This window comes from Ochotona curzoniae, unplaced genomic scaffold (genome assembly GCF_017591425.1).
Source record: "Ochotona curzoniae isolate NIBS_2020 unplaced genomic scaffold, NIBS_Ocur_1.0 contig_1014, whole genome shotgun sequence".
Taxonomy (NCBI): Eukaryota; Metazoa; Chordata; class Mammalia; order Lagomorpha; family Ochotonidae; genus Ochotona; species Ochotona curzoniae.
Window position 1 is genome coordinate 35,183,455 of NW_024464920.1, and position 72,089 is coordinate 35,255,543.

A 72,089-nucleotide genomic window follows, 5' to 3' on the forward strand; every position below is an offset into this window, starting at 1 on the left:
TGTCTGCTTTCCCAGGCCAGAAGCAGGAATCCAGACTGGAAAGTGGGGCAGCCGGGACATGAACCAGCATCCATATGGGATTTCTGCTGAATGCATGGCAAGTACTTTAACCTCTAGGCTACCACACCAGGCTGCGAAATAAATATTTTTAAGAAAAAATTGCATCGTGTCCCTGGAAGGAACCCCCAGCAAATACACACACACACACACACACACACACACACACACACACACCTGGCAAATGTTGCCACAGAAACAGATAGGAATTTTTTTTATCTCTGTTTTTCATGACTGTGTAACTGCTTCTCTTTCTGCCTTTCCCACAGTAGATGATTGAATGAGGTCGCCGATTGAGATATCTGATATTTCAGTGCAGGCTGATTGCACATGTTAATTTGTAGATCAGCAGATTTTTCATGGTTGTTCATCAAGTAACTATTTCTTGCTTCACAACAAAGAAATATGTGGAAAAGTATCCCCACCTTTTCCTTTTGTCCCCACACAGATGCAGTGGTCTATGATAGCATCTCTTAGTGCTTCTTCAGTTCTGCCTTTAGATTTTGTAGGATCAAAATGAGGGCGAAGTGGAGTGCTAGGCATTCATTGTAGGAGTTTCAACAGTCAGGGCGAGAAGCTCGGGGAAGGCTACACAGGATGGAAGACATGTCCACCACAATCACAGAGTAGAAACTTGCAGATCCTTAGCTTTCATCACCTGCAAATGACACAATCATGTATACAGAAAATCCCAAAGACCCAGATTACCCCCCAAAATATAAGCAGGGCCAGCACAATGAAGCTGTGGGTCAGGCTTCTATCTGAAGTGCCTACACTCCATATGGACGTCTGTTAGAGTTCCAGCTGCTCCACTTCTGATCCAGCTCTTTGCTAATGTGCTTGAGAAAAGCATGGGAAGATGGCCCAAGCCCCTGGCTTCTGGCTTTAGCCTGACTTCTCCCTAGCCACAAAAGCCTTTTGGAAAGTGAATCAGCAGACAGAAGATCTCTGCTTATATCTTCCTCTTTCTGTAACTCTGCCTTCAAATAAATAATTAGTGCTTTATGTATGTATATATATATATATATATGAATAAACTTAACCAAAGAGATTTTTTAAATCTCCACAGTTAGCACTATAAAACACTAGTGAAAGAACTTAGAGAGGAAATAAAGACATGGTAAGACACGTTTGTGGATTGGATTAGAAGAATCAGTATTATTTAAAATCCTATGATATCCAAAGTGATTTAGAGCTTCAGTCCAATGCTAAGCAAAATATCAATGCCATTTTTTCATAGAACTAGAGAAAACACCACTAAAATTTTGCAAAAGCAGATTCTAACTAGTCATAGCAAGTGTGAGCAAAATAACAAAGCAAGAGATGTTATACTACCAGACTTTAAAAGCTTTCAGATATTTATATCAATTAAAATAACTGTAGTGTTGGCTTAAAAGCAGAAACACAGCCCAGTAGAGAAGGGATCCTAGAAGTAAACCCACACATGCATAGCTAACTGGTCTCTTTAAAGTGCTTTATTTACTTTACTTATTTGAAAGGCAAAGTTCAAGAAAGATATTAAGAGAAGCTAATAATGTCTGAGGCTGGGCCGGGCGGGCTCCAGAAATCAGGACCTTTTACGTGGGTCTCCACTTGCATGGCAGGGACCCCAGGGCTTTAGTCAGCATCTGTTGCCTCCTTGTAAGTGCATTAGCAGGAGGCTGGATAAAAGTGAAGGCAGGACTCAAACCCACACATTCTAATATGGAATGCAGGCACACTCAGCAGGACCTTAACTTGCTTTGCAACAACACCTAGCCTGATCTTTAACAAAGGTAGTCAGAACATGATATGCACATACAGGAAAAATAAAATTAGACTCCTATCTGGCTCTCATAATGTATAAAATCCAACTCAAAATGCTTTCAAGACCTAAATGTAAAACCTGAAACCTTCAGTTTACCATAAGAAAACACTCAATACATGTTTCAGGACAATGGAAAGAGTAAAGGCTTTTTTTGTTTGTTTTTTAATCAGATTCCAAGAGCGCAGGAGAAACTGCTTGTAAGTTTGCATCTGACACAGGATTCATGAGCAGCCTACGTAACCAACCCGAGCAGCTCAATGGTAAAATACATAACACTTCAATTTAAAAATGGGCAGCAGAGAAGGACTTTACCTAACATTGAAGATGCTCATATTCTGTCTCGGCAAACCTGGACTTGACGCAGCTGCTGACTCTAGCTTCCCGGCTGGAGGTAGCAGTGATGGCTCATACAATCAGGCTCCTCCTGGCTATGTGGGAGAGCTGGCTTGAGTTCCCAGCTTCTGAATTCAGCCTTGGCCCAGTTCATTGAAGCAATGAGACAGCAGATCAAATCTCTCTCTCTTGTCCTATCTTCATGAGAATGTGTGTTTCTCTTTGTCTCTGACTCTCAATTAAAAAACTTTTTAAAATGGCCAATGAATGCAGTGATTTCTAAACAGAAGATACACAAATAGTTCACAGATACATGAGGAATTGTTCCCCATCACTAGTTGTCAGGGAAATGCACATCAAACCATGGTAAAATACTTTCTCACTTTAATTATATTGGTTACTATAAAAAAAAAAAGAAAGATACCAAATACCCAAATGCAGGTGAGAATATGGGAATAAAAAAGACTGTTGCATATCCTTCCTATGTATATTTGTGCAAGCATTGTGCCAGTTCCTCAAAAAATCAAAAATAGAACTACCACATCATTGAGCAATCCTATTGTTATGTATTTGTGCAAGGGAAATGAATCCAGGTAGGAAAAAGACATCTGTACTCCCATGTTTATTGAAGCACTGTTCCCAATAGCCAAGAAATGGAAACAACCTAAGTGTCCATCAGCCAATAAGCAACAACAAAACAATGGGATATACACATACTACTTAACCAGGAAAATGGATGAAGTCTTATCGCTTGCAATAAGGCTGATTTTTGTGTGAAGCACAATAAACCCAGCACAGAAAGACCAGCAAATCATGATCTCAGTCATATGTGAAATTCAGAAAAGATGGTTCTCACAAAAACTAGAAATACAGTGGTAGTTACCAGAGGCTGGATTAAGTAAATGGAAGGAGAACTGGGGAAAAGTTTATTAACAGGTACTAAGTTATAGTTCAATGGTCTAAGAGGTTCTAAAATATCATGGCACAGTAGGATGGCTCTAGATAATGACAATATACTCTATATTTCTGTATTAATTTATTTATTAAGATTGACTTTTTATTGGAAAAGCAGATCAGATTTTACAGAAAGAAAGATCTTCTGTCCACTGGTTCACTCCCCAGGAGGCCACAACTGCCAGAGCCAAGCCAATCTGAAGCCAGGAGCTAGCAGCTTCCACCAGGTCTCCCAGGCGGGTGCAGGGTCCCAAGACTTTGGGCCGTCCTTGTCTGCTTTCCCAGGACACAGGCAGGGAGCTGGATGGGAAGTGGAGCTGCCGGGACTAGAACCGGTGCCCACATGGGATCCTTACACATGCAAGATGAGGCTTTGGTCACTGGGCTCTGCTGTCAGGTCCTAATTCAGTATTTAAAAAAAAAACAGAAACAAAAACAGAGATTGGAAAGTTTCATCATAAAAAAACCTTTTTAAAAATGTTTTAGTTATTTATTCTTTATTTATTTATCATCGAATTTTGAGATGTAAGAAGAGACTATGGAAAAGAGAGAAAGAGAAAGTGTTCACAGAGCTGGATCTGGGCTTGGTGAAGTCTGGAGCCCCAAATTCATTCTGAGTCGCCCACATTGGTAGCAGGCCCCAACGGCTTGTATATCACCTTTTGCCATCCAAGGTGTATCCTCACAGGAAACTGGGTTGGGCAGCAGAATCAGGACTTGAATGCAGGCACTCAAATATGAGATGTTTGAACGACGTATCCCAGGCGGTGTCTCATTGGGTCCATCAAATGCCTATTCCATAGAGAAATGTTCCATGTGTGAGGAGATGGATATTTTTGCCCTGATGGGATATTACAGAAGGCACACGTCATTGAAACAGCACGTGGTTCCCCATAAATAAACATACTTTTTATTTGTCAGGTAGCAATTTAAAAAATAAAATTTTTCAAAAAGATACTAAACCCTAAATCTAAGTGTCAGCTTTTTAAGGAAATTACATCTTTTAATTTGAAATCTAGACATATAAAAACACATCCTATAGAATAACTTCAAATTAGCAAATATGAATAGCCTTAGGATAGTTAAGTTGCTTGTAATGGAAGCAGGCACAATGCATTTGACTGATTTCATAAACCTGGTTTTTGGTTTTTTTTTTTTTTTGTCTTTAAGAATGCCTGAGGCAAAACTTTCAGAAAAAGCTTTTGTGACTGCAATCAGTATGTTCAAATTATGCATCATTTTGTTTCTACAGTTCTCATCCTGGATCACAAGAAGTCAAGTGCAATTGCTAACAAAATAGACAGTATCACCCTCACCTTGAGACGTTGATTATGCACTCTCATTAACACTGTAGGAAAAAGTCCAAAATCATGCGTAAAATTATGGGATTTTTGTTTGTTTCCTGCAGGAGCACATCAATGTCAATGAATAACAACAGATTTTAGGAAAACGCTCCTCAACTGCAAACGCCCCAGAATCCTTTTGGGATAGACCTGCTGCTATACTCTCATTAGGTGAACTCAAGATTTTGCCCAATTTCCCCCCCCCCCTTTTTTTTTAAGATATGCCTTGGCGTTTAGCAATATTAGCATTAGTTGAAATAATTTACGGTTCTAGGACTACCTGTCAATAGCGATATACCTCTAAGAGCATATTTTTAAAAAAATCTGAAAAAATTGAATATGCTTTTGTCATCACTGGTTTGTTCACAGATTCACAAAGTTATTGATGAAAGCTGTAACGCTGGGTGATAACAAAAATCAAAAATAAATTTTCAGTTTTCAACACAAACGAGTCTGTCTCCAGCACTTAACAACACTAGAAAAATGCAGGTTTTTTTGTCTTTTAAAAAGATCTATTCATTTTTACTGGAAAGTCAGATATGCAGAGAGGAGAAGAGACAGAGAAAGACCTTCTGTCCACTGATTCACTCCCCAAGTGGCCACAATGGCCAGAGCTGCACCGATCTGAAGAAAGGAGCCAGGAGTCCCTTCTGGATCTTTCACATGGGTGCAGGGTCCCAAAGCTTTGGGCCATCCTCGACTACTTTCCCAGGCCACAGGCAGGGAGCTGGATGGGAAGCAGCGTGGCCAGGATTAGAACCTGCGCCTGTATGGGATCTTGTTGCGTGCAAGGTGAGACCTTTAGCCACTAGGCTACCATGCCGGACCTGAAAAAATGCAGATTTTTAAATCAGAATCCCACAGATTGCTTTGTTGCAGTCTACTATGAGAAGGTATTTCTCAAAGATCCTGGGAAATGAATCTCAAAGATGTTAAAATTGAAAAATTGTCACAAGCCTGAATTTGAGAAAAGACTGACTTAAGCGTGGCTGAGATGTTCAGAGTGAAGTTTCCTAAAGACAAGAACCTAACACCATGGTCCTGAGCCCGCGGACTTGGAGGCCAGCCTTGAACAAAGCTGACTGGTATAGTAGTCAAATGGATACACTTTTCTGTTTTGTTTGCTTTAAGTTTCCTTTTCCATTGTTCAGGAGTTAGAAAAGCCCAAACATGAAAATTTAGCATTAGGCCATGAGCCAAATAAAAAGAAAATTGCATTGCCCCCAGGTAGAGCACATCAACAGTAGAAATATAACTTTTCACATTCATGCTTTATTTCTTTGGGTTTTTTACATTACATGGACCCTCTGCATGGTTCCCCCAAGTAGCGACAGCATATTTCCCATTGTGTTTTTTTATTTTTCCTGTTTTCATTACCAATCACCTAGTTTCTGCTGAGAATCAAAATGAGCTTTAGACAACGATGACTTCAGGGTGTCAGTGACAATGTTGACGACACTGCTGGGTGGCCCTGTAGTGATGAGTATCTGATGAGATAGCTGTAGGGAGACAACCTTGTCCAAGACCTTCGAATGGTGGAACTTCCTGCACCAGCATCATGCCCAGGCAGACGCCCACCTTGACAGACCAGACCACAAGGTCTAATTGGTATTTGTGCATTTGCATAAGATGAACATCCTCTCTGGCCTTGGATAGTGAGAAAAGGAGGGAAGAAAGAGGAGAAGAGAATGTGTGTGCGGGGAAAGGGAGGCAGCACTTCCCTTATTGATTCTCATCTCCTTACTGAAAACCCCTTTACCTGAGCCTTAAAGCAGACATTAGAAACTGTAGCTTCTTCTGACATCAGGGAGAATCAGTGTGATGAAGAGCTATGTCATAGAATCGGATTGACTGAGCTTGCATGCTGAGTCTGCCGTAAGACCAATCCCTGAGCCTCTCTGTACTTCACCTTCCATATTTGAAAATATGGGGATGACACTCTACAAGTAGGTCTAAGAAATAAGTGAATTAACATGGATCAAATGATTAGAGGATAATAACAAAATTGAGAGCTTAGCAAACATGGAGTATCATCATTTGAGGAGCTGAAGTGTCTCTCACCTCCACCTCACCTCCACCCACCCGTGCCCATCTCTGGAAATAAGGGGCAGTGTTGTGGTACAGGAGGTTAAGCTGCCTCTTGCAACACTGGTATCACACAGGAAACCAGTTTCCTACTAATTTGCTTGGGAAGGAAGCAGAAGACAGAGCAAAGACTAGGATGGAGTTCCAGGCTGCTGGCCTAACCATCAGCCATAATGCGTGCCACATCACCATGCAGCTAACTGACACATCACAATGGTGGCCCAGGGTACAGTCTTCATTATAACAGAAAAATGATATCACACTGAAACTGATCCTCTTCTGCTTGTGGTAGTCAGCTTTGCAATCCTTTAACTGAAATTCCTAAAAGGAGACACTTAGGAAGGGAGAAGGTTTGATTTGGCTCACAGTTTGGAGGTCCCAGAACAGGTGGCCCCTTCAGGGTGGTTTCTGACGGAGTCAGGCTAATGCAGGTGTGTGCAGAGGAGCAATCACAGTGAGCCAGGAACCAGAGAGACTCCGAAAGCATGGACACCCCGTGCCTGCTGTGTGGTCCGTCCTGACAAAGCCATCATGCTTCCATCACAGGGTTCCAGCCGGGCAAGTGAGTGCAACCCTGCTGCTTCTCAAGGGTCCCGCCTTCAGCCAGCATCACGGGATCAAGTCTCCACGTGAACCATCCACACGAACTCATCAACTGTTAACATTGACTCTGCAATTCAGGCTTCTGCTAGAGCTTGAGGAGCAAAAGTCTCCTGAGCCTCTAATACTACCAAATTTCTTCTTCATTTTCCATTTGAAAACATGAGTATTTCAAAAGCTCATGGAGTTTGGTATTAAAAAAGAACCTCATGTTTATGCAGAACCTTTTTGGAATCCATACAAGATTATTTATAAGTTGGATTGGGTATGAATGTTTTGGATAACCCCTTCTACTCAGGCACAATGATATTATGAACACTAGGACATATAGCAGAGATTCTAATGCAGAGAACTTAATACTGAGCATATTTATTATAAATTCACCTTAACAATTAGACAGGATTAATTAAGTGTAAAGCATGTAAAAAGATGAAGCTATCAAAATAGCACTAAAGAACTAATATAAGAGCACTCTCCTGATCTGTAAAATGAAAATTAATTTCTGTAATATCATGTAGACCAACTGTTTATCCAAGTGGGAGAAATACATTCTGCAAAGAAATTTTTTTAAAGTTCCCAAGAGGGATATATGAGGCTTTTTGGTAAGCATGCTTAATGATTCTTTCAACCTCATAGTATAAATCATAACAAATTGAGTCAGGCAGTAACTTTAAAAAAAGATTTATTTATTTGAAAGGCAGAATAATACAGAGGGAGAGGCAAAAAGAGAGACCACCCTGTATTCAATGGTTTACTTCCCAAATTCCTACGTTGTCTAGGTGGGCCAAGGCAGAAGCCAGGAAAGAGGCAGACACTCGGTCCAGGTCTCCCACGTGTGTGGCAGCTGTGGGTCTCTTCAGTCATGGCCACTGCATCCTAGGATGTCGATTAGCAGGAAGCTGGAGTCAGGAGCGAAGCTGGCACGGAGCCGAGTCCTCTGAGGCGGGAGGTGGCTGCCTATAGCCATAAAGGTAACTGCTCCCCACCCTGCTGTACAAGAGAGAAAAATGGAGACTGGAACTACAGCCCTCTACTGTCTGATTACCTGCTTCTCCTGGAGGAACCTCTCATCCTGGCGAGATGGGCTACCTTCTATGGAGTGTGGGTTCCAGTGAGGTGTTCAAATCATAGCCAGTTAGTGGTGGCGGGGTGGGGAAGCAGGGAATCGAAGAAAATCATCTGAGGTACTAATAGGAAAGGAGAAATTTGAGCCCAAGGATTTGTTACTGAAGGATACTTGGCATTGAGGAGAATCTGAGGGACTTCACAGGTGCCCAGAACCTGCCACCCTGTGCCTGCCATGCCCATGCTCCCTGGAGTCCCAGGCTGCACAGAAGTGATTTTCAGCATATCCAGCTTTGTCCACAAAATTGCTTTCCTCAGAACACACGTGACTCCGAGACGGTGACTTGAGAAATGAGTAACACACAAAACAGCACACATTTCACTTGTGGTTAAGTGAACGCTCAGATAGCACTGTTTGTTTTCAGTTAAGTTATATTGTACAGTTGGCCAATATGGGAGAAACAGATGGGTGGCTATCTTCGTTTTTCTAAATATTTTCTAAAGAGTTAGACATGTACACAGCAGGAGGTTTGGCAAAGCGAGATTCTGCTCTCTTACTTTCCAAGTCAAGTTTTACATGTTATGGGTTGGTGGGGAGAGAAAAAGGAGGGGGTTATCTTTGTCTCCTAAAATGCCTTAATGAATGGGAAAGATATGGTTAGGTTACACAGTGCAGCCACGTTTGCTTTTGGCATCATTATCTGGGGATTTTTGAGCTTTTCTTCCTGCTTTTCCTTATCTCTCTTTCCTTTTCACAGTTCACACTTACACAAACTGTGTCTTTCATTGGAATGATAAAGCAAGTACTGAATGTTTAGCTTTCATTCTTGTCCTTGGATGTTAAAACTGACAGCTTAGCACCTCTATTACTTTTTATCTGGGAGTCCTTGGCCTTGCCAGCACTTGAGATAAGAAAGTCTCACACTTACCAGGGTGCAGGGGGCATGAAAAAAAAAAAAAAACAGGAAAACTGACAGAGGAAAGGGGCAGGGATATGGATATAGGAACCGTGGACTGAACGGGAGGAGCAGGTTTCTTGGAAGACAGACAGGACTTGCCATTCACCGGGAGGAACAAAATTATCAATGAGCAGTTGTCTGATGGAGCTTAGGCAATCTTCTATGAAAACTCAATTTTCAACTCCCCAGTTAAGCAGTATAAATTTCTGAAGCAGTAGAGAAATCTAACATTTTATCTCACCACAATTCAACTGTAAAAGATCTGCCTTGAAAATGAGTTTGACCACCTCACACTAAATCCTTGTGCGTGAGCCACAGGAGCTCAGAATCAACATCTAAAACGACAATGCCATGCTTGTGTGTGCATGGGGGGTGGTGGGGGGAGGGAGGAAAAGGGGAGAGGGCAAGGGAGACGATCCGTTTTGAGGTTATTATTGTTTATTGATACATTCAGGGAGATAAAACAGAAATTTATATCCATTTTCTGTCTTGGTTTGTTTTGTGCTTCTCTAACAAAACACCCGAGAATGAATACTTTCTGAAGGACACAGAGTCATTTCCTACAGTTCTAGGGGCTGTGAAACCCAAGGTCAACGATCTCACATTAGGTGAGGATCTCCTTGCTGTGTCAGGGTAAGAGAGTGGGAGAATATGTTTCCACGCGGTTTATAGGTTTCTATACATTTTTTTCTTCTTCAAAATTGTTTTTCATGATATAGTTCCATAGGCACAGGGATTTCCCCTCACCCCCCGACTCCTCTCTCCTCCCAACTGTTTTACCAATATCATTATAATAGCACAGTTCTTCAACAAGAGTTACAAGTGCAACATTCTGCTGTTTAGTGTATCACGGCCGTGTAGCATAGACCATGCAGAGGGAGAAACTGACAGAGAGGACAAGAGGACCAAATCCACTTTTATAACAACTTGTGCTTGAAATAACCCACTTCTGCTGTCATGGCAAGAATCCGTTCCCCAAGACAGAGGCCTCTTAATCTCATTATTGTTAGATTCGCCACTGGCCAAAATGTTAGATTCGCTGACCACCAGGGAAACAATAACTCAGCCGAATACATGAGAAGAATCTTGATGGCCTTTATTTCAGGGAACCACGGTCATGGGCTTCCCTTCCCCAGGCAGCACAAAGACAGAAGTGAAGGAGTGAGCTGCAGAGGACGAAGAGCATAAAAGAGAGGCAGGGGTGGGGGTGGGACGACTTTTTAAAACGCCTTGATACAGAAGCTGAAACGGGGTCGCCTAGGCCCTTATTGGTGGGGAGATGTGGGTCTGTGCCCCTCATTGGTGCAACGGTGGTCTCACTGCCTGAGGGGCCCGCCAGAATTCCCATCCCTTCCGGGTTTGGTTGGAGGCAAACTCTGCCCTTCCCCAGTTACCCGTGGTAGCCATCAGTTACATCTTAAAGGTACTGGGGAGAGGCACCTGTTTCCAACAGAAGAATTTGGTGGGATACAGTCAAGCCGTAGCACTTTCCTCCTTCTGGTACACACTACCATTCCTGGTGCTTTGCAATCATTCCTGCACGCCACATCAGTGCACTGTCACAAGCTTCATCTGCCCAGAAAGTCAGACATCCAGTAGAACTACTCTCGGCTTTGTGTTTCACAGAGGTCTTTTGAAAATATTCTCTTGACGTGAAGTTTCCAGGAGAGATGAGCTCCTTCTTTCCATTGACTGCATGATTAGGATATGTTGAGCTGGAGTAGTCTCATTTCATGTGGGCTGCATCCTTCTACTTTCTCCAACTGTGTGAACTTCTAAGCAAGCAAGAGCCCTGTCTAGAAATATCTCTGCTGATGGATTCTCACTTTTGATTCCTTTCGAGTAAGCTCTTACAGCTGCTTACAAATTAACCTATGTGAGCAGTTCTAGATACTTGTAATTCCCCCGCTGTGGTGGAATGTGTTCTCCAGAGTGCACGTGCTAGATGCTTTAATTGCAAAGCCACAGTGTTCAGAGATGCCCAGGTCTTGAAGGTTCTACCCTCAAGAATGAGATCATACCATCGTGACACTGGGTTCCTGATAAAAGGATGGCTTTGCCCCCGGTGCCAGGTGATATTTTCTGCCATAGAGTGAAGCAGCATGAAGGCCCTGGCCAGAAGTGAGCCTCTTGACCTTGTCCTTCCCAGCCTCCAGAATTGTAGGAAACAAATCTTTGTTCACTGTAACTTGCCTCATTTGACATATTGCCTCATAGTAACACAAAGTGAGCTAACACACTTTCCACCACCTTAAACAATATCTTTCCCTTGTTTGACTTGATGGCACTGCCTCAGTGATTAAGGATCTTTTCCAAACTTCCAAATTATATGATAGTGCACTATTATAGAAATGAACATATTATCTTGTTGCATTTATATTTATTTGATTTACATAGCATTTAACTTAATGGAGTATTTAGTTGTGAAGAAGTCTGGAAGTACTGAGAATCAGCACCTGAGCGGAAGGAGCAGATTTGCAAAGAGTGAACTAGGCAGGGTCTGAAGACCTCTAGACTTCGGCTGATCATACAGATCAATCAGGAAGTTTTCCAGGGAGAACAGAGAGAGAGTTCACGCAGCCAACTGGCAGATGGAAGCCAGACTTCTTTTTTGTGTGTGTGTTCCCAATTTACAGATTGAGACATCAAGTTACTGAAAATTTAAGTATTTTAACATCGCATAGCTGGTAAACTCTTTAATGGATACATAGAATACCTGGGTCTATGGAAACCAATAGAATCCAGGAGGTGAAGTGAAAATTCTGTAGGCACTTGGGAGTACACTGAAGGGAGAATTAAGCAGGGCTTAGGGAAGCCTGCTTCAAAAGAGAGAAGTCTAACATGAAACATCAGCTGACCTCACAGAGGAGGGGCAGAGAGTTATCTGGTCCAGTCATCTGGACAGAGGGACCCGCATGGGAAAGAAGGCCAAAGAAGAGGACAAAGAAGCCAGGTAGGAGGAGAGCTGCAAACAGTTCCCAGAACAGGAGAGAGATGATAAAATGCAAGCTAAAGAGGTAAGTGGATGTCAAACACACACACCAAAAGCTGCGTAAGTCACTCTAAAGAATTTGAACTTTAGTCCCAGAACAATGGGACCTGGGAAGGGGGATTAGGCAGCTGACTCACAGGCTTGGATTTGAGCTTCTGGGATATCACTTGACTGCACTGTGGAGAAAAGCCTGGAATGCCAGAGAGGACTAAGTTTGGGGCAGTAATCTAAGCACGAGCCCACAGTGACCTGTTTGTGAGACATCTGCAAGGATGGAAGACACATGCAGATGCTAGCTTCCACAGGACTTGCTAACTGACTAAAGGTGGAGGCAGTGGTGAGAATAAGGCAGTTCAACATGGAGCTTTTGGATTTGGGGAGCAGTCCAGACATGGTACAGATGGACAATTCGAGATGACTTATGAAGAGTTCAGTACATGGAACTTTGGGTTAACAGAAAATGAATGCTAGCATATTCGTGATTTATCTCACATACGGGTGAAATCTTAGGATGGAACCACCAGTTACACCACCAGCAATCCTCACAGGGGATTCTGAACTGGAAAACCCAAAGCATAACTGTAGCGTATCTTGATCAAGCAAGTAATACCACAATTCCAAACCAAGAGAGCCTCAACTGTAGGTATTTTCCATTAAGGGTTGATGCCAATGGGAGCTGAAATGAGCAGGATAGGGTATCTTCTACAAAACAAGGTACATCAGCTTCCCTTGTACGTAGCAGCTGTTACATACGGGCATATCAGTGGGCCTTAGTCTCAACTCCACAATCTCTCTCCACTCCGTCACCGACAGCTCCAGCAGCCTCAAACACAGGAAATCTTGGGCAGACAACAAGCAATAAAAAAAATGTATAGAAGTGGAAGCCTAAAATAAGCTTCCAGAGTTTGTTTTTGTATCCTTTGCCACAGTGGGCCAGCTTCCAGCTGCAGGAGCTGGAAAATGTTAACTCCCGATGTCCTGCCACCTCCTGACTTCTCTGCGTGGACTTCCTCACTGGGAGCAGCGCGTACACAGATGACCGCTAAAGTCTCCATCGTTTCAACAGCCCGTGGTCCGAATCATCTGCAAGAGCAATGCCAGGGCGGATCTCTGACCGGCAAAGTCCTATGTAGCCTGATCCCAGCCCCATCCTTTTGAGGCTAGTGTGCCTGGGTGCCTTCTCTGTCCAGAGCTGTCATTCCCAGGGGTGGGACCAAGGTGTGTCTATGACATCTTTCCTCCCAAGTTTTCATTTTACTTTGAAATGTTACTGTGACTGTTTTCATTATTCCTAGCTCGTGCCTGGGATCCATCACAGTCTGTGAGAATAGCTCTGTCCAGGACAGAAAGGCTAGCTATTTGCAATCATCTCTAAAACCCATGGTTTTTGCATATTATTATTGTTCTTAATGTGGATGCCTACATACTGGGGAAAAAAAAACAATGCAAAACTACGACGCCATTGTTAGTGTGAAAACAATTGCATTCCCATCGAAAAATGGTACTATCTGTACATTTCCTTTTGAAATGGTTCCTGATAGTAGCTCATTTAACTCCCCCAAACCAGCCCTGAAGTTGCCCTAAATACCTTCGAGAACTAGACCAGTATTTTTTCACTTCCTTGCTCGTCCCCTTTTGCGCTCCGACTCCATTTGATACATGTTTCCCAGGACGTAGTGGAGCCTTCTGGCTAGAGATGCTGGAAAATCTAACTGAGTTTCCTGCAATCTCAGCTCCACTTTCTCCCAAGCGCCGGCCCCCGGCTGGAGCCTTGTTTTTGTCACATGTCCGCCGGGTCGCCCGCGGCCCGGGGAGCCAATGGGCGCGCGCCGGCCTCTCTGGGCCCCGCCTCGCGCCCTCGCCGCGCGGGGACTTGGCGCAGCAGCGAGGGGAGGAGGCGAAAAAGTTTCTTTTGCGGGGCAGAAAGGACTTGGGCGTGCGGCCGCTACTCCGGTTGCAACTCTACCGCACTGGGTCGTTCTTTTTGGTTTTCCTACGGGCCGCTGGCGAGCATGAAAGGGCTCCTCTGCTGGGAGTGAAAGAAGGAGTTTGCCAAGGAGCGCATTGCACGCGGCCGGGTCCCGGGAGTCCCAGCGGATTGGAAGTTTGTGCCGGGCCCGAGTGCACACCGGCTGCGGAGCACCGGGCAGAGCAGAGGCCGCCGGGCCGCCATGGGCACGCCGAGGTTCTGTGTGCCCGCCGCCGCGCTGGGGCTGCTGCTGGGCGCCCTGCTGGGGCGCGTGGGCCCAGCGCAAGGCAGCGGCCGCGGGGCAGTCGGGCAGCTCTCCGGGGTGATCGCCGAGCGCGCGTGCCCCTCTTCCTGCCGCTGCCTTGGAGATCTGCTGGACTGCAGTCGCCAGAGGCTGGTGCACCTTCCCGAGCCGCTGCCGCCCTGGGTCGTTCGGCTGTAAGTATTCTTCCCGGACCAAGGGGGAAATGGGCTACCCGCGCGCGATTCGGGCAAATCCGAGGGCCTGGCTGCTGAGGGATTGGCAGCACGGAGCTTCTTACGCGGCATCTCTCCTGGCCTTAACCACCAGGGACTCTCCGTGGAGGTGGAAAGAGCCTTGGTTTCCCTTCCGCGTGCCTTGCGGGCCGCGTAGGTGGGTGCTAGGCGTGCCCAGGCTGGCTGCAGGCTGGAGAAGGGGAGCGGGCACCTGGGAGTGCTTGGGACCTGGCTCCCTTGCCAGCGCTTTGAGCTAGCTACCGGCTTCAAACGCTCGCCGCTTCGCCGCCGAAGCGGGAGAGAGGGCAACCTGCAAAGCGGCTGGAGTTTGCGGTCCTTCCTGCCTTTGGGAGACTAGCTGAGGGCTCTACGTTACTTTCCAACTGATTCGGGCCCGCTTTCCCCGTTCCCGATCAGTGACTGAACAGGCTCCTTTCTTTTGGAAAGTACTTTGGCACGGTCTAGCCGCTGTTTCAACCAACGGTGGCATATTTGTGGGGGTTCTAACCGTCTGCTTGGTTTCTAACCTTCGGCTTGGTTTCTAATTAGACTAAAAATCCCGGATCCCTGCCCGACCGCTCCGTAACACATCCTTCTCCTGGCCAAAAGTTGATGGAGAGGAGTGATGAGTAGATCCAAAAAGAAAGGAACAGGGTTTTTCGGAACTCAGGATTGTGTGTTCTGTAGCTTCCCAGCGCTCACAGGGCCATCTGCTCTGATGCAAGTTTGGGGATTTTTAGCTGTGAAGTCTAAAGACTTGAAATCACGGCCAACTGCGTGAAAGAACAAGGGGGGAGGGGGAATTAAACAGCAGAGCTTGAAGTGTGGAGATCTTTGCCCGGGTTCAGACCCAGTTTGACTATGATTGAAGGTGTGCCATAAAATGTAACACGTAAGTTAAACCGAATTTTTAAAAAAATAGTCTCATTACAGTACAATTCATATCTTATGTTAGATTTAGGCCTAGCAACATGGCAGCGTACATTTTTCAGCTGTTAAGATGGTTCTGCTAGATTTTGCTAATGGTCGTGGTAGGCTTGGTTTTGTAGCTTAAGGAAACGTGTTTTTAAAATCATTCCGTGGAAGCAAATCTTTTCATTTGTCGTTGTAGAATTGTTAGCGTTCCAACAGCTCTAAGTGTGACTTGAACACAATAGTAGAAACGGGTCCTGAACTGGTACCTGAGCTTCTGTCCTGAGACGTCTTGTCTTCTTTAGTCGTTTTTATTACAATTGAAGAAGGAGATAAGGGGCTTTAAGGGAAAGCAGGAAGGCTTTCAATTAGTTGTGGCTAATTCTATTCAATTGCCTCTTGTGGAGGTCATGCTGCCTTATTCATGAACTGTGAATGGTTCTATTGACAACATATGGAACTGAACGTTTGAATGACTGGAGGTGAACACCTAGGAAATAATGGAGGGACTAGAAAGAAAGAGGTGGGCGGGTGGGGGAGCTTGCCGGGGTGTGTTATGAAATGTCCGGACCGTTCGTGGACTCTGGCAGTTGGGGTTCACACTTTCAGCTAGCTCATGGAGTCCTGCCAGTACGCGACATGTTCCTCGTGAAGTTAGACGTTTTTGAGAAAAGGACTGTGGACTCTTTGATTCGAAGCTGCATTGAACCAAGAGGGGTTCGCTGATACCTGTTTAAACATCGTCTTAAGAGTAGCTGACCTAATTAGGATTTTGTTTTGCAGATAATTTGGCGGCACACTCAAAACAAATTACAGTTTATTTGGTTAGCACAGTCTTTAATTACATTTCCGCCAGCAGTAAATTGTCTCAATACAAGTCCACATTCCTTGAATGTATGTGAAAATAAGTTCCACTTGTCTAAATAAGCACTCCGCCTGTTGTCAGAAGCCCCGCTGTGATCACTCATTCAACAGCTCTGTCATTCTTGTACTTCTGACCATCTTTGTAGGTGTCACCCAACCATGTGGTCCTAAGTTCTTTATTGTGTTGCTTTTGTTTGTGCCTAAAGCTCTAGGGGTCTCCACTCCCCCTCTGAAAGGAGCAGAAAACACTGGGAGTTGAGTTCTGCCTCCTCTGTTACTTGGTGTTTTGAAACTGAAGTGTGAGAAGCTGCTACTCAGATTTACATAATTAGCAAAGCTCTTAAGCAGGGTATTTCGGAGTTCAGAAATAAGTAGAAAAAAATGCGCCCCGTTCCCCCTCCACCTCATATCTGCCCCTTTTTTTCCTTAGATAAGAAAAAATGTGTCTTTGGATTAGTTTATGAAAGCACTTTTAAGAAAAAGTGCAGTGTCTTATCTTATGTTTGATTTGTTGAATTTGCAAGTTGGAAAAAAAATTCCATGCAGACATGCCTGTGTGGTTTTTTTTTTCCACGCTATTCCGGTTGTGATTTATTGCCATAGACACCTCAGGTGTGAAAGTTGAATAGTTTGAGCTGTAAAATAATAACATTGTATCCAGTTCTTTCAAAAAGTAACCTCTAACAGTCTAATGAAAGTACCTCTTAAAACAGTAACTATTTGAAGCCTTGCTTACAAGGCCTTTAAAGGGGGACTGGAGTTTACTTCTAGAGTTCTTGCTTGCGGAGTTCTGAAGTTCAAGAGGAATGCTTGTTAGACTATCCTTTAGCCAAAACAGGCAAAAGTTGCTCAGCTGCCAAGGAGCGCCTCAAATATTATTAAATTCTTGCTGGAATTTCAGACTTATTTATTTTATCACATAAAAAAATTGAGTTCGCAATGGGGCTTCAAGCAAAAGTCCGAAAGGTAATTTCTGCTGGTGTGGCTTCTTTAGTGTCGGCCTGTTATAAATCTTCTGGATCATTCCAGCATTTGAGGGGAGGCCTGGGGGGCAGGGATGGCCCTTATGGTTTTCACAGCTGTTTTTCTATATTTTCCAGACTAAAACATGAACATAGCAGGCTGATTTATGAGTCACTTTGGATCACTGTTTTAAAACAGCTACAGCCTGGCTTTTTTGTTTTTTGTTTTGTTTTCCAGCTTTTTTTCCAGATTTCTGCTGAATTAGCAGCTCTGCAGGCCCCAGTGGGATTGATTAAGAAGCTATGCTAGATTTGCATTTCAAAATTTGACTTGGAAGTCAGATTGCCAAATGCTGAAAGGAAGAAAATGATAGCTGAAACCAAATGTTGTCAATTAATTGTTCGCCTATAGATTGATTTCCTTGCAAATATGCAAATAGAGGCTTCTCTCTCCCATGTAAAAAGAGTTGATTTCCACAGATGTGGCCAGCTGAATTCTGGGTAGCCAGTTACCCCCTCCACTTTTGTCATTTATTAACTTCACTACAGAAGGTTTTTTTTTTTTTTTTTCTTTCACTTCTCTGGGGAAGATGTTCCTTAATGCAAATCTAAAAATTAAGAATCTGCCTTAACTGAATAGGTTATGTTCCGAGTTTAAGAAAACATGAACATTTGTACAACTTTCTTCGCTCTTTAATATCAAGAAGATTTAGGAAAGCGTCACATCCTTTAACTGGAAAGTAGTTATCTCTGAAATGTTAACCATATTTTTTAAATCTAAATTAAGGTACATTAAAAGTGTCATGGCTTTAAGTATTTGCAGTAAAAGTCATGGGTCATTTTCTTTTCCTTTTGTGTGTGTGTGTATTCTCCCACATATACTATGGTCTTAATAACACACACACACAAAACAAACTCAAGAATGAGAATGTGTTGCCAAAACTGGGTTACTTAAGCTTGCCAGCTCCCACTTCTGGATGAGCAAGGAGTGGTCCCCAGTTTGAGTGCTGGTGTCTGAAGGCAGTTACCCATCTTAAAGGACTTGTTGCAAGATCTCATCCCATCACTGGTTGAAAAGAGGTCAAGCATCCAATCTCATTTCTCCTGTAGTTGCCTTGTGAAATGATACAATGGAGTGAAGAGAGTGGTTTTTAGATTAGTTTTTTTTTTTTAATTAAAAGGAAAATCACCTGTAGATGTCAGATGGTTTCCTCCTTTCTGTGAAAATAGGAGACAGTAGGGGATACAGGCTCAATGTCTTTTAGGTGAGGCGGGTCCAGGGTCAAAGCGAGACTTTCTGTTGATGCAGGCCACCTCCCAGGTGAAGGGTGCTTGTTTTTAAGACCATGTGGGAAAGCTGTGGCTATCTGGGGTGCTCAAAGCATACAGGTTTTGTTTGAATCCTAACGTGAGCTGTTGGGCTCACGGTTTCCTTGATGAACTCCAGATGGACTTGAACTGGACTGTGAGGGAAAGTGTCTGGCTCCAGCCAGCATGGTGAGCATGCACAGTATTGGTTGTAATTGCAGGATTTTTATAGTTTAAAGACTGTGCCAGATTTTTTTTTTTTCATGTTATAACTCTACCAGAACAAACCTACTCGTGTCTGTTACTGTCTGGTAGGTCTTTAGACAAACATTTCAAATAAAATCTTTGCAGTTTTCTTTTTTTTCTCCAGGTGAAAGAGAAAAAAAAAATCTAGGTTTATTCTCTAAACAAAGCTGCAAGACTGAAATGATGTCTGATTTCTGATGATTACATAAGCAGCAGGTCACACTGCGCCTTCTCTGGGTGTAAGCTCTTGTTGATTCCTGGAGGCGGGCCAGGGCGGGGCGGAAGGACACCCATGCATATACCAAATGCAGAAGCATGCCATGATTTCATGCTTGCTCCGGTCAACTTACCTACACCTTTGGTTATTTAAAAACATTCATTTTAAATATTGCCCTAATTCATTTACTAAGGGTTAGGTAGCTTCTTTTGACTAGGGACATATAAGCCTGGTTGTTCGCCTGGTTCTCAGCCATCTCATTTTCATTATATCATTTTAAAGTCATGTATTGCCCAATATAGGCATGGTGAGCAAACCTATTGGACAGATTGTGTTTCATATTTCACATCTTCCATGGTGAGATTTTTTTTTTTAGCCTAGAGGATTGTGAATACAACAGTTCCTTATATTAAATAGGTATATCCTATGGAAATTGCTATTGAATTAGCTTGAGACTTTGAGCAACAAGCCACCCTGATTTGATTTGAATGGTGGAAGATGTCTGGACAGTCTTCTGCACTTTGTCAGATGGCTCATGTGGCTTAAATGGACGCATTTTGAGATGTTGCGAGTGCAAGAAGCCAGAGGATTCAGGCTGATTTCTACTTCCTGCAAACACCAACACTTACACTTTGAATAGCTGGGTTCCTTGATCCAAAGAAAAGGATGTGTGTGAAAAGCAGTTTCTCCTTTATTTGACTGCAGTAAGGAGATTGGTGCTTGCTGTTTTGATAATAAAGGGTTTTCTTTAGAAGCCTTGGGTTCGGCACCCTGCCTGTTGAGCTACCCGTTCCTAAGCCATGCTGTCATGTCAAGCAGGGAGTGACTGGGTGAGGGAAGGGGTGGGGAAGGCAAAGCTAAAGTCCCAGTTCACAAAAGATCTGTTCACCCTGTGCCAGAAAACAGCTCTTAAAATGTCTGTGGGCTCCAAGTGTTCCAATCTGCCAGTCTCTCCAACTAAGTTTGTCCCTGGCGTTTGCACTTTTTGACTTTGGCATTTTAGTTACCATCTTGTTCATGGACAGAATGGACCCGTTATTTCTCCTGTTGTCACTAGTGTGGCTAGAGATGACTCCAGCGTCCACTGTGGCTTGTTATATCACTAGGCAAGGTTTGTGACTTTAGAAAAACATAATTTTCTTTTGGTTTTCTTATAGGGACTTAAGTCACAACAGATTATCTTTCATCAAGGCAAGTTCCGTGAGTCACCTTCAAAGCCTTCAAGAAGTGTGAGTCTGAGCTATTTCCTATTTGGGTTCTGAATGCAGTGTAGTGTTACTATTCTTTACACTGTTCAACTGCAAAGAGCATTTGAACCGTAATACTTACTACTTTTCACTTGAAAGTTATCCTTGCACAATTTTCAAAGTGTTTGCCTCTGTAAGTTGCTGATTATCTAATCAATATTTTCTTCTCTTTTTTGGTACTTCCAGGAAACTGAACAACAATGAATTGGAGACATTTCCAAATCTGGGGCCAGTCTCAGAAAATATCACATTTCTCTCTTTGTAAGTGGATATTGGCAGAATTTTGTATTTGTTTGTAAGGCTGTGACCAGTACTGCCTCGAAGATCTTTGAAACAGAATTTGAGTGTTCCTTTCAGGATAGTATTAAGATGGGCCCTTCAAATTGATTACCCTGTTTCCAGGTTCCAATGTTGTTACAGCTGTATTCCAAATATTTTTATAACAACATGCTTTCTGATTGCTTTCACTGCAAAAAGATTCAGAGTACACACCTTCCTCCAAGGAGACGTGCATTTGATTTTATTCCGGAGACGAGGATGTTAATACTGGTGTTGCTTAGTGGTTGGCATGGGATCTGCGGATTACACGTTGTATAGCTCTTGGTGGTGAATGATCAGAGTGGCTTGGTGAGGAATGGTGGACTTCGTAAAAAGCCACTGGCGTATTCTCTTAGATATGGCGCCTGCAGGTTCAGCAACAGCAACTAAAAACATCAGCTTATACAACTAAATTAGTATGCGATTGAAGTCAGAAAAATCTCTGCATGTTCTTTTGCAAATAAAGGCTTTTGAATTCACTTGAAAATTATGTTGAATTTTCTGTATTTTGAAGCCAGATAACATATTTTGATATATGAACCAACAAAGCTTTTAGAATAGCTTTAACCTTTGGCATTTGCACGTACCATCTGGAAGCCCAAAGTTTAATTTCCCAAAATAGAGTAAGTTGCCACCTGAATCTTGAATAATTGAAAAATATCTGTAAGCTGCTGCAGAAAAAAAAAAAAGTATTTTCTTTTTTAAAACAACTTTAGACACAGAATCCACCCTTGCTAGTTGCTTTTGGGAAAGGTGCTGGGAAAGTTGAAATCATACAGTGAATTTCAGAAAAGCTGTTCAATTAATTAAAGTGATCGCTATCCAATTGCTTACATCTGGTGATTTATAGAGGTTTGTTTTTACTGAGGGCTCAGGGCAGCCAAGTCACGGGTGCAGCCGCCCTGTCTGCTTTTCTCTGTTCTAAGTGACATTTGATACTGATGTGGTTTTTCCAAAGTTCTGAAACAGAAAGGAATGAAAGAGAAAAGCAGTTGGTATTCGGCAAATAAACACTGAATTTAAGAAATGTTTTCATGCTGGCATTAATACCTCATTTCTTTGTCTTTCACAATTGCTGAGCCTGTGAGAGTTTAAATGGAATACTGGCTTCGGTATCCTAAACATCTCTTGCTTTTCTTGTTTGACCAATGGGGCCTGGTAAAATCTATCCTACTTGGCTGTACTGTCGTTGTCCAATGTCTTGGTAGATTCCTTCTGCATGTCCAAGAGAGCTTTGCGGGTCACGGATGTCAGAGAGGATGTGGGGGGTCTGGCAGTGTGAATCTGGAATCTGGGTGGGGAGGGAGAAGAGTTTGTTCTTTGGCTCTGGTAGGGAGTTGGCGGCGTAAGAACGTGTGGGGAAGTTAGAAACTTCTATTGGAAATAAGTAATCCGGTGATTGTACCCTTGCAAGCCATACCTTGTCATTAGGCAGCGAGAGGGACGTTTGGGAACGTAAAGAGCTTCAGCATTTGGACTCCTCTCCATGCAGCGCCGTGCGTCAGATCAGCCTGAGTCATTTCGCTTTCTTTCCCCCTTAATTTGTTGCAGTACATCTGACTGGTGACTGCTTTGTACACCTCATGTAATGATAGATCCGATTTATTACCTAGATTACAGAGACTCTGTAAAGAATAATTTATGCGTGGGGCTGGCTAATTCAGTAGGGAGAGTGAAAAACATTTTCAAACCCAGAAAAGAGCTTGAAAAAAAAAATGCGCCTCTTTCTGTTTTGTTTCAGCGATGTTTGATTTTGTCCTGTAAACTTCCTCGGCTCTTCATTTCTGGTACTGTGCGTCTGTGTGTGGCGTTGTGTAGAGCGGAGCTGCTTCTGCTCCACAGAAGCCAGTGGATGATCAGAGCTAAAGCACACATCCCTGTGATTTCAAAAAGAATCTGTTAAACCACATGACCTGGCTCAGAAACTTGCTTCAGTACCGCAAGTGTCTTTCAAAATAGTTCTCAGGATGCCTCCACTTAATGTTATCAAGGGTTTTCTTCTCTTTTTTTGTAAGCTAAATTTTGTGGAAGAAAACTTTTTTCTTTGTGATCTGTACCAGTTGAACAATTTGAAAACCATTTTAAGGACAAGGAGTGTAAGTTGGAGTCTTAAGCCTGAGATACAGTAGTAATGTCTTGTGTTGTTGCTGTTCTGTGCCAGCCACCGGGGCTGGGTGAAGGTTGCGCACAACCTCCTCTTGTAAATATCTTACCCAAGAAACTCGTATCGGGCCAGTAGCGTTCCATGTCCAAAGACGACTTCCGTAAGAGACTGCTTCTGATGACGCCAGGGAATCCTGCTAGATTGTCCAGTTCTGGGGGCAGTGGGTACAAGTGCATTGGTGAAATTCATTTCTGACAATTTTAGGTTCCGTTGGAATGCCCGAATGCTAAATAGAGCTTTTTTTTTTTTTTGAGTTCTGCATAGAGCAAGCTAAGAAGTTAGCTCGCATGAAGAGGCAGAGCATGGTTTCATTGTGTGTTTTGAAGCTTTCTTTGACAATTTCCTAGCTCTTTCTGGGTGGTGTATTTTTAAGAGAACAAATGGAATGACCTTTGAAATGTACACGTCTTACAGGAAAACTATTGACCTTGCCTAAGCGAGCTGAATTTCCTGGATATGCTGGTTCTGATTTTATGTGCGTGATATGACATGATCTGCTTAAGCTGGTTTTTTCTTTTTAACCTTTGACCTACATTAGGGAATATTTGAATCCCTGAGTGATGCAACAGTATAGTTAAAAAGAGACCTTATTAGTTATTTCATAGAGCTAGTTGTGTTTTAGTCTTGATGCTGGTTGTTTGTTTATATTGTGCTGCCCAACGTGCAGATAGATGCCTGCTTGATGACGTATAGCTGGAAAAAGTGTGAGGCCAATGGCTGTCCTGACTCTATACCCAGAAATTGCATGTTCATGGGGCTGGCTGAGCCCAGGAGTATCCATTTTGAACACTACACTTCACCAGTGCTAACCAGATATTACGTACAGATCTCTGGAACCAGTGATAGGCTGGGGATCATAATCAGGTAAGCCATTCTCTTATTTCTGACATTAAAGGTTAGACCATTTCTCCCCAAACCATCATTCTCTGTATAGGCTGTCATTCTACTGAGAATGACTTTGGTCATCCTCACAGAGAAGTTATTAGTACCATTCTCCATTTTTACTAGTGATTTCTGCCCCACCCCCACCCCGTGTACTCTATCTGTGAGAAGCTGTTGAGAAGACTGAAAGGTGAGATTTGGTATTCAAAACTGTTCCTCTGGCTTTAGCATCGAGAATGGGGGTGGCAGCTCATAAGACCCTCGGGCCAGTCCAGCAGCAATGGGGGTCCTGTTTGGTAGGGCAGCTTCGGTCATGTCAGAAGAGAGATGAAAAGCAAAACCCAAGGCATGCTGTGTGAAACTGATGGCTGGTTGCAGCTTTTCCTCAGCCTGTGGCTGTGGACGAGATACTGTCTGTCTGAGTTTGCACTCCTCTGAAGTGGGGATAGGGAGTACCTAACATACAGGGTGACCGTGAGGAATGGGAGAGAGAGTACAGCTAACACTGACACACACTGGGTGCTCTGTGGACAGGATTCCATAGGATGCTGATGAAGATGGCAGGGATTCATTCATCTGCCTTCTGTTGAATACCTAAATACCTAACAAGTGCCAAGTTCTTGTTTCAAGTGCAGACGACACTGGAGTGTTGTCATTTCCTTTTTTTTTTTTTAATCATGAATTTTGCATTCTAGTGCCCAGGAGAGAAAAGACTAGATAAGTTGATAGACTCTGAAAGATAACTTGAGTTAACGATGAATACTGCAAAGGGAAAGAAAGGAGGTTGAAAGGGTTGGGGAGTGCTGGCCTTTGTCTTTTACTGTGTGTGGGCAGGTGACTATTTTCCAAATCTTCTTGTACTCTGAGTGCTGTTGTAGGATTCGGACCCAGCGTGAACCAAACAGGCCTCTCTGCCCTCATAGAGCCAACCTTCCTATAGAGGAGACAGACAGAAGGCAATGAGAGCCGTTGTCATAAAGGGGCACGTTCCAGGCGTATGTGCAGGTGTACAGCATGGAGTTAGTGCTTAGTGTTTGACGTAAGAAATAGTTGTAGAATACTTACATGCACTTGGCAGTATTTAGACAGATGTTCTCATTAATCTACATCAGTTTCTTAGACTAAACCCAAGTCACTGAAGATGGACAGTGGAGAGAACGTATTTGTGTTATACTTAACCTATGGTCAGCTATGGCCACCTGGTAAAATGATAGTAATAAAAGATTATAACAGCCGTAATAATTGAAAGGGAAAGAAAGAACAAGAGAAAGAATTAAAGATCTAGCTTGCCACTCCACAGGCAGTGTGCATATCCTGGAGTATCCATGCATGGCGAGGAGAATAAAAGCCCTTTTCCATGTGCCTGAGGCTGAGCATCTCAGCCCACAGAGGTGACTTTGGGATTCAGAGCTAGAGATTTTATTTTTGTTTGTTTGGACAAACGTTAATGCCAGGCACAAGTACTTCATGAGGTCCTAACCCCAAAACTGCAAATACAGAATCCAATCAGTGAGAGAGCACCCACTGCCGCTAACAGACTCGACGTGTTCCCACTCCGAAGGACCAAGCAAGGTCAGAGAGCAGTCTGCCAAGAGGACTTGCTGGTTGTTCTCAGGGATATCAAGGGCGACTTTCCCCTCTGCCTGGCAGTCCTGAGACCCTGTGCCCAGTGAGAGCTGAGATCCAGTTCCATCAGACCATGACCGCTCCCATCTCAGAGGAATTTGGGGAAACAGGAAAATGATATGTTTATGCCCCTCACTCAGGGTGGGAAACAGTGTGGGCAGTTCGAGTGCCATGAATGTGTAGTTACTGTCAAACTTGGTGAAGGACAGTGGCGTTGTCTTCCGGGTTTGCAACTCCCTGTGGTACAGCGTGAGCAGTCTCTGGTGGCATCTGTCAGGCGTCTGTTCCAGGGTAGGACTTTAGACTTCCTGAACTCCCCAGCCCCACAGCACCCTGATGCCCTTCCCGGCACATAGAATATGCTCATTATATCCCTGAGTGTCAGAGAGGACAGAGAGAGAGAGAGAGAGAGAGAGAGAGAGAGAGAGAGATCTTGGGTCCTTGAGCAATAAAAGAGTAGAACAGGGAATTGGGGACAGAGGTTTTTGTTCCCGCTCATCCTCCTGACCCATGTGACCTTAGACAGGCTTAATTAACTTTCCTCTGTTTATCTGTGTAAGATGTCTGCCCCTCTGTCCGCGCGTGGTTCCGGTACAGGATCAAGTGGCATAAGGTACATGAAAGGGCTGCCAGGAGAGTGAGGAGCTACAGCTGCCACCGTTCCCATCCTGGTGGGCTTGGCAGGGATGCCGAGGCTGGAGGCAGCCAGCCAAGGCAGATTGCTGCAAGGGAGGCTCATGGGACGGTGGGCTTTAGAAACATAGTCTAAAGAGCACGACATGAAGGAAGGAAGGAGAAAGAACTTTGCATTTAGGAAGAATGGTATGGAAAAGTATCACTCTTCAAATAGCTTCCCTTAAGAGCATACCCATTTCGTTTTAGTAACTGAACAACCTTAGTAGTCTGAGGCCTTGTGTATCTGTAAGGTGAATTTGGAGCTGTTCTATGTCTCCCTTGATAACACCTCTTGTTTGCTAAATGCTAAGGGAGCAAAGGGAGAGAGGACTTGCCTGTGCTCTCAGGGGGCTCTGAGTAATGGAGAGCTACAGACAGGAAATCTACAGGCTGCATTGGGTATCGCCCAGCATGGCAGGGGCTTGCCTGGGGTGTGCCATTAATAGGCTTCAAGGTCTGTGGCATCTGGAGGGCAAAGGAGGGAAGGAAGGAGACTTGAGAAAGTTCGGAGGGATCTTGCACTAGATCGTCTTCTGTGTTTATTTGGCTTGTGTGTTTCAGGAGTCACTGAAGACTTGTAGAAGAGAGGCCTGAAATGAGTGTTTCAATTAAGTGTGGAATTGTTCTCTCTCTCTGTCTTTCCTAAGAGTGCTCAATTTCAAAATCAAACGCCACAAAGGCCCATAATGCGATTTTGATAATCAACAGCTCTAACTTGCCAAGTGCCTGTCATGCGTAGTTTCCTGAAGCCACTGTGTGCTTTGAGTCCTGCTGGGTGTGAGGACCACACCTGTCTGTTTCCCACCAGTGGAAGTTGACCCAGGGGTGGGAGTCAGTTAGGCATTGGTTTTTGAATGGTGAGTAGCACAAATTTGAACTCATGATATGAAATGCAATCTGTAGAATTCCGTTATTTAAATACTGAACTCAGCTCATTTATTAAGTGGGAATTTCATTCATAAATCTATTGTTCTTGTTACATTTCCCAAATCAGACTATTAAATCATTGTGAGGGACATTGACAGGGGAGAGTCTCTGGTTGAGGGGTGAGTTGGCAAGTGGAAGATCTCTCTCTCTCCTTGTCTATATTTCTTCCTCTCTCTCTTTATTCACTCAGCCTGCCTTTCAAATGAATAAGTAAATCTTTTAAAGCCTGTTGATAGGGTCTCAGCTCAGAAGTGGAACTAGGGAACTAAGCACTGTGTACGTTTTCAGCGCACGAGGTGTCTGATTGTTTTTGTAAGTGTGTGGGACAGCTCAAATAGTTGTGAGCATTGAAAAAAAGAAAGAAAAGAAAAACCTTCGTAAGTCAAAAGAGGTTACCAGTTTGTCATATTAATTAAGAGAATGGGAACAGCTTTAGCCAAAATTAGAATTTCAAGTTTCTAAGCATAAGAGAGCTTTATTTTAATTAAGTGGACAGAAACCATATCCCATGCTTACCCACATGGGGGGGGGCGGGGGCGGGATGGATCTTGTGAAATGTGACCACTTTAAGTACAATATTCATCCCAAAATATATGCTGTCATAATGGGGATGAATGGATCAGTGTCTCTATTACAGAGCTGCAGCAGTCACTGGTCCGTGGGTCCTACCGTGTTTAGTGAAAACAACTTTAAGAAGCACCCTTGAATATTTTAATAAAAGGTACTTTTTTATTGGATTTTAAAACGTTGGTATATAGCATGCACATCAAATAGAGTTGACTGTCCACAGAGCTGAATTTATGACAGATGTCCCCTAAATTATCTTCACATTCAATCACGATGACAGCATCCAACGTCCTATGAGTGGACACTTTTCAGGTGTCTGTGGGTCTGTGCTGTCTGTTTTTCCCACTACATTGAAACTCAAAAAAGCTGAGATCATGTCTGTTTTGTTTCCATTTTAACCTTGGCATGTAGTATATAGCTTTGGGCATGTGGTGGATACTCTCTTCATTGGCTGGATGAATGATTGAATGAATGACTTTGTCCAAGACAATATGTATAGTGAATTAATCTGTTTCTCTTCCCCCCACCTATATACTCATAAGATCATTTTAATTCACAAAATGTCAATTAGTGTAGCAATTTTGGATTTTACTGAATTGATCATGCTAGTGGTGTTTTTTTGAATGTCTGTGAAGTTGACCTGTCTCCCTGGAACTTGAGCTTCCCAGACCTGGCTTAACTACAGACACTCCTGAATCGACAGTGTTGATCCTGAACCTGTACTATTTTTCTCAATCCATCCTCCAGCTTCTCTCTAGCCATTTTGATTTCTGCTTTGAAGTGTGAGATGCCACTGCTGGCAAGAGGCTTTCCTGTGCCAACTGAAGCTTGTTCTGCCAAGAGACAAAACAATAAAGTTGCAGCCAGTTGCTTTTCATGATTGGCTTGGCAAGATTCAACATGTGTCTCTGTCCTGGCCTCGTTACTTTCCCTTCCTCTTCCTTATTTTCATTTCTCTGTTGTCTTCCATAGGCCAGAGGTTTAGGGCTATAGTGAGATAGAGACACCAAAACAGGGGCGCCGAGATCTAACCGGTACCACCTCTCCTTTCTTTGGCTGAAGGTTGCTTTCAGAACATGAAAGGAAAGGCATTTATAAATATAAACATCTCCTCTGGAGCTCTTAAATCATGTACTTGTCTGTCTCCCTCCTCTCCCTGTGGTTTTAGCCAGCCGATAGAGCTACCTCTAGAGAGAGCTTGAAGGCATACTGAAATATTAAGGTAGTATTCATGCGTCAAGTACTGTTCAATGTGTGTTTCACATGTTGTGCGTCCTCAACTGCCAGTGGTATGCATGAGCAATTCAACTTTTTTTTTAAATTTAAAAAACCAAGTAAATATATTGTAGAATGTAATCAAAATGGGCATGCATTTTTTTTTTCTTTAGGAAAATTGAGTTGCTTTAGAGTTTAGCTGTCTGCTTCCACACAATGTATTGGTTTAGAGCAGAGGGGGATACGTTTTCAGAGATGAATGGGTGGGTGTTTACAGACTCAGGGAAGGAGTCAGTTCATTGTAGAAGCGTAAATCTGTCTTACTGTGGTTCTCCATTCTCCCCCTGTATCAAGGAAAAGGGCAGAGGAATTGGAAAGGGTTTGCTATGTTGTGGAGTTTGTTATACTCCTGAGTGTCTGTGTGCAGCCCTAGTGACGTGAGATTGGGGGAGACACTTTTGCCCATAGAGAAATCTGAGAAAGAGGTCATCCAGCCTCCCTCCCATTCAGCCTTGCGAGGCACAAGCGCTTATTTGTAGAGAAGAGCCTTGCCATTGTGACTAATTCCGTAGCTCTGCTTGGGCTTCTCCGTTCAGCTACTCTCTGCCCTTCCATGGCCTCTACCTGCTAATGGTACTTGGACATTTTACACTGAAGGCTTTCACAAAGCCTTCTCTCCTTGTATTTTTGTTCTCATTTCTTGTGTTACTCAGGGTCTAGATCATTTTTTTTCCCCCAATAACTGTTTGTGTGCAGCACTGCAAATATTCTGTATCTGCACTCTCCACTCTGGTGGCCATGAGACACATGAATATTGACTACGCGAAATGGGGCTAGTGTGACTGAGAAATTGTGTTTTTTAAATTTGATCTAGGTGTAAATGGTCACATGTAGCCAGTGGCTGTTTTCCTGGATGGTATGTATATGTTTAAGCCCTTAGTAGTACAGGTGTCCTCTCCCTCAAAACATATGTTGGGCATACAGTGCCCAGGGAGAAGATATTTGCAGTGTGTTCTGACTTTGTATACAACATATGGTAGAACCATCTTTCTTCATTCTGAAGCTTAAGACTATATTAGCATTTTAAACGCCATGTTGTATTGTTGGCTCATACTGAGTTTGTGGTCTTCTGGGCTCCTTAAATGTATTTATGACCTTTTCTTAAGAATGGCTTTCATAGGCCTTGTAAATATGCTTGATCAAAAATTCAGGACACGGTCGCATCATAGCTCTAAGCTCACCTTGCTTATCGAGCATGGTTTTAGTACTCTGAGAGTCTAGGTTGTGATACAGCAGAGACATGAGTTAGACTCTCAGGTCTGTGATGTTTGCACTTGAACCTTCACATCTCCATCCATGTTCCTATGAAATGCTGATAGCACAGGGCCACAGCAGGACCACAGGAGCCACTCTCATCTTCCCTAAAGGTCGTGGCCACTCTATACAGGTAAAGAGCTTAAGATTGCCTGTCTGTTTGATTGCCATCACCGCATTTACCACGTTTGATTCACAGCAACAAGTTAAATTATTGGATGGAATTGAAATATTCTGTGTTGATGAAGTTGTTAGTTCATTGGACTGTGAACAGCATATCAGAAATGAAAATGAAATTAATTAGCCTTAAGTGTTCCTACAGAATCAGTCCTCTGTAAGCTGTTTATTAATCCAGAGTTCAGAATAATGATGCAGTATTTTCCAGTTTATGCTTATCAAATGAAAATTGTTCTATGTACATTAACTTCCTAATCAAATGTCCTACACAAATCGAAGGTGGATTTTGTTTTCAGTAAGAAAAATTGCAGTAGTATTTTTGAGGGAAGGTTTTGTTGACTTTGGTGTCCAAAGAAAACCAGGTTTTATTCATTGATTGATTTCTGTTGAAGGCTTCCTGTTAGGCATGGTGGACTGAGTGCATTCATGTGACTCTGACCCCGGTGCAAATGACAGTAAAGGAATAAAAATAGTGCATAACAACAGGAACAAAAAGAAAACAGAAGCCAAAGAGCAGATGCAATACAAACGAAAGATACCATAAAATTTTTGCAAGCAAATGGATAAACTGTAGCTGACTTAAAAGAGGGAGAAAGTAGAATTGATTCTTTCTAAAAACAACATTTATGTGTGTGTGTGAGCACTTTGAAAGCTCAGAATGACCAGCAGATTCCAAGCCTATAAAACCAAGGGGGCAGAGTAGGACCAAAAATAAGGGATGGGTTAACATTCTTAAAGTCTTCAAACAACCAGTTTTCCTCCTCTAAAACTCAAAAGCCCAATGCATGCCCTTTCTCTGGCCTAGAGTACTGCAAGTTTATTTGTAGGAGAGAGAATAGCTTAAAGAGAAAATCTGGAATTCCAAACACGGGCCCAGCCACACAGAGCATGGAGATGAAAGGTGGCATCTTTGGACGCCAGGGAAGTTCAGTCAGATCTGAATTCCGAAGGTGACACCACCTCCACCAAGCTTACTTTCCTGTTAACTTTTCCAGATGGGAAACTGGAGGATTGGAGAGATAGCATCCGCTGAAGCTGACAGGAAGCCCTCTTGTCCTGAAATAGGGGGGCCTCTCACAGTCGTCTCTGCTGAGACCCACCACTCTGTGAGCCCATGTCACACACAGCCCTGAAAAGCTTTGGAGTGCTGCTTTTTATGAACTATGCATGAAAACCCAGCAGTCACCAGACGTTTAAGAAGCTTCTGACAATGAAGTCAGAATCTGAAACAAATGGGCAAAGGCAATTGGACACCATGGAAGGAGAAGGAAACTTCCAAGTAAATCCGATCTCTTTGGAGTCAGAGGAACGAGTGCTATGTCTACAAAACTAGGAAAGTGTTGTTTACAAGAAAAGTGTCCAGAAAATAAGTTAAAAATAGACATGTAAAAAGTAATGGAAATGTTGAATTTTCTCAGAGGAGATAAAAGACAAAGGAATGGAAGACAGAACCAGGGGAGGGAGAGAGAAAAGGAGCTAGCAAGTCTAATCATATGTAATTAGGAGACATAAAATGTATCAAAGATTTAAAAAAAAATACAAGATTCACAGAATTGAGAACTACACATTAGTAGTCTGAAGAGGCCTACTCAGAACCAGCACAGAGGCCTGGAACATCTCTGGCGGATTTCAGAATGCAGGGAGTAAAAGAAGCTGTAAGAACAGGACTTTCACCTGGGGGTTCAGACACCTGTGTCCCACATTAGAGGCCCTGGGTTTGACACCCAGCTCTGAGTCCTGACTCCCTCTTCCCGCTAATGCAGTGATGATGACTCAAATGACTGGGTCCTACCATCACCTTGGTAGGATGAGTTTCCAGCTTTGGCCTGGTCCCAGCCAAACAGGCATTTGAGGAATGATCCAATGGCTGAAAGAGCTACAGCTCTGTTTTTGTCTCCCCCTCTTCCTATTGTCTGTCACCACTTCAGCCTCTTATCCTTCATGCCTTTCCAATGAGTTTGTCTATGAGGTTCAGCAGTGGTTTTCCAAGAGTGCTCCGGCAGCTTCCATGACCCGGTACTGTGGTTTAAAGGCGTTATCAGCAGTTCATGTAACTGGAAACCTCCACAATGTCATGATATTGGTATTTGAAAGTGGGAGCTTTGAAAGGTAATTGGGGTTTTATGACATCATTAAGGTAGGTTACCCATGGTGGTACCAGTGGCTGTTGTAGGAATGATAAAACCTGAACACTCAGGTTTACTCTGTATCATTGTGAAGATCTCTGCCATGTTGTAATGCAGAAGGAGGTCCCTCACTCTGTGCTGGTGCCATCCTTTCATACTTTCCAAGCTCTGCAACCTTGAGTCTTTCAGTTATTGCTACAGCAGCCATAAGACAGATTCAGATCCCTGGGAACTTGGTAAACGTGCAGATTCTCATATGGGACCTCTCAGTGGCTAAAACAGAGTCTTAGAGGATGGGACTCAGCAACCTGCTTCAGAGAGCCCTTGTTGCTCCAACTCTGTAATCCTTTAGGCTAATCCATTTTTTAAAAATTTGTTTGAAATGCAAAAAAATCTGCATCTACTAGTTCAATTTCCAAATGTCCACAACAGTCAGCACTGGCAGACTTGAGCCAGGAGTCAGGCATTCAATCCTGATTGCCCACATGGGTGGCAGTAAGCCAAGTACTTCCCAGGCAAATTAACAGGGAGCTGAACTGGAAGCTCAGAGTTGCCTGGACTTTGATATGGGATATGGGAGTCGCAAGCAGCAACTTAACATGTTGTGCAGTGCCTGCCTTGTACTAGAGTATCTTAGCTCTAATCTTAACCACTGGGCTAAATGCCTGCACCTCTACTCCTTCCCTAATTCTCATGAGTCTCAAGTTTGAGCAGCACTGAGAGAAATCAGAAAGACTTCTGACTCCTCAAGTTTATATCCATCCGTGAATGATAAACTAAAACAGTGTCTTACAAATCCTAAAAAAAGAATAAGTGCTTTCTAATCTAAATGCTATACACACCCACGCTGTCAGTCCTATCAGAATATTTCCAAACGTTGGAGGGGAGAAGCACCTTTCATTAATGATTTCTTGGAAAGCTAATGGATGATACAGCCCAGGAAAATGAGTGTATACCAAGAGGAAGATTGGCTGGGCAGCCAGGCAATGAAATGCTAATGTGGGAGAAAGGGGAACCAGTCACCTCCAGAGACAAGGCTGAAGATGAAGCTGTGATTTTTACATGATGCTGTTGTGAGAACCACTGTCTCAGACCTCTGGTCTTCTGCGGTGTTTGTCATCTGAATCTCACAGCTCCTCAGACAGCTGGAGATTGCATCCCATCAACCTCCACATACAGGCGCAAAAACTGAAGATTCACAAAGTGTAGTACGTCAAGGCATGAAACCAAGAACAGAATCAAAATCTCCACTCGAGGACCTTCAGTTTAAATTATTATGTCAAAGAGGTTGATTAGAGTATCACAGGTTAATGTCTGGTGTTCCAGTCCAGGAGCATGCTGGTTGCTAGTGTGTATTTACATCTGGAGCCACCATGGAGTCACTACTCAACAGTTGGTGTCAGAATCTTGAACCCATCCATTGCATTGAGAATTCTAGGAAACCAAAGATGAGTTGGAGGTTGTCTATATTTGTCAGTAAATCATGAACTCTCAGTGGTCTGATATGTGAAAACGGCTCCAGAATGCCTTAGCCTCGAGAGAGGTAGAGCAAAATGTATAAATCAGACAGAATCAAAACAGAGGTAGCTTTTACTGCGTGTGAATGGCTTATGCAGATCCTGTTGTCTCCTAGGACTTGCCTTTATATATGTTTATGTAGAGCACTAAATGGGACTTACAGTGGGGGATCAAAGAAGGGTTGTTTTGTGTGCGCTGTACATAGGCTTTTGACCCATATTTCTTGTTTCATTTTTAACATGTGTTAGACCCAGAGCATGAATAGGGCCCTAATTATTGTAGGACTTCTATTAACATTCTGTGTGGTGGCCATCTTTATCCTGTTTGTAATCCAAAAGATAATTATGTTTTATGTTGAGCTGGCTTTTAGCTGAAAGAACTGACTCTGTGCTGCCCACAGCACGGCTTGTTGCTGGCTGGCATCATTAATTCCTAATCGTGAATCTGTCTCTGCACAGGTTTCCTCAGTTGGCTTTCTCCTTTGAAGCTCACAGAACCAGTGGGCTAGTCTCAACATGTGTTCTTTTAATGAAACTTCTTAATTATCTGGAAAAGAGGCAGTTTATTTTTATCTGCATGGGAGAGGCTCTTTGCTTGCCAAATCACTCTGTTAAAAGAAGCCTGATATTATGGGGTGTTAGTTATTTCATCCAAAGCCTTTTTTTTTTTAAGACAACTTTATTTTGGGGGAGGGGAAGAATAAGGATTGGGAATTATTGTTGGAAATAGAAGTGACCTTTAATGTGTTTTCTTTAACAACTTGTAATTCCTTTAAAAATGGTGCCAAGATGTTTCATTGCAAGTTATATATAGAAAATCAGTATTTCCTTAGGGTTGAACCAACTGTACCAATCAATGCATTTAATGTACTTGCCTGCTGGTTATTTGTATGGGATGATCACAAGTACAGCAATTTGTGAGTTACAATATCTGGACTGGATTAAAGGATGTGGTTAGAGTGATGTATTCTTAGAAGCAGGGGCATTGGAAATATATTAAAGAATGGTTTCAAATTAAACTTCATTGCACACATCCTCTCAATAAGGACAACGCCGTGTGCACATTCTCCAAGTAGCCCAAATACGGCATGTCCTTACACATCACCACTGCAAAGCCTTAAGCTGCCTGTTATCTTGTGCAATAGGTAGGAGACGGTGGAAACTGTGGACAGACTGTTCTTATTCATCAAGAAGCTGCAGTTGATTGGTTCGGGAATTCCAGTATGAACAAACCTGATATTCAGGTTCCTCCCTAACAAAGGGTATGCCACTCAGTGATTCTCCTTGCAGACTTTGGAAATAAACTAACACCCTTTATATCCACGGGAGAGTGCATGGGTGTTCTTTGAAGGCTTTTAGGAGATTACAGTGAGTCAGAAAGTGGAACCACATATCCATGTCACTCACCTCATCGGATAGGTTACTGTTATTCATTTAGTTCAGGTTTATGTTGAGAGTGAGTTTTGGAATGAAAAAACACATTTCTTTGTATCTACCATCTGTTTTCCTAGTGACGAAAGACACAACGAACTGCCGGTACTGAATGATTCTGACCTGGGGCATGTCATATCTGAGCTGGAAGGGACCCTTCCTGCCTTAGCAGACCTCTCCGTGGTAATGGACAGGGCGGAAGGGAGCTCCAGTAGAGTGGGTCTGCATAGCTAAACGAGTCTGAGTATTAGGACAGAGGAGATGTACATTCTGTGCTTGGGAAGCCAGAGGAGTGTTGCTTTACCTGCCCAGTGAGCTTCCCAACACCTACCCAGCACCCGCCAGCTGTCCTCATGCAAGGCTGCTCCTGCACCTGTCTCACTGCCTGTCCACTACAGTGTTGATTCTCACGGCTGCCAATGTGAATTTTTGCACACGTGTCATTGCCACTCCTGGTCTTCCGCCGGCTTAGTCTTGAGATACAGACCAAATACGTAGCACAGGTCCAGGTCCCCGCTGAACTCTAAGCATCTCCCAGCCAGCTCGCTCCTGAGCTTTCTGTTTCTCCACTCTCCACCCATCAACTCTTCATGCCAGCTGTCAGAATGTTCTTTCCTTTCCTCAGAGGCAAGAAGTCTTGATTTGCTCCCACTTGTCTGAGTGTTGCTGTGGGTCTTGGCACACGTTTGCAATGTCAGCTGTCTTTCTCCCCTGCCCACCCAACTCTTCGTCCTCCGGCTCTTCTCATAGTCTTCACAGCCGGGGAGATTTTGCCCACCCCCAGATCTCTCTTTCCACTGTTAGGTGGCCATGCTTTCTGATTCCACTGCCCTCTATCCCTTCATTATTTTAGCATTTATCACACTGTTGATCTTTATCCTGGACTTTAAGCCTGGTGAGGTCAAGGGCCATAGTGACTCCCAATCCCTCAGAGCGCATATCATTGGATAAAGTTGGCTGAAAGGTGAAAATGGCCACAAAATGAAACCATTATGGTTAGACCTGAGAAGCCACAGCCAAAATACCTGGGGCCCCTGTTTTTCCTGGTTACTGACCAAGCAAGCCCCCAAGTCTGTTTGTCCGCAAGGGACTAATTATACTTTACCTCTTTGAGCAGGGAACTCCTTGTACTACCAACATATATAGAACACCAAAATATTCCTTGCCTGTAGTAGGGATTTGCATGGGAGCCTGAAACAGCTTCCAATACTTGGAGTATCATATCAGTGATCCAGGAACATGAGAGAGAGGGTATTTGCACATTAATTTAAACTGGGTCGGTGGGAGTGTTCGCAGTGTTCTGATTCTATTCAAGTGTTGCCCATTTTCTGCCAAAAATATCAACTCTTTATTATGTTGATTAATTTGGGCATTTCTTCATATTTTGAGAAAAAGCTGGAGTGAAATAGAATCTTTGTCTTGTAGAAGTGGCTGTTTGTGACACACTTCATGGAGTGATTGTTTTTGCATGTCCGATGGTGATGTTTTGACCTAGATTTTTTGAATGTGGTTGGGGCTTTTCGTTTTGTTTTTAAATGATAGAAAGCCAGGTTTTCTTGTTTGTTTGTTTTGTTTTGTTTTGTTTTGAATGGACAAATACCAGGTGGTTGTTTGCCAGCTGGTCTGAGAGTTAATAAGAAGCTGGTATTTGGATTTAATTTAGTTCCATTAGGGCAGTTTTAAATTTTTGTGATACAGGGACTGTTATCCTGGAAGCTGTAAGAGATTTTTGTGTGAAGGAACAGAGCTGACAAAGACGGCCCTGTGCGAGCTCCATCCATAACTGAGCACTTTCACACTGCAATTTAGGAGGTGTGCAGTTCAGGAAATTGCTGGCTTTGGCCAGGGCATACTTTTACTGCAAGGAAAATTTTATTCGTCACTCAAGTAATTGGCAGTTTTAATACCTTGTTCATAATTACCTTATAAACAAACGAATATATAAACCAGCGATTGTACGGTCTGTTATCTAACTCATAGCCTTATTTGACCAACGTGATAGACACCTGCGGCTCTCCTTCTCCCCCAAAACAATTTTGTTCCATTTATTGTGAAAGCCAGAGATGAGAGTTTTCTTTTTGCTGTTGTTAAATAAGAGTGTAGCTGTGCTAAGCCCAGACAGACTGGGGACCCAGGAGGCTGGGCAAAACCAGATGCGAAGTTTAAAGGAAGAGTGGCTAGGGACCTGGGAGAGCCACGAGGCAGGGGGCCTGGGATGCTGGAGGGTTACTCCAGTGTTGATGGGACGACATCCGGGTAATGCAAACAGTTGGATTATGTACTTAAGAGAGAAGTTTGGTCCCCCAGTGTGTGGTTTTGTTGAACCCACACACCCTGACCCTAAGGCCCTGTGGCTTGTCTCTTGGACTGGCTCCATCTCCGGGGCTCGAAATTGACTAATTGTCTCACTCACTCTACCCTGTACCTCACAACTAGATGAAGGAGTTCATACGCTGGCGAATCCAGATGTGGAAAGTGGCCACAATCAGAGTTCGTGGCTAACTTGACTCTAAACAAAATCTCAAAAACCTCACGGGGACTCTCAAGAGCTGGACAGCTGTGACTGGTACCCAGGACCACTAATCTGTATTTATATATGTATTTTTTTTTCTTTAACTTTATCACCACAGAGTTCAGCTCTTAAGAAAATCATTGTAGGATTTTATTTGGATTTTAAAACAAGAACACTTCTAGCCCATTCTTAAAACTAATGTTCAGAGGATTTGCATATTTTTAAGAAGGTTTGCGTATTGTTGTTTGCCTACAAACTACACAGTCCTATTTCCTGCCCCTGTTCTTTTTATGGAAAAAGCAGCACCTGATATTTGCATGTATTCACGTGGTGGGCTTTTAACCAAGGTGGAGGCTTCCCACGCACACACTCCTAGACAGCCCCTCTTGAATAGCATGTAGCAGGCAGAGCTGGGCAGGGGTTGTGGTCTGGGGCTTTCTTGGTGTTGGCACGACAGCACATGAGCCCGGTGCCTACCCACATCAGTTTGAAACCCTAGGTTCAGCATCTACGAAAGCATACTTCCTTCTCAGAAGAACTGCTGAACATCTCTCAGGTTCTGTAATTTATGAAGCAAGCCTTCCGGGATTGCTTTGGAACCAGCCTGAACTTCCCTTGTGGCATATCTCAGGGCCGCCTGGACTTGTTAGATGGAAACCATAGTTTTAACACTGTATACCAGGACCAGTGTTATGGGGCAGTACACTAAGCCGCTGTTTGGGACATTGGCATCCCATAGCTAGTTTGAGTCTTGGCTGCTCCACTACCAGTCCAGCTCCTGCTGATGAACCTAGAAAAATAGCAGAAAATGCTTCAAGTACTTGGTCCCCTGCCTCACACAGGGGAAACCGAGGTGGAATTCTAGCTCTCAGCCTCAGTTGTTGCTCCCAACTTGGGGAGAGAAGCTGCATTCCTTCTTACTCTCCCTCGCTTCCCTTTTCCCCCTCTCCTTCTCTATAACTGTGTTTTGCAAATAAATGCATCAATATATATATTTTTTTAAGATTTATTTTTATAATTATTATTTTTTATTGGAAAGGCGGATATACAGAGAGGAGAGACAGAGAGGAAGAACTTTTATCTGATGATTCACTCCCCAAGTGAGCGCAACGGCTGATGCTATGCCAATCCGAAGCCAGGAGCCTCTTCCGGGTCTCCCACGCGGGTGCAGGGTCCTAAAGCTTTGGGCCGTCCTCGACTGCTTTCCCAGGCCACAGGCAGGGAGCTGGAAGGGAAGTGGGGATGCTGGGATTAGAACCGGCGCCCATATGGGATCCCGGGCGTGCAAGGCGAGGACCTTAACCACTTGCGCCACCGCGCTGGGCCCCAATATATATTTTTTTAATGTAAAGACAATTCTATTTGTACTACAGAAATTCTCTTGTGGTTAAATGGTATAATATGTGGAACGGGCTTAGTGTAGGACTGGGCACCTGATATATGTTCGCTGTGATTAGAGTCCATGCATTTTTCCAGCTTCTATAAAGCTTGCAGGATGGCCGGCACCACTGGTAGTGTAAGCAACATGTCAGAAGACAGTACAATTTTGGGGGAATACCTAAGGGGCCCATCTAACATGGGAACCCTCTAAAATGCTCAGGAGCTTTGAGTTATAAAAATACAAAAGAATTTAATAACTCAAAGCACCATAGACAATTAGTGATTGGTAAGGGGTATACCAGAGACAATATATTTTCTAAATTTTCTTGCTAAATGAATGTCAGCTGCGGGCTATCAAAGCACAGCTGCTAACTGGTAGAAGACACAAAGCCATGTTGAGTCTTTTTCATTTTACCTTGGCTTGTAAGAGGACACGTTTGTGTGACCTGTAGGTAGACTGCTGTCTGAACCTTTACCATCTTGACTTTTTTTTTTAAAGATTTCTTTATTTATTTTTATTACAAAGATATACAGAGAGGAGGAGAGACAGGGGAAGATCTTCCATCCGATGGTTCACTCCCCAAGTGACTGCAATGGCCAGTGCTGTGCCGATCCGAAGCCAGGAGCCAGGAACCTCTTCCGAGTCTTTTACATGGGTGCAGGGTCCCAAGGCTTTGGGCCGTCCTCAACTGCTTTCCCAGGCCACAAGCAGGGAGCTGGATGGGAAGTAGAGCTGCCAGGATTAGAACCGGGGCCCATATGGGATCCTGGCATGTTCAAGGCGAGGACTTCAGCTGCTAGTCCAGGACTGCAGGCCCCATCTTGACATTCTATCTTCCTCTGCTAAATAGTGGGTCTAAAAAGACAAAGCCATCCCACCCAGTATGATAATGATGAAGGTGGCTTACATATCCGTTTCATTTTTGTTTTCTGACATAATTGTCATTTAATGACAAATTTCCCCCAAGGGAACTCTTGTGTGGTGATCATTTCACTAGCTTTGACTCAGCTCCTCTGGCCCGTGGTGGCAGTGTTCCACAGGGGATGTGTGGTGCCCCATTCAATTCCTGCCAAACCAATATGGCTGTTGAGTGCTTGAAATATGGCTTCTCTGACTAAGGACCTAATTTTAACATTTAATTAATGTAAAAAGCCACCTGTGGTAAGTGGCTGCCCTATCAACCATCATGGCCTGAGGCTTGGGACTTTAATTACACCCAAGGCTTCTCTAGACTGCTGTGCCCTTGGGGAATACTTTTCTAATAGGGAAAGTCCTGGAGCATCTTAGTGTTTTGTAAGGGAAAGGGGTTTCTCTACTGTGTTTGTTTACTGATGAGAGCTTAGATTTCGATGCCTTCTGCAAGGGAAGGTCCTTTTCAAGAGGCCAATCAGAGGTAGACTAAAAATCAAGAACAAGGAAAGTAGCTCTTCGAGACACCCTTGGTCTTGGATATTTCACATTCCCATTTTACTAAATGAGGAGGAAGAACTGTTCAAAAAGCAGATCTCAGGAGGCAGTAGCGATTGGCTCAAGTAGATTCCTGTCCACCCTCGTGGGAGCCCCGTGATTCTAGCTTCCACCCTTCCTGCAGCCAGCTCTGGCCATTGCTGCACAGCATTTAACAGCTACTGGTAACTTACAGGAAACACATTACAGATATTTTTAAAAGCATTATGTTTGAAAAAATTGCAGAGAGGGAGATACAGAATTCTTCTGTCCACTGGAGCACTTCTCAGCTGGCTGCAGCTGCCAGTGGCAGGACCAGGGTAAAGCCCAGATGTAGGAGCTTTATGCAGTTCACCACGTGTGCCAGGGGTCCAAACCGCTACTGCACATTATAGACACTTGGGGAGCTTTTAAAAGTCCCAGTGCCCAGGCCACACCCCGGTCCAATTATGTTAAAACATCTCAGAGTGAGATTCAGGTTCAGTGGTTTTTCCAGGCTGTTAATAAAGTACTGGATTGGGATTGGAGCAGCTGGGACACAAACCAAAGCCCAGACAGATTGCCAGTGTCACAGGCGGGGGCTTTACGTGCTTCACCACAAAGCCTGCCCCACTTTGCATAAACTGATAGGATTTCTGAATTAATTAGAAGAGATGGTAGCATTGTTGTTTAACTTTTGAAGGTACTGTTTAGATCAATGGCAAATTAGATATAGACAATAAAAAGTTGTTCTCCCTTTTAGATTGTTATGTTTTGGGTTATGTTTTAAATCAGGGCTGGAAACAGAATTTCTGAAGTATTACCTGAACATCTGAAGCAATTTCAGTCTCTGGAAACTTTGGACTTGAGTAGCAACAATATTTCAGAGCTTAAAACTGCGTTTCCACCTCTACAACTCAAATATCTGTAAGTGAAATTTGCCTTGTCAAAATTTTTAACTGTAATATTCTTGTAATGAAAGGGAAATACACTTTTAAGATAAACTGTTTCAATATTACTTCTGCTCAAAACATGTACTCTTAATGACATGAAATCTGCTTAATCCCAAATAACCATAGGCTTTGTGTTATCACTATCATTTGTGGATGACAAAAAGTTAGGTATTCTTTGTAAGAAAAACAATCTGTGACAAGTGCCTCATTAAAAAATTCAAAGTCCAATGATTGCAGTGTTTTGTTAATGCATGAGTTTCATAAAAGCTGGTAGACATCCGTAACACATTTTTGTAACCTTCCAATATTCCTATCCTTCTTTACCAATCGATATTTGCATGATTCTTAATCAACATTTGTGCCCAGAAACTGAAGGAATAGTTATTTGATGTCTCCCTTGGTGGTTAAACTTTCTGGAGACTGTAGCACTGAAGTTGCATGTGCTGTAACTTTCTAGAGAAATCAGAAAGAGATGCTCACTTTGAGACTTTCAACAGGTTTCTTAATAGCAATCGTGTCACCTCCATGGAGCCTGGGTGTTTTGACAACCTGGGCAGTTCTCTGCTGGTGCTGAAGCTCAACAGGAACCGGATTTCAGTGATCCCTCCCAAGATGTTCAAACTGCCCCAGCTGCAACACCTGTAAGTGACATGCCTGCTGAGATGCTCCAGAGGAGTCACCTGCTTCAGGCCTTTGAGGCCTTCCTTCTGAAAGGCAATCAGTGTGGCTAGTGGTGCTCCAAGGCAAGCATGTGGCTGCTTTTCCTTGGAGAGCTGGAGCTGTGAGAGCCTCTGATTTGACACCAGCAGGGGAGGAGGAGGAGGACGAGTGGAGAGGATGGATGGATGGATAGAGAGAGAGCGGTGGAGGAGGAGGCCCTTTTGGGATGGGAAGTACATCAAAAGTAGCAACCTTAGACATGTTAATTTTTTATGGCCTTCAGGCACAGGGAGCCTGTTCTGTTCCCATACCCACTATCTTTATGGCTCATCCCATTCTCACACCCTTATCTTCCTCCTGTTCCTGGGACTGGAGAATTGTATCCTTTTCCCCCTGCACCTGGGTTCACAAAGTTGGAAAGCAGCAAAGAACAGATTTATCCCTAAAGTGGAATCCTCCCAAAGTCCAGGTTCCTCCTGGCCTAGCAAAGTAGCAGTTTCTTCAACACAAGGGAATCTCACACTGCCCAACAATAACATTTTATCCACATTCTAACAGATGAATGGATGGATAGATGGATGGGGAGGAGGAGGAATGGAGAGGATGGATGGATGGACAGAGAAAGAGGGGAGGAGGAGGAGTGGAGAGGATGGATGGATGGATGGATGGATGGATGGATGGATAGAGAGAGGCCGGAAGACGAGGAGTGGAGAGGATGGATGGATGTATAGAGACGGGGGGGGGAAGAGGATTGGAGAGGATGGGTAGATGGATAGAGACAGAGGGGAGGAGTGGGGGTGTGGAGGATGGATGGATGACATGCCTGCTGAGATGCTCCAAAGCAGTCACCTGCTTCAGGTCTTTGAGACCTTTCTTCTGAAAGGCATGCAGCGTGGCTAGTGGTGTTGCAAGGCAAGCATGTGGCTGCTTTTCCTTGGAAAGCTGGAGCTGTGAGGCCCTCTGAGTTGACACCAGCAACTTGGGCTGTGGCTGCCTTACGAGCCACATCATGCCACTGTGGCACTGGAGAAAGCCTGGGGCTCTGACCGATGCCCACCGCTCAGGGAGGCCATGATGGCTTAAGTGGCTGTGGAGAACTGTCTTGTTAATAGTGGGGGATTGATCTGTTAACTGGCTCCCACTGTGGGGGGTTTTCAACCTCTACTGCACATTATAGACACTTGGGGAGCTTTTAAAAGTCCCAGTGCCCAGGCCACACCCCAGTTCAATTATGTTAAAACATCCCAGAGTGAGATTCAGGGTTCAGTAGTTTTAAAGCCTCCCCAGGTACTTCCAGTGTGTAGCTGTGTTGGGGAACTACTGTCTGAAAAGAGAGAACTTTAATCCTAAAAGGAGCTGTGAACGATAGCGGCCAACTTTGTAAACACATTGAACAAGATAAACTTGACACTTCTGCTCTTAAAGAGTCCTCATATTTTACTATAGGATTCTGTGTTCTTAATCTTGATCACCTAATTACAAATACTAATTTGTTTTCTTATTAAGTAGACAACAGTTTGCAATGAAAGTACAGCCTAATATTCGTATTTTATTGTTCTAGAAATACGTAACACATTTCAATAAGCAGACGTACATCTCAAGGAGAGTATTTGAAGACATTTGAAACATTCTATGTAATTCAACCCTAGCCGGCTGAAATACAATGTTGTAATAACATTTTATTGCTACCTTCGAAACATGTCATTTATACATAACTATTTAATTCTAATATCCACTGCAGTGAACTGAACCGAAACAAGATTAAAAATGTAGATGGACTCACATTCCAAGGGCTTGGTGCTCTGAAGTCACTGAAAATGCAAAGGAATGGCGTGACAAAGCTTATGGATGGAGCATTTTGGGGCCTGAGCAACATGGAAATCCTGTAAGTGCAGCTTAGCAAAATATCTCAAGTTACGTGATTGAAAACCACCCAGTGAATATTCTGCGGCTCATATTGGAAATCTGTCGTTAAAATCTCAGAAGGTTACCATCTTTCCAGAATTTGGCATCTGTTTTATTTCAGGCTATGTGACTGCAACTTTATAAACACATAAACCATAAGAACCTATAGGGAGCAGGTGTTTGTCCTGGTGGGTAAGATGCTGGGGTCCCACATCGAAGTACCTGGGTTCAATCCTTGGCTCTGGCTTCCTGCTAATGTGGACCCTGGCTGGCAGTCACGGTGGTGCAGGTCGTTGGTTTCCTGCCTTCTACGTGAGAGGCCTGAATTGAAATCCCAGCTTCTGCACTAGCCATCGTAGGCATTTGGGCAATGAACCGATGCGTGGGAGCTCTTTCTGTCTCTGCTTCTCTCTCTCTCTCTCTCTCTCTCTCTCTCTCTCTGCCTTTCAACTTTTTAAAAAATTAAATCTAATAAAAAAGAATTTATCCCATTTATTGCTGATATCTTCATATAACCAAAACTGAATATCCAGTAATAGTATGGAATAGATTGTAACTACACGTCCCCTTTGAAGAGATCACGGAATAAACTTTGCTCCTGTCTTTGGTTCCTATTGTCACAATGCAGTCAGCTGGACCACAACAACCTCACCGAGATCACCAAAGGCTGGCTTTACGGCTTGCTGATGCTGCAGGAGCTGCATCTCAGCCAGAATGCCATCACCAGGATCAGCCCAGATGCCTGGGAGTTCTGTCAGAAGCTCAGTGAGCTGTGAGTATGCCTTTTCTTCTCAGCTTGGAGAGCAGGGGTCGTGCCAGCACATGAGCTTCTTACCACTCAGCTGTGAAATGTTCCTAACAGAGTTCCCAAGGTGACAGCTCTTTTCACACACACCCTAGTCACAGATTTGTTGTGATAAGTCAAAGCCAGCCCTGCTGTTGTGGCTCTGTGCCTCACTGACAGCAACCAGGATGGTTATTTTTAAATGAAGAGCAGGTATTGTTTCTTTTTAATTACCGAGGTTAGAAATAGTGTTTACCTGAGTACCTGTTAAGACAGGATTTTTCAAAGAGGGATTATTGCAGGTACATTTAGTCAGTCTGTCTTTTGCAAAACAAATCATTGCGTCACATTGAAAAATGAAAGCTGCCTTTTTTTTTTTTTTCTTTGTAGAGACCTGACTTTCAATCACTTATCAAGATTAGATGATTCAAGCTTCCTGGGCCTGAGCTTACTGAATACTCTGCACATTGGAAACAACAGACTCAGCTACATTGCGGATTGTGCCTTCCGGGGGCTTTCCAGTCTAAAGACGCTGTAAGTTACACATGGGCTCTTGCTATCCAAACCCAACTGATCACTGAATGTACCAGTTTTATCCAAACCAACTTCCTGTGTTGTCAAGGAAATGTGGACACCTTCAGTAGCGGTCAGGTTAACTAACAAGGTGGATGCATCTCACCCTTACGTGACCAGGTTGTTTGGTGATGTCACCAGAAAGTTGGAAGCCGCTAAAGAGCAAAGCTGGTTTCACTCCATTAGGGTTTTTTGTTTTGGGTTTTTTCTGGTTTGTGTGTGTAAAATACGAACTAAACATGAGTCAAGGCAATAAAGAAATAGAAGGACAGCCACAGAAGATGTCTGTCACTCTCATCAGATGCCTAAGGAAATGAAGTGGGTGCTGCGTTCCTTGACCTTGGAGAACTCTCTGTTGTTCATTTAACATTGTATGGTTGGCTCTTGACTTGGCTCTATTCACGGCTTGATGCATTACATAACTGAGAGACATCTGTGTATATTGGCAAAATCCTGCTTTGTGTGGTTGGAACTGGGGTTTTAAAAGTTAATGTAGTTTTTTTTTTGAAGCATTCGGGTCTTCCATAATTTAGTTGTCCTGGTAAAGGAATTAACAAGGGCAGAGTCCATCGTTGTGATTTGGATGGACACACACACACACACACACACACACACACACAAAGGGAATGTTCCTGGGGAGGAGGACCAGGGCGTCAGACCTACACTGAGTGAAGAGTTATGTTCCATTGTGGAAGAGTTGGGGCACGATGAGGCGGCCAGCAATTTGCTGACAAGATGGGGAGTTGGGATCTGTGAGCCAAGCTCTAAAGCTAATCTCAACATTAGGGACCTGAAGAACAATGAGATTTCCTGGACGATTGAAGACATGAACGGTGCCTTCTCCGGACTTGACAAGCTGAGGCGCCTGTGAGTATGAGTGGTCTCACAACCTGGCTCATTCTTTGCCAGTAAGATTCTGTCTTAGTTGAAGTCAGTTGCAGAAACAGGTGCTTGAGCTGGGTGTTACTGAACCCTTACCATTTCCTTACTTGAGTGCTGTTAAATGTGTGTTAAGTTGCTTTCTTCTCTTGGCATAAGGGCTTTACTATCCAGATGGGACTTTTAAATTGTTCTGAATGCTTAGGACTTTGGGGATTGTCATTGGATACATTTTACTAACCATGTTTAATTGAGGAAAATAAAATGATTGCCCAATCATTTAAAACACAATTCTTTTTAACCTAAGTTCTGTCCACAAAATAATCTTTTTTTTTTTTTTTTGATTAACTATTCCAATGGGATAATTATTTTTTTCCAGAATTCTCCAGGGAAACCGGATTCGATCTATTACCAAAAAAGCTTTTACTGGTTTGGATGCACTGGAACATCTGTAAGTAGCTGGAATTTTTTTACCTGGGGGTAATCTGAAACAGTGATCTGTCCATGTGACAAAACACTAGAATTGGCATTTACCCAGTGCCATACTACTTACCCATCTATTTACCTACCCATTTAACCCACCCCTGTGAGGTCCTCCAAAAGGCTTTGGAAAACGTGTATTCAGAAAAAAGAGTGCAGATTTCAAATATTTTTTGGTACCTAAATAAGCTTATCTTTTCATTTTAAAAATGTTTATGTTTTTAAATTTATTTTGATTTTACTGGAAAGACAGACAGACCGAGAAAGATCTACTGGTTCACTTTCTAAATATCTGCAATAGCCAGGATTGGTCCAGATTGAAGCCAGGAAACAGGAACCTGTATTTTATTTTATTTATTCATTTTTTAAAGATTTTATTTATTTGTTTGAATAGATTAGACGCACACACACAGAAAGTCACAGTGGCTATGGATAGACCCTGGCTTCCCATGTGGGCAGCCGGGGCCCAAGTGTTTGGACCAACTTCTGCTGCTTTTCCCAGCCATTAGTAGCACAGTAGATTGGAAGTGGAGTGGCTGGAATGTGGACTGGTGCTCATATGGGATGCCGGCACTGCAGGTAGCAGGTTTACACCACGAGGCAGGATTCTGAAACCTATTTTTCCAATTCCAATTTCCAACAGACTTTTTAAAGTTCCCTCATACTTTTGTATCTAACTGGACAGAAGTATACAGGTACACATTTTCTTTACTATCCAAAAATGTTTCTAAATATTATTACTGAGTTCATTTTTAGTTGTTTTCATTTTTAGTTGTTTTACTCATGGCAATATTTTTAATTTCTAATAGAAGTTGCCACATCGTAGGCATTTGGCACATGTCAGGCTATTCTATTTCTAATACTATTTCTCTGTATTGTCTCTTTTCTGAAAGGTTCTGGCTCAAGGATTTTCAGACAATAGCAGAAAGCTAGCTAACTTTGACAGCAGTGAAAACTTTCATGAGCACTGTGTTTTGTCTAACTGAACCAATCAACTGCTTATAAAGTTTGGAATGTGTTTTATGCTTACAGAATATAAGTATGTAGTAATTGATAATGTATGATATGAATGCTCAGTTAGGAAATGCTTATGACCCAAAAAGTTTTTTTAATCTTTTAATTTAGACAAAAGAAGTGATCATTTAAAATGGACATGTGACTTAGCAGTTAAGATGCCACTTGGCAGGGCCAGTGTTGTGGCATAGCAGAAAGTCGTTGCCTGCCATGCTGGCATCCCACATGAGTGCTGATCCTTAGCCCAACTTCCCATTCATTATCCTGCTAATGGCCTAGGAAGGCAGCAGAGGACACCCCAAGTGTGTGGGGCTCTGCAGATGGGAAATGCAGATGAAAGTCCTGGCGTTGGCTTGACCCTGCCCAAATCATTGCAGGCGTCTGGGGAAAGAACTAGTAGAAGATGGATCTATCTCTTTAACTTTCCAATAATAAATACATCTAAAAAAAAATCCCTTGGCTTAGATTGACCACGTATCAAAATGCCTAGATTCAGGTCCAGGCTTTAGTGCCCAATCTGACTTCTTATTGGTGTGCGCTCAGGGGAGGCACTGGAGTTCACACTGTGCATGTGGGGGACCCAGGTTGAGTTTCAGGCTCCGGATATATGTCTGCTTTAGCCCCAACTGCCAGTAGAAAGAACCTCTTCTTGTTTTTCTGTGTCTGTCGTGTATTAAAAAAATATACACATCGGATGCTTGCATTGGTTTGTGCAGTGAAGATTTCTGTTCTGTATAAACCACTTTGTTGTCATCTTCTGGCTGTTGGCCTAAGAGGAACTTGAACTGGCTACCATCCTAACTGTGCAGTAGTTTAGTTTGCAATAAAACCATTTGGTAAGACTGAGTTGGGGAAGGGAGGGTCAGTCTTGCTGTACTGACGGAGAGATTATTTTCAAAGGAAAACTAGCCAAAAGGGTTTGTCATCTGTCCCATTCCATTTCTGGGAAAGTGGAATTAGTGGATCAGTGAAGTATCAGCCGCTGCTTCAGTTTTCTTTTGCCTTCCTTGAATTTCCCAGCCTCCTTCTCTCCCCAAATCTGGCACCTTCTTACTTTGTCTTCCTTTGCCACTCATCTTGTTCAAAACCCCTTTGCTATGCTCGGACCCTGGTAAAGAGAAACAGAGCAGTAAGCACCGGGGAGAATACTGAAATTCAAGTTGCTGGTAAATACGAGTTAAAAATAAAATCAACCCTGAATATCCTCTCATTTTATGAATGTCCTGGCTGAAGTATGTTTGTTTTAACAAGTACATCTTGTCTGAGCATCTTAACTGCCTTTCTATTAGTGAGCTGTGTGTGGCAAGCTTAGGCTAGTGGTTGGAAAAGCATAGTTTTGGTCCTCTAAAATAATTGGCTCAGCTCTTATCTTCCCTCTTCATGCTGAGCTTGTCTTCTTTTTGGTTACTTTAAGAGTCCATATGACAATATAGATACAACAACGCACAGAGGGTATGTTGTAGCCTGTACGCGATGTTTTCCTGGAAGCATAGTCCTAATGGATTTTATTTGCATCTTAAAAGTTATTAATTTGAAGATGGGGAACAGTAAAAAAAAATACAGCAGAACAGCTTGGGCTCATGTCACACAACTGACATGTAAGACACCTAACACTTTGAGGGAGGATCTGTCCCTAACACAGATAGCCTCATTCCCCAGCCCAGGCTCTGCCACGGGCTCTTGGGGGCAGCCTGATTTGTGCCTCTCAACATGGAGCTTGTGCCCGTGTGGTGACGGAGATGGTAAGCATGGACCCAGCCTTAGCCTGGGTCACCCTGCCCAAACATGGTCTACTCTGATCGATTTGACTTGGTTCTTTCACAGAGACCTGAGTGACAATGCAATCATGTCTTTACAAGGCAATGCCTTTTCACAAATGAAGAAACTTCAGCAATTGTAAGTTTTTTGCTTTTCCTAAATAAAACACACAGCCGGGGGTGCGGGGGAAGAGGGGAACACTGCCCTGTGTTATGTCATCCTGGTTTCTGTGTCTGGCATGTTCTTGACACGGGTTAATCTGCATACCAGAAAAACAAAAGAAATTGGTGATCTGTTTCCTCTGTTAAAACAGAGATTTTCTTTGTTCTTCTGTTCTGAATTTCAAACTCAAATCTGTAGGACCAACTATAGTATAGTGCCTAAAGTTAGTGACAACTTTCTGGTAGTAAAGAATATCTGAACAGCTCAGCAGTTCCATTCCAGTATGACAGTAAGATCAACAGTAAAAGCAAAAGCCATGCCAGTTACATTTCTTGAATTTTTACTTGGACTATGGAATATTTATGATGTGGGATGTGTGTCTTTGGCTCTCAGATTCATTGCTTTGTTAATATTTACTTAAGTTTAGTTTACTTGTAGAAATCTGTGTTTCATACACAATAAATTGAATGTGATTCCTCTCCTCAGGCATCTAAATACATCCAGCCTTTTGTGTGATTGCCAACTCAAGTGGCTTCCTCAGTGGGTGGCTGAGAACCACTTTCAGAGCTTTGTCAATGCCAGCTGTGCCCATCCTCAGCTGCTGAAAGGAAGAAGTATTTTTGCTGTGAGCCCCGACGGCTTTGTGTGTGGTGAGTGTTGGCATTGCCCTGGCCTGGGAGGTGTTCTTCTTGTTCTCCGCTATGTTCAAATACAGCTTTGAACAGACTCGGGTTGGCTCCAGAAAGTGTGTGTTTGTGCTGAGGTGGACGAAAATGGAGCTATGCTTTGCTGATTATTTTAATTTCACAGATGGGAAAGCGTTTTCTGAAATTCCTTCATCTTTGTTTTGGCATCAGGGCGGATGGGAGGAAAGCAAGCGAAATTGGATCTTGGGAGAATGGCCAGGCAGACCTTCGAGTTCATTTACATCCGCTAAGTCTTTGTGTCTGTGGCTATGAAGTGGGGCTGCTGTTATCGCTTCTTTCCAACTCTGGGTTGTTGGAGGCGGGTGAGAAAGAGAAAATTACCAGCTAATTTATGGGCTGTTAAAATCACTATCTGTGGGCAAAGCAAGTAGTAGGAAGTGTGAATTTCGTAGGGATTTTTTTTTTTTTAGGTCCACTGTCTTAATATCCAGAGGTTTCAGCGTAGGAGATTTAACTTACTAGTTAATAGCAGATCTGGATTAAAAAAATATCTTTTGAAAAAAAAATCCCTGGCACTGTTTCCTGTGTGCTGCATTACACTGTTGTTTATTATTAGCTGCTGCAGAGTTGTTTTAGAACGTAAACATGTTAGGACAAAACCCGAAATGAAAATATGCTTTAAGCAGTCTGAAAATGTTACACAACCTTATTTTCTGTTGGCATTTTTAAATTTACTTAAAATTGCTTTGCCTACAATGGATCTATCTATCTATCTATATATATATATATATTTTTTAAGAGTATTGACGGTGCCAGCAGTTTTTGGAAATAAAACCTCTGCTGTAGCTTTTGGATTTGAATGAGCTTTTGGCATTGCTACTGGAAGGGCTTGAGTCCTCCATTCCCAGGGTCCTTACTTCCCAGTGCTCAAGGCCCGTGCTGTCAGCTCCCCATTACTTGGAGGCATGAACCAAGATCCCCCTTGTTCTCGTCTCTGCCCCGTTGTGAAATCTGAACATCGATTGTATCAGATAAGAATTTCAGGCTAATCGTGCAGAGGAAGCCACCATGCTTACAACCTGCAGGCACAGCATGGAAAAGGGGCAGTAATGGAGTTATCGGAGCATGCTCCTTAGCCCAGTTACAGCCGCAAACTTTTTTTTTTTTGCCCCCAGAGCATCCACACAACGCATTTGGGTAAATCTGAGATGTTGCCATTCACATTTAGATAGACATTATCTCCAAAGAAACTGAAGTTTAAAAAGGTAACTTTTCTGCAGGCATGACAGAAGTAAAAATAACTGTGTAGAATGAAAGAGTCGCTTAGCTCTAATTATAATGTAGCCTTGACAGTGTAGCGCGGCATCGTGATTGACTGGCTGTTCCAGACGCCAAGCACAGCTGACATCTCAGGGTTAGTGCGTAGATGCTTTTTCGTTGGCAATGAGATTTCTTTGCTCCCTTCTTGACTCTACCTAAATTGCTCCTTTTTTTTTTTTTTTAAATACCGACTCTGTTTTTGGCAAATGAGATGCTAATCACTGTTTTAGCTATCTTGGTGATCACACTGGATGGCAGCTTTCTTTATTCTCCTGCTCCTTATTCGCGGCGAACATGGGGAAACTTGTAGTTCCTGACTGCAGCCTTCCGAGATGACCTACGAGCCTGGCTTGGGAATCACAGGGGCTCTGCAATAATCCATGAGTTTTCTGAGAGTTCCAAAGGCTTAGTCTTCTGTCCAGTAGTGGTGATGGATTAGTAGGTCTCCGTCTCTGTTCAATGAAGGAATCATGGATGCTGGTCTCCCAGGATTGTGAGCACCCTGAAACGGCTGCTCTGTCGGTCAAGTATGCACACAGGGTGAACGTGGGGCTGCTGCTTGCCGTGCATGTCCCGGCATTCCGACTCGAGCCTCACAAGCCTTCACAATTGCTTTATTTCCTCCCGCACAGATGACTTTCCCAAGCCACAGATCACGGTGCAGCCAGAAACACAGTCGGCAATAAAAGGCTCCAATTTGAGTTTCATCTGCTCGGCTGCCAGCAGCAGCGACTCCCCAATGACCTTTGCTTGGAAAAAAGACAATGAACTTCTCCATGATGCCGAGATGGAGAATTACGCCCACCTGCGGGCCCAGGGCGGCGAGGTGATGGAGTACACCACCATCCTGCGGCTGCGCAGCGTGGAGTTTGCCAGCGAAGGGAAGTACCAGTGCGTCATCTCCAACCACTTCGGCTCATCGTACTCCGTCAAAGCCAAACTCACCGTCAATAGTATGTGATCTGAGCCTTGCTTTGGCATTGTGAGCTCAGCGCCAGGTTTCTTTCATCGCATTCATAACTGTTCTTTCTTTCTTCTCGTGGTTCCGCACCCACTCTTCCTTTCCCTGCCTCTCGGTCCACAAAGTCAGCAGTTGTCATGGTAAAGGTTGCTGTATTCGACATGGTGAGCTGGGTAGAGATGAACCCCACGTGGTTCCTTTTCTCCTTGAGAGCTCGTGATGCACTCTTCCGACAGAGGAGCTCACAGAGTAGCTAGTGCCTATAGCATGAAGGTATTATGTTCTTTGAATAATTCATTGTGTGTAAAGCACTTAGCAGATTGCCCCGGGATGTAGATTGTGCTCAGCAAATTCAAGAAATAGCCACTGCTGCTAATCCTAAAAGGGTGTTACAATGGCCTTGTGTGGCAGACATACAATTTGCTGCTTAATCACTCAGTGCTTTGTGTCTACTGTGGTGGAGGCCTAGGGATTGGACTGTGTGATGCATCCATTCAGATGATGGCTGCTGAGACCTCGTACACGGAACAGCTTTTGAGTATGAGTTTCAGGATGGAGCTCGTAGAACGCTATAGACTGCTAAGGTCGCTGGAGGGGATTCTAAAAAGGGGGAGAGGGTTGTCGTGAGAGGTCGAAGTTCAAAGAGATGAGTTGATTTGGCCACTGTCTCACAGTTAATTATAGAGGAAACTGGAAAGTGGTGAGCCAAGAGCAGGAAGACCTTTAGTCCAGGGATCTGGCAACCCGTGCGTCCTCTAGACTCTGTGCAAATGGAACCTTGAGCAAGCGTTTATAATATCTCCATTTCAGCGCTCCTCCCCACGTCTTGAAATTGGCAGCAACCCCTGCCTTAATGGTGTCAGGGACGCAAAGAGTGAGAGTTTAGTAAGAAGCGTGGGGAAACCTTGGGGAACACGCAGCACTCACTCAGTCCCATGATGTTTTCCTTCCTGGTTTCAGTGCTTCCCTCATTCACCAAGACTCCCATGGACCTCACCATCCGTGCCGGAGCCATGGCCCGGCTGGAGTGTGCCGCTGAGGGGCATCCGGCCCCGCAGATCGCCTGGCAGAAGGATGGGGGCACAGACTTCCCGGCAGCGAGGGAGAGGCGCATGCATGTGATGCCCGAGGATGACGTGTTCTTCATTGTGGACGTGAAGATTGAGGACATTGGGGTGTACAGCTGCACAGCCCAGAACAGTGCAGGAAGCATCTCTGCAAATGCAACGCTGACCGTCCTAGGTAGGCGCCTGTGCCAGGAGTAAGGAGGGCAAGAAAAATCCTTTAGGGGACTGCCCTTTCCCCTTGACCTTCAGGCAGCTTGGAAGTTGGAGAGCGCCTCGCAGCTTCGAGTCCCTGGCCAGTGGCATGAATCTGCCCCCTGTGTTTCCAGGAAACGACTGGAGTAACTTTGATGCTGCCCCTTGTTGTAGAAGACACCTCCTCCAATGTGCACACCATCCCATACACCTTACAGTATAAAGCAAATGTTCAGAAACAAATAAGAAATCTACTCATTTTATGTAGATAAAAACAAAATAAGATGTGTCCAAGCTAGGAAGCATCCATTCTGTTTACCATATCCTGCTCTGGCAATTGGGATTCTTTTGTTTTTAACTCTTGTACCTAGCCAAATGATTTCTAAAATCATGAACACATTGATCACTCAGATAAAGTGATAAATAAGATGCCAGAGAGTACAAATAGACCATTTCCAGACCTCTACTCTCTAACTCTTAAACACTAGGAAATTTTGCTTAAAAAAAATCAAGATATTCTGACTCCCCACAACCCCAGTCCATCAACTTGTTCTTAAGGCCTACAGTTGTTTTGTAAATATTTACAAAAAAAAAAAAATGGTTTCAAAATTATTTTTTCCTACCACCATCAGTTTCCTAACCTTGGAAAGAGGAAGGGAGATTGAGGTAAAAACAATAGTAACTGCTATCCTTAAATTTGTGTTACAGGCAAACGACAACAGAGCAAGGAGATCCTAAATGTTCTAAAATGTTGTCTGTGCTGAGAGTCTAATGGCATGTCCAGGCAGTTGCGGGCAAGTCAGATTTCACATGAGCATATTCGAGTGCAGGATCTTAGCAATGTGAAAGATGCAGAAACGGAATTTCACTTAGGAGATTTGAAACTATCTTTGTGCTTTCAGAAACCCCATCGTTTCTGCGGCCCCTGTTAGACCGAACAGTCAGCAAGGGCGAGACAGCTGTCCTGCAGTGCATCGCTGGGGGCAGCCCTCCTCCGAAGCTGAACTGGACCAAGGATGACAGCCCCTTGGTGGTGACCGAAAGGCACTTTTTCGCAGCCGGCAATCAACTGCTGATTATTGTGGACTCGGACGTCAGCGACGCTGGAAAGTACACGTGCGAAATGTCTAACACCCTCGGCACAGAGAGAGGCCACGTGCGCCTCAGTGTGATCCCCACGCCCACCTGCGACTCCCCACAGATGACCGCTCCGTCACTGGACGATGACGGGTGGGCCACCGTGGGCGTTGTGATCATAGCCGTGGTGTGCTGCGTGGTGGGCACGTCGCTTGTGTGGGTGATCATCATTTACCACACGAGGCGGAGGAACGAAGACTGCAGCATCACCAACACAGGTGGGTAAAACAGGTGCTTGTCGTTGCGTCTCTGGGTGGAGCACCCCATGTGTATGGGGTCCCACCATCTTGTTCTGGAATGTGGGTCTCATAACTGGAGCCCCATCAGGGAGGTGACTCGTGGGTTTCAAGCTGCAGAGAGCATGGCTAGCTCTTGTCTAAAGCAAAGCTTATGTTTCCAAAGGGGCACCTTTTTGTTGGAGCTCATCAGCATTTCCTATTGGCTGTGAGGTAGAATCTGGATCAGAGCACAAAGCAGGCTGCCCTTCCTCTCGTGGGTGTCAGAGTCCTGGACGCTCAGCAGCCAGGTTTGCTGTGTGAGGCCATCACTTGTGTTGTTGGTTTACGGTATCCCAGTCCAGGGAAGGATTTTAGTGGAGATAGGGTGGGGACTTGATGGCCAATTTGCTTTCTTTCTGATTGGAAGCTCCCTGCATCTGAGCACCCTCGGTGAAGCCACCAACGTGGCAAAAGTCTAACCTAATTCTAGAGCTTGGATGCTATTCCATGAAAATTCTTATGCCTTTGTCTTTGGAAACTTGTGTTGTTTTTGAACTTTGGGAGATGCGTCCAGCTGCTGATTTGGGTAGAAAAATCATCTCCAACTTCCCAGATTACCAACTTCCCAGGCTCCCCATTTGCCTTCCCTGGATACTCTAGGAAAATCTAGCTTTGTTGGAGTCATATCCCACCCCTTGCTGGCCGAATGGAGACCATTCCTCCAGGAAGCCTGTGGAATGCTTCTGAGAGCTCTTAGCCAATAGCCTGCTGTTTTGTGGTTACAGATGAGACCAACTTGCCTGCAGATATCCCCAGCTACCTGTCATCCCAAGGAACGCTGGCTGACAGACAGGATGGGTACATCTCATCCGAGAGTGGCAGTCACCACCAGTTCATCACGAATTCGGGCGGGGCATTTTTCTTGCCACAGCATGACAGTAATGGTAAGTGTGTGAGGTGAACATGGGCTGCGGTTGTTTCCAAGTCCTATGGTGGAGAGCTCAGATCTGAAATTCTTCCTCACAGGAAATGGGTACACTGCTAGGCAGAACTTGGGCCAGGATCACTAGCAAGGCTGAGACTGTAGGACTGTACCTTTCTCATCACGAGCAGGGGAAAAAAGTCTTTGTTTCCTACCATGAAACGAGACAAGTCAAATTTAATTATTCTGTGCAATGTTGTATTCCCTTTATGTCACAAGTGTCCCTGCACCTTAAGTGATCCCCATACTTAACCAACATGAAAAGAGGAACGATTTAAAATCAGCTATTAGAGAAGCCTCAGCTGATGAGTGTCTTCAGAGCCGATGGCTTTGGGAAGAATGACATAGGCAGCATGAGACAGGAGCACAGGCTTGGCTCCAAGCCCACTGCCCTCGTCCCGCTGGGCAGTCACTGCTCTTCTATCCAATGAACATGGAAAACTACACAGTGCTTGGTACGTGTGAGGGACCCTCCGTGGAAGCTGTTGATGTCGTTGCAAACATTTCACCCTCTATCTTCACCAGTGTTTATTTCTTGAGTGTTTACTCTGTGCCCGACTTCATAGTTGGGAAGGAGGTTGTTTTTCCGTTTCACACTTTAGTCAGTGGGGAGAAATACAAATTTTTGTCAACTTACTGAGTGCCTGGCCAGTCAGTGATGGAGCAGTCCAGTTAGAAGAGCAGTGCTGAGCCCCACAGCATGTATTCGGATATTCAAGCCCATGCATACACAGTGGGGCCAACCGAAAAGACATCAGTGCAGGCCTAGTGAGATGCAAGTGGAGCATGCCATAGTGGGAAGCCAGGTGGTTCCTGGGGAAGGTCTACTGCGAGGACACAGCTGAGTCACATCCTGCAGGCCTGCTTCCCTCTGACAGCTGGAAGCAGATACCAGGCCCATCACAACCTCTCTGTCCTCAGTGGTGCTACTTAGCTCAGATCACTGTGTCCACTCCTAATTGCCCTATTGTTTCTGTGTGGCTTAGTGTATACACCTGTGAGTTTTTTTAGAGGTCACTGGTCAAATGCCCAGTACTGGTCCTGGTCCTCTGTGACCTTCTGTGAGAGAGTACAGTGTGGCAGAACATGGTTCCAGCCCGTGGCTGTTTGTCCCGCTGGAGCCATACCCTGGTTCCATTTCCCTTGGAAGCCAAATGGGGTGAAGGAACAAGGGTGACGCCTAGCACACTGGTTCCTCAAGTCCTTTTCAGGGAGATGTCACAAATAGATTCATTTATCAATGCACAGGCCAACATAAACTTTAAAAATATTGTCAATTCCTGCAACTTTTCCTCTACCTGAACTTCGATCTAGACATCAAGCGCACCCCTTAGAATGCCAACAAAGGACACTTGGGTTAAAGAGGTGCAGGTGCACTGACTGAGGTTTCTGTTGTCCAGGGAACTGCCACATAGACAACAGCAGCGAGGCCGAGGTGGAAGCTGCCACGGACCCGCTCCTCTGTCCCTTCCTGGGCTCCCCGGGACCTGTGTACCTGAAGGGGAGTGGTTACAGCACAGATCCACTGGAAGCTTATCATGCAGGTAGGGGATTTTGTTGGCTGGGTATCTTATTCCATTGCCTGTGGAGATTCTTCTAGAAGCACTCACTGAGTGTCCTCCTGATGTCATTCCCCAATTCAACAGGTTGCAGTCCTGACCCAAGAGCAGCTTTACTTGATCCCTATGAGTCCAGTTATGTCAAGAAACAGGAGTGCCCCCCTTGCTCTCACCCTGCGGAAGAATCCTGTGAACGGAGCTCCAGTAGGCTAGGATGGCCTTCTCATGTGAGGAAGCTCCTGCATTCCAGCTGTGCACCCAATGAAGGCCCTGGAACAAAAAGCAGGTGTCTAGACAAGTCCTCTGTTGAGTTCAGCACCAGCCCGGAGCTAATGTCCGTTACTCCAAGCAGTTGTTTCATGGGTAAGTTTCTTAAATCGCGAGGTGCCTTGTTGCCCCTACACCAAGTAACTACACCAACGCCCTGTGAGAGCCACACTGGTGACAGTGGTATCTCTTTTTGCTTCTTTTCCAAACTAGTTAATAGAAAAGTCCAAGGTGGGGATTTTTCTTGATTATGAATTTAATCTGCAGCCAAGGCTGCCTTAGGAGCTTTCTGGGTAACGCTGTGTGTGGCATCGTCTAGAAAACCAGGGCTTGGGGAGCGACTCAGGAGCTCAGCTCGTCAGCCATGTGGAAAAAGTGGTTTTGGGCTCCAGCAGCCTTTGGGGTGGAGCCGTGTGCTTGGCATGACTGTGGTTTGCTGTGTCTGCTGGCTTCTAGCTGAACCCGCAGGAGCAGGGTGGAGAACGGTGCCCTACCTAGCAACAGCCGCCAGTCAGACAAGCACAGCTACCTTTGCCAACAGGAGGCTACCAGGGCCGGACAACCCATAGTGGTGGTGGTGGTGGTGGTGGTGGTGGTAGACGCTGGTCCTTGAGATTCCATGGTGGGTGTCTGGGTCGGGTGGAAGACCTTGGCTCAGCTTTTTACTGATGGAGCAATATGGAAAAAAAAAAGAGCCACAACTTCCCCTGTTTTTGTTTTGTTTTGTTTTGTTCAAAGTAAACAAGATGGAAGTTTAAAACATTTTGCCCAGCATTTAAGAAATCCCACCCCCACCCCTCGGTACAGTGATTTCTGTCTCTGTTTGAGAAAATGAAAACCGCATTTTATTGACCGAGATGGAGACAGAAATCGAGTCAGAGGTTGTCACCATTGAGTAGGGAAAGATTCTTTTAACAGAGGCTATTCCGTATTTGGGCAGTTTTCTTGTCTGTGACACTGCAGATGCACTTCCTGAATTAGTTACAGGACCTGGAGCACTGTAACTAATTTTTGAGCCACTTCCTTGTGCATTGATAAATGCCACTCTAGGACAGGACACCCGGTAAAGAGTAAAGAATGGAGACATCTGCTTCGAGCCTGTAAATAAGCGAGAAGGGACACATACACACACCCTGCTCACAGTACCATCCGCAGCCTCTCCACGTGGCTCTGTGGGCCTCGTGTGTGTGTTCTGTCCATGCTCAGACATGCGCACACCTTGCACAGTGCACTGGCAAGGATGACCACTTTGCGTTCAAGGGTGGGATGGCTGGAGAGTTGAAATGTGTTGTGTCTACCTGTATCTGATAGAAAAGGACCCATGCACTCAAGGGATTTTTTTTTTCTTTCTTTCAGGTACATTTGGAAAACCTCTGAGGAGATCACACCTGGAAGCCTTTTCCAGTTTTGGACAGACACCAGACGGTCATTCCAGAGCCTGCCACTTGAAACCTTCGTCTTCCCCAGGCTTGGACTCTGAGTCAGAGGAAGAAGAGAGGGAAAGGACAGGTGTTCAGGAAGAAAATCCCTCATGTTCCTACAAACAGACCTTAGGAAACTATAGGACTCCAACTTTTCAGTCTTATGCTTTGGACACATAGACTGAATGGGACCAAAGGAAATTTTAACATACTACCTCATGTGGACTTTTATTTAAAAAAAGACAGAGAATCCTATGTTTTTAAATGGAGCTATGAATTTTAAAAGGATAAAGTGCTTTATTTATACAGATGAACCAAAATGACAAAAAGTTATAAAAATTTTATACTGGGAGTAACTTTCATATAAAAATATCCCCTTTAAAACTATTTTATAATGTTGTTTTATGCAAAAAGTATCTTATGTAAATTAATGGTATAAATCCCTGACTGTTTTATGTATTTTTATAATGCCAGATTTCTTTTTATTGAAACTGAGTACTAAAGTGTTTTAAAATAATACCCGTCTTGTACCTTTTTTCAATAGAGATCACTTCGTTTTATTTTGCACATTACATTTAATAAAAGGTGTCATTTTGATGCTGAGCTCCATTTATATGATAACAATCTTTATTGTTTTCAACATGGTTTGGACTTAATTAGCTCAGATGATCATGTCTCAAATTGATGAAAAATTGTACTTAGTTCATTAAAGTGGGAACAAAAGTGACCATGTTGTGTGCCTTTCAGAGTTGTTCTGATACGGGTCCAAACCACGTAGGTATATGTGAAGGCGCATTGTAAGTGAGAAAGTGCCACAAAGATTTGAGGTACATGAATTTGTTCCTAATCCTGCTAACAAAAAAATGCTGTGGTTCTGTATTCTGGTGTGATGCAGCTTAAAAACCCCTTGCTTAAAGCACTGCTCAGCGCATGCCTTCTTAATCACAGTCATGCCTCACGTGGTCTAATGCCTTCTGCTTGCCCAAATAGTGCCACATTTTGCCATCCCATTTATTATTTGTCTCACATGTCTAGAGCTCACGTGGTGAAGCCAGAGGTAAATTTTCATCCACTGTTTCAAATTTGAAATGGAATGCTGCTAGAATATTTTCTATTCTTACTGATTTTTTTTTTCCTGGATGAGCAGTTTGTGGGAAAATGATCTATTTGTAGTATTCTGAGGCATGTTTGAAGAGTTAACAAAATTCTTTTCTACTTTGATCATCACAGCCCTTACTTGTTAAAACTGAGCATTCACTCCATTAATTCAAAGTGTTTCTTTTAAATAGGATTGGATAGCAATGTCTTCCCAAACCTGGTGAGCGTTTAATTGCATGGGATGAAGTGATTAAGTTTAATAATTTGTACAATAAAACTAAATTTTTTTTTGCCTTGGTAAATTCATGTTGGTATGTGTAGTTTAAAGAAAAAAAACACAAAAACCTAGTTGCAGTAGTTCCAGCCAAGTTAGATATCATGAAAAGAACTAATATAGCACAATAAGTTTTTTAAAAAATAAGCACTGGAGGTGTGACTTTATGCCATTGTCAGTTCTTTGAAGTAAATTGAACGCAGCTGTAAGAAAAGCAGATTCTTCTAAGGATTTGTTGGGGATAAAGTTTTCCTGCTTAGTGAGTTCAGACCTTTGTTATTTGTGAGCCACAAGCCTGGAACCCGGATTGCAGTAGGATTTCCTTCCTTTCATTTAGATGCCAGAACCCAAGACAGGAAGTTGACGCTTCCTGGGACCACCAGTGACTAAGCACAGAGAAGGAGCTTCGAATGTTTTGGTTTTATCATATTGCCAGATTTTCAAAATCTCATTGTTAATTTGTCTTCATTATTGCCAGATGTGCAGCAAACACCGACTGGGGCCTTTTCAATGCTTATGAACTTCTTTCAGGGGATTTAATTTTTCTACACCGAAGCACAAAAGCTTAAATCATTAATATCTGAAATTGAAAAAGTGGACTTATGGTGCATTGAGATGATTTTCTTCAATTGTGTGTTGAAACCTGTAGATTAGAAATAGCGGGGGTGGGGGGAAGAAACTGAACTTTCTCTTTGGCATTTGCAAGAAAACCATGTGAAGTGGTGCACGGCTTAACAATGGGAGAACATTCTGGAGAGACGTCAGGAGGTTGTGTTAGGAGATGTCCCTGTGTGAACGGCATGGAACGTGTTTACACAAGCTGAGATGCCGTCGCTACTTGATACCATGGAATCACATTGTATGTGCAGTCTGTTGAGGATTAAAACTTGGTAGGTAGTACTTAGCCTTAAGAGGTTTGAGAATCCATACTGAATCCACAAGAAGAATTAATAGGTGTCAAGATGTCATAAGATAACATAAGCTTAATGAAAAAAAGGATACGTGTCAAATCACGTGGCTCATTATGAGAAATGCCTATAGTTTTTAATCTTCCTGTGATTTCGATTTTTTTTCCCTTGAACTCTACTGTTGATAAAAACGATAAGGTAGTAAAGGTGCTATAATCTTACTTGCTTTTTTAAGATACTGAGAAAGAAATACTTGTTATGGCAGCATTTTTAGAAAAATTAAATGTCCTTAAGCAGTTCCATTCACCTTTCACAGCTCTTCTGCAGAAACTAGAGCCAACCTGGCTTTTAATACTTGATGGAGAATAAAAGGGAAGTAGTTTACTATTTATATGTACCTGAGAGATTTTAATCCTTTCTAATTCATGTGATGGGAAGTCATGCGTAATCAATATTTTAAATTTGCTACATTGCTGCTTTTCAGAGAATAAGAGCCAACTATCCCTACAAAATCTTTGTGCTGTCCTTCTAATGACATGGGTCATAGGATCAATTACAGCCCACTGTTCTCACATTGAATGACACAGTGTGCTGCCAAATGAACTATCACCGTCCTCAAAGAGGAGTATAGTGTGCCCACAAATCGACTAATTTCAATACTACAGAAATATCCAGTTACCAGAACTTGCCTTGTCGTAAGTCATTGCTTAAACTGGCATGTAAGAATACTGAAACAGTCTTGGGAGGTTTGGATCTGATCTAACGTGGCTAAGTTTAGTTGATCTTTTCTTGTAAAGGAGGGCTTTAGCCACATAAATTTATGAAGCTATAGCAATATTTAGAGGCATTTTTAAGAAATTTGATACAGCATGGGACTTTTTTTCTTTATAAAAAGGTTTCATTTTACTTGAGATGTACAATTAAGGTAAAACAGTAAAGTCAGTTATACCATGAACTGTGCACAAATGGTGAAGTCCATTTATGTTATGTTGTAAAAACTTCAAGTTCACTTTCTGTTCCTCTCCACTTAGTGCCAAGACCTGAGTTCCATATCCTGAATTTCAGACTCTTCCCATATGATTGATATCCATGAACACAAGAAAAATGTAACCAGTATTCTCATGTGCTTTATTTTTCTTACCAGGAAAAAAAATAAGGTCTTTTTAATTACAGACCTTAAGAATACAGTTTGGAGCCTGGAGTAATGGCTAGGAAGCTAAATCCTCACCTTGCATATGTGAGGATCCCATATGGGTACTGGTTCATGTTCCAGCAGCTCCACTTCCAACCCAGCTCCCTATTTGTGACCTGGGGAAGCAGTAAGGATGGCCCAAAGCCTTGTTACAAAGCAGTGCTTATATAGGATCCCGACGAATATAAGGGGAGGAGTTACACACTAGGCTAACGTGCCAGGCCCAGAGGAACACACAAAAAACTTAAAAACCAGGACAGGTGTGGTCACACAAGAGGCTTATTCTTTTCCTGTGGTGCCAACATTTAATATGGGCACTAGTTCTAGTCCTGCCTGCTCCACTTCCCATCCATCTCCCTGCTTGTGGCCTGGGAAAGCAGTAGAGGATAGCCCAAGGCCTTGGGCTCCTGCGTCCACATATGAGATCTGGAAGAAGCTCCTGGCTCCTGGCTTTGGATCAGCCCACCTCTGGCCATTTGGGGAGTAAATCAGCTGATGAAAGATCTTTTAAATAAAACAAAATCTTAAAAAAGATTTAGAAATGATAGCTTCTTAAAATTGTTTTTACTATTATTTTGTCTTTTTCATATAGTTTATATATATTTTATATTATATAAAATATATAGTTTTTACTGAAAAGCTTGTGCAAAGAATATTTTATTGGACTTATGACTTAATTTACAGGACAAAATAGAAACAAGATTTATGATCCAGTTTAGGAATATACATACAACTTGTTACAAATAGAAATTAAGCAATATAATACACGAAATGTACACCCATTGAATTTGAAGTCTTCATTCTGAACACATTCAACACAGTTCTTTAGCTGCGATCTCTTCTGGGTTGACACCTACGCTTTTTCTTATGTTGTATGTCTTGTAAATTCCAATAAGTCTATCTGAAATCTCAAACATGCTGTTACGAAGAGAAATAATTATGAACTGGGCATTTTTGATTATTTATTCATATATATAAAATGCAATAATGGACACTTTTTTAAAAATCAATCTCATCCATAAAGTACAGGGGAGTGAGCTTGTAGTGGTATATATATCCTTGTTGGATTTCATGCTCATTTTGGCTTTCAAAAAACGTACTGTTTTGTTAATCAGATTTGAACACAGTACCGAACATCTTCATGAGATTATTTCTACCTTGGTCGTTAGTTTGAAATTTCTGCTTATAGCTTGATTTTAACCTGTCTGCAACTGGAGTTCAAATTTGATGATAAGACACTTGACTTTCATATATTTAGTTGTGATTTTTTTCTAGATGAGGTATAACTATCCTTGTCCTAATTATCAGCAGAACAATAAGTTCATAACTAAACACTGGTAATGCAGTGTGTTATACTGTAACTTGGCCCCTGTTACTGGCACCAGCCTTGCCTCAACAGTGTTCACTCTCTGACTGTACTACCTGGTGGTGTTGAATGCACTGTCCCCTGCACGCCCCAGACTGAAATGATTACTTTTTTTCATCTGCCTGCATCCACAAGCCACTTCTGGCACTCCCTTCCTTGTTGAATCACTATCCCTGTTGACTTGGATTTTCTCAAGACTGTTGGTGCATTCCCTTCTCTTCCGGTGCCACAGCTGGGGCTCAGATACTTATCTTTCTGTTGGAGTAGTGGCTTAACTGGTCCAGTCTTTTCCCTATGGAGTGTCTTCACTGTTGCTGGAAAGATTTTTCCAGAATAACTCCTGCAATAGCTAGGAATTGGCCACTTCTCAACCGCTAGGTTGAAACCCTAGTTTTAGCATGTGAGATCCTCCATACATTGAGCCCAGCCCCGCCCTTCAAGCCCTATGGTGACCACCTTGCCACAATACGTGGCACTTCTTATCAACTCCCATGCACAGTGTCCTTACTTACATTATGGTGTGTAATATTATCTCTTCTTCGGTTCAACAAACACGTACTGAGAGCTACTGTAATAAGTACTTTTAGATACTATGACTGTGATAACATTATAAAAACAAATATTCTTCACTCAAATCCCTCAGTGGATGACAAAACTATTGCCCTGGGATGTTTTCCTCTCTTATCTAAAAGAGTCCAGCTCCTTCAAGACAGAGCCTTTGCCCCAAGCACAGCAGCTGCGTTTCCCATAGAACTCTGTAGGAAGAGCAGCAGTTACACAGTGAGCTGTGATACCACTGTATGGCAAATCCTGGACAAAGTTCATGTGTATGCCAATCAAACATTTTCTAGAAAGAAAATCAAAAGATCTACGTTTCTGTTTTTGAAACCAACACCAGATGATGTGGTTTGGCATTAGCAGAAAGCTCAATTCACATGCAGCCTGAAGATAAACAGGGTGTGTCAGTGATGTTTTTCTGTAGGAGCAGTGAGCAGCTTGTCATGAAGGGTGGAAGGTTTATTTGGGAATTACAGAGATGTAGCTGGATGTTTTTCCACTGCCTTATGCTTAAAAGCAATACTGTTCAAAGTTTTGGATTGTTTGTCAATCTGTTTATCCTATACCAAGCTAATTTTTTTTTTTTTTACTGATTTTGTGTTCCAGTCTCATCATTTTCAATGTATACTATTTTTGAAGCATAATTCTGTTTATATGAGGTGTCTAGAGTAGTAAAAGTCATAGCAATAGAAAATAGTGTATTGATTACTGAAGATTTGCATTCCCATATGGGCTCCAGTTCTTATCCTGGCGGCCCCACTTCCCATCCAGCTCCCTGCTTGTGGCCTGGGAAAGCAGTGGAGGACGGCCCAAAGCCTTGGGACCCTGCACTCACTGCACTCACGTGGAAGACCCAGAAGAGGTTCTGGGCTCCTGGCTTTGGATCAACTCAGCTCTGGCCATTGAGATCACTTGGGGAGTGAATTAGCAGACGGAAGATCTTCCTCCCTGTCTCTTCTCTCTATCTGCTTTTCCAATAAAAGTAAATAGATCTTTTTTAAAAAAAGATTTGGGTTAGAAGAAACAATAATTATTGTTGAATGAGTATAGAATTTGAACTTTATCAGGTAAAAAAAAATTCTGAAGACCTGTTCTACAACATGTAGATATGGTTAACAATACCAAACTATACACTTAAAGTGGTTAAAATGACATTTTAGATTTTTAAAAAATTCATCTGGAAGTAGAGATAAATCCTCTGTGCACTGGGTAGCTCTCCAATTGCTCCACAATAGCCCAATTTGCGCCTGGCCAAAGCAGGGAACCCCAAATACTACCCAGGACCCCTATCTGGGTGGCAGGAACCCAACTATTTTAGTCATCACTCTTGTTTCCCAGGGTGAATGCTGGCAGGCAGCTGGACTTGGGCTCAAGCCCGGGCATTCTGAGAGAAGGGAGTAGCTGCTGCCCCAAATGCCTGCTCTTAAGATGGTAAATTTCATATTGGGTGTTTTTCTGCTGTTACACACAAAAATTGTATCTGAACAGTGTGGCTGAGAACTTTCCTAAATAGTTCATAAGTGAGTGTATTAATTTCCTGGTAAAATAAAATCAATAGGACACATGCACGCATTCACATATGTATAGGGAGGAGAGGAGGGTTGTTAGGGGAATTGGTTCACATAATTATGAGAAATGCCACAATCTATTGCATTCAAGTTGGAGGCCCAGGAGAAAGCAGTGGTGTAACTAACTCAGTGTGTCTGAAGACCCGAAAACCAGGAGAGACAATGGTGGGACCCTCTAAGACTGAAGTGCTGAGAAATAGAGCTCTGCTATCCCAGCTCTCCCAAAGGGGAGGGCAGATTCCTCTCTCCTCCTCCTTCTCTGTTCTCTCTGGAACCTAGCTGGATTGGGTGATGCCCACCCACGTTGCTAGGATCAGATCTCTATTCACTCTGCTGGTATAAATGCAAATCCCTTCTGGAAACACCAGAAGAAACATCCAGACATATCCAGACAGAATGTTTTGCCAGTGATCTGGGCATCTCTTAGCTCACTTAAGTTGGCATATGAATTAACCACCGCAGTGAATTTATGCTGCTCTCATATGAGAATTACTGACACATTTGGAATTATTTCTGCTGTTACTTTGTTCTGTTTCTTAACCCTATTTTTTTTTTTTTTTTTTTTTTGCTTTCTTCAGTTTTTTCCCTTCCTGGCTTAGCTATGAGTGTAGACATTGCCACATGGGTATAAGGAGGGATTGTAGATCACTCAGGAGTGACATTGCAGCGTACGTAAATGTAATGCTGGCAGAGTATAGGAGTTCTTCTCTGCTACTTTATAACTTCTCAGTAAATAAGAAGCAACTGAGATTGAGACTAGAGAAGGACACATTAGCAATTTAACACTAGGTGAGAGACAGTGATAGGAATGAAATATAGTACATAATGTCAAGGTTGCCTTGTGGACCCACTTGGTGTGATGCATACCTGTGGCATGTTTTTCTGCAATCTTGTTCGGCGGCACACATACATGCAGGCACGGAGAAGGCAGTGGGTTCTAGTTATGTCCTATGAGTAGAATAAAGCAAGGGAATAAAAGATGTGGAAATTTATGCAAAATAGGCTGACGGTGACTGATTGTGGCAATCACATCGCAAAGAACAGGAGATGATAACAAGGATGTTACTCTGAAAAAGATTCTGTTACAGTCGAACTGTTGCTGGATTCAAATGTCCCCACGTAGCCTGAAGAGGCAAACTCCTGCCCATGCCCACCACTACCTCTGCTTGATCTTTGGGAGTAACAGACAACGTGCAGAAACCAGAGGGAGAAGTGGGTGAGTCTCACTGGTCACCACGGGCCAAGTATCCAGTCCGGTGGCTGTGGGAAGTAGGCCTCACTTGAATGGATTTCATTAAGATCAACCACAAACCTGTTTAAAAAAGCAACGTAGGCATTTACAAAGGCTCAAGAACAGTAGTGAACTCTAACACTGCCATCCAGAGAAATCCATTACTATCTTCTCTCTGTGTGTGAGTAACTATGAATACTATGAATAACAACATAATTTTGAACACCTGTATTACTAGTTTCATGTCGATTCACTTTGCTTCTGGAATCCTCCACCCTTGATAATAACACCAAAACTTCAAGAGATTGCTTCTACCATGACTTTGCAAATAGGTGGAAGTGACATTGAGGCCAAGTTGTGTTAGAACCTATATGTACCATGATTCCAGTACTCAGTTAGCCAGGTACACAGAGACCCAGGCACATGGTGAATGTTATGTATTAGTGACTGAAGTCTGCTGGGCTCTCTGTAAGCCTAGTATGGAAATGCCCACAATGAGCAAGGACTGCTGTGATCCAGTGACATAGATTCAGGGAAACAAGTATACCATGTCCAAGATGTACTGTGACCAAAACGTGCTGAAGACAAGGGCCTCAGGGGCCAAGATTTAATGCCATCACGAAGGGATACTGTGTCAAAATGGTTCTATGACCTATCTGTGAAGTCATTAAATGGACTAAGGAATTCTGTGACGCAAGCATAGGGTGACCTGGGAGTTTATTTAGATGAAAGTGTGCCAGGTTTAAACTATCTATAATTCTGGCAAGTTGTAATCAAAGCACATGATGCCAGAGCAGCTCTGTAACTTTGTGACACAACCATGCTGTGAGCAGAGGGCACAGTGACCAAGCACGTGGAATTCAAGAAACACTTTGGCTCAGGCCTGCTCCCAAGGCCTCTGTTGACACACCAGTAGTTCTCCAGGGGTAGGTCCCTTAGTAGAGTGGCTGTCAGCTGGGGTTGCCTCATAACCAGAGTTCCCATAAATTCACGTGCCGCCCTTCATTCATCAGCTCCTATTGTCTCTGCTCTCCCAGGTCCTTGCACAATACTTGTTGCATAATGTTAAAATGAGAGCATGTAAATTATTTCACACTTACATACCAGCAGAGGCAGACCCATAATTGAAAAACATGAATGGGACCAAAATGGCATCTAAGGCAGTGACACAGAGCACAATGGCACAACAGCTCCGATAAAACCATGTTGGCCAATACACCTGAATCTCCACTACTAATTTGAAAGATCTTGTATGCATCGCTAGTGCTAGGAACTAGAATTGAAATGAATGAGTGTCTCATGCAGTCTCACCACAATTTCTTTCTGCTGGATGTCTCCAGGCTTGCTCAATGAGAACCTAATCTCAGACCAGGTGTTTCTAAATATGTGATATAGATTTATGTTTCTAATCCAGGAGGAGAAGGGTCTAAGTGTGAAAAAAAAAAGAGCTACTAAAGCTATCTACAATTTTTGGCGGGGTGGTAAATGAAGGTTGTCACAAGAGAAAATTTTGCAGAGATTGCTTGGCGTCATTATGCACTCTGCAAAGGAAAACGAAGTCCACCTTTTCGAGCCAGATGTTCTTTATAGCTAAGTGATAGTGGCAGGGAGAGGCTAAGCTCCTTGGACTTTTATAAAGCAATAAAAGTTTATACTGGCTTTGTTAACATCTGCAATTTCAAACACATCAAATAGAAATAAGACAAAAAGAGAAGCAGAGAATCTGTGTTCAATTCTGCTGGCACATCTCTCATGTTCACAAGAAGTTCAACATCTATGAAGTGGGCCTCGGCTCCCCTCCTTCCTACCTCATCTAGTGCCTACAGATGCTGATAATAAATCAATTAGAGGCTGACACAGCAATTGGCTGCCTGACAAATGTTCCGTAATAACGCAGCTCAGGAGAATGTGGAATTTCTGAGGTGTTGGTGAGAACGCTTTCCATCGAGCTGTAAATTCCATGCCGTGTCAGCACAGGTGGAAAGCCGGATCGTAAATAAAATGTTTCCCAATTCCTAAAGAGCTCCCTAGGTGATTGACCAAAGCAAGTTGTGATTTCATTCAACCACTTAAACTTTCAGGAAGTAAAAAACCAGACCTTCATCAAATTCAGACCCCTTTTCTCCCCCTAAAAAAAAGAGGGGAGGAGTGTGTGTGTGTGTGTGTGTGTGTGTGTGTGTGTGTGTGTGTAGTGAAGAAAGGAACAAAGTGGGAAAGAACACTGGCAGCCAAGGTTTAGAAGCAGCATGGTTGTTCCAGCTGAAGCAATTAGAGAACTCATTATTTGGAAAATAGTAAAATAAAAAGACCATGGCCAGACATGTGCTCAGTTTCACGGGAGTTATTAAAGAAGGAACAGCACTGTTCCCCCTTCATGGACCATAGCATGGCATGTGGGCAGTGACTTAAATTTCTCACACTGGTTTAATGGCTGATGATGGAAGTACTCATGATTTGTGTTGCCCTTGTCCATCTTGAGAAGACTCGTGGGCTTAAGTTAATTCTTTATCGGAATGTGAGGGGGTGAAAAGAAATTTTCTCTGGGAATCTCCCAAGAGGTAGACATTATGCTCCCCTTTTGACTTTGCATTTTTCGTAGCTCTAAGTGTAACTTTGTGAACATAGTGGACATACTAATACTCAAAGTAAGAATGAATAAAATAAAAAGAATGCCCTCAACAATTCATTTTCAGGATCTGAGAATTACATGGAATAGTCATTATGAGGGTACAATAAAAAGTTCATGGGAAATGAAATTAAAATATATATTTCTTTGGGTACAAAATGTTTTGAAATCCATATAAACACATTAGCAAGTTTAAATGAAGATCTAAAATTTTAATAAAAGCATTTTTAACAGAGCAATTAATTATAATCAATCATTCTGCTATGTTTAATATTGTCTATACTTTTGGATGTCATCGTGTCCAGGTATGTTTTGATTGTATGGAAAATGCAAAAGTTTTCTAAAGATGTTAGTGTCAAAACATATTACCATCTGAATTGGCATTAATGTATACTATTATTTCTAGAGAAATGCTTAACTGGAGTGAAGGAATACTTATTGCCAAGATGGTAGTCGGTTTTATTTTTATGTTTTGCCATTTTGTATTTTATTTAGCTTTTATGCAAAAGTTATGAATATCTATGTATGGGCATAGATGTGTGTTTATGCAATTCTGAGTAGGCTCTTAAGATACTTCTGCTAAATATCTTAAGTATCATATCATTAAATTCCTTGCATATAATAGTTATGAAGCTATTACAGAGAAGCTGAGTATAATATAGTCTATTATCTGCAACACAGTAACTATTTTTCAAATTTGTGGATTGCAGCTATGCTTACTTTTCTATTTATGGAACTAATTGTAGTTTTCATTATGGACATCGGTCATTTCTAGGGTATCTTAGTTTCACAAGTGTTTATAAATTTCTTAGCTCTTCACTTGAAATTCAATAACCCTAATTTACCAGGTATTCTCATTATCAGTGTTGTCAAGACTGACCAAACTTCTACTTAGCAAGGAACAAGTAAGCGTAGTAAGGTATTTGTTAAATATTTTGCTAATAATTTAAAACACGCATTTCCTATTATAAGTAACATCTATCTTGTTTAATGAAATGTAAGACCTGAGAAGCAATTCTTTCACCGATCTATTTCTACAATTTCCTCTCTGCTCCTTGATAATATATGTTTATTCGTAGTTAAATGTGTTGTACTTTCCCTGGTTCTTGGTTGTTTTCCAGAAGATAAGTCCCTTGTCCACTTAAATAAATCCGACTCATCCTTGAGGTCTAAACTTCTTCCCCTTCCATGGATTGTTTTCCCAGAGTCTCTGCATACATACTCCCAAGCTCCCAGGTCTTTTTACACTCCTCTTCTCCTCTGACCAGTTAAATAATCATTAAAATGTATTTGCTCTCATTTTTTATTTGAAAGGCACTAAGATTGAGGCAGATAGAGAGAACCTTGAGATGGGGTTTAGAATGGAAAGAGGAATTCCGTCCACTGATACACTCCCCAAATGCCTGCAAGGCTTGGGATTGGGCCAATCCAATGCCAGGAGCCTAGAACTCAATCTGAGTGTTATATGTGTAGCGGGGAGCCATCATTTGATGCCATCCATCATGTGAATTAGCAGGAATCTGGAACAAGAGCAGAGTGTGGGCTCCATCCCATGCACTCTGATATGGAATGAAGATACCCCAAATAGTTTCTTCACATTAACACTAAATGCCGTCCTCTCCTGGGACATTTTAATCTCCCTGCTCCTCGAACCTGCAAAATTGCTTCATCCTCT

At 43.1% G+C, this 72,089-nt stretch overlaps 1 protein-coding gene across 1 annotated transcript; it reads left to right on the top strand.

The window, feature by feature from the left end:
• Positions 1 to 14,133: 14,133 nt before the first annotated feature.
• LRIG3 (leucine rich repeats and immunoglobulin like domains 3) lies at positions 14,134 to 60,190 on the top strand. Its single transcript, XM_040990133.1, has 19 exons — positions 14,134 to 14,602; positions 20,308 to 20,379; positions 20,584 to 20,658; positions 41,450 to 41,581; positions 42,105 to 42,248; positions 44,009 to 44,152; positions 44,801 to 44,944; positions 45,347 to 45,490; positions 46,316 to 46,396; positions 46,788 to 46,859; positions 49,727 to 49,798; positions 50,309 to 50,472; positions 52,422 to 52,742; positions 53,711 to 53,992; positions 54,912 to 55,364; positions 56,150 to 56,308; positions 57,747 to 57,890; positions 57,993 to 58,268; positions 59,529 to 60,190. The coding sequence occupies exons 1-19, from the start codon at positions 14,367 to 14,369 to the stop codon at positions 59,771 to 59,773; spliced, it is 3,360 nt and encodes a 1,119-aa protein (XP_040846067.1). The 5' UTR covers positions 14,134 to 14,366; the 3' UTR covers positions 59,774 to 60,190.
• Positions 60,191 to 72,089: the final 11,899 nt, after the last annotated feature.

Bases quoted from the DNA above. Each gene is read 5' to 3' on its own strand.
- LRIG3 (XM_040990133.1), top strand. From the start codon at position 14,367: ATGGGCACGCCGAGGTTCTGTGTGCCCGCCGCCGCGCTGGGGCTGCTG. The intron at 46,860-49,726 runs GTAAGTAGCTGG...GTTCTTTCACAG, and splicing joins TTGGATGCACTGGAACATCT to AGACCTGAGTGACAATGCAA. The intron at 49,799-50,308 runs GTAAGTTTTTTG...TCCTCTCCTCAG, and splicing joins ATGAAGAAACTTCAGCAATT to GCATCTAAATACATCCAGCC.